The sequence below is a fragment of the Trichechus manatus genome, unplaced genomic scaffold (assembly GCF_000243295.1).
Source record: "Trichechus manatus latirostris isolate Lorelei unplaced genomic scaffold, TriManLat1.0 scaffold00042, whole genome shotgun sequence".
Classification (NCBI taxonomy): Eukaryota; Metazoa; Chordata; class Mammalia; order Sirenia; family Trichechidae; genus Trichechus; species Trichechus manatus.
In genome coordinates this window covers 17,789,767-17,861,855 of record NW_004443978.1, presented here as the reverse complement: position 1 = coordinate 17,861,855, position 72,089 = coordinate 17,789,767, and positions in this window count along the sequence as shown.

Genomic DNA, 72,089 nt, shown 5'->3' with positions numbered 1-72,089 from the left:
TTTTTGCACTGTTAAGATTAGAAAATTCTCAACATATTTTGGATACAGGTCATTTGTTGGATATATGTTGGCAAATAATTTCTCCCAGTCTATGACTTGTCTTTTCATCATCTTAACTGGGTATTTTGCAGAGTAAAATTTTTTAATTTTGATGAAATTTAATTTATTGAATTTTTTAATAGATTGTGCTTTTGGTGTTATGTCCGTGAACTCATCACCTAACCCTAAAAAAAAACCTGTTGCCGTCGAGTCGATTCTGACTCATAGGGAACCTATAGGACAGAGTAGAACTGCCCCATAGGGTTTCCAAGGAGCGGCTGGTGGATTCGAATTGCTGACCTTTTGGTTAGCAGCCAACCTCTTAACCACTATGCCACCAGGGCTCCCACATAACCCTAGGCATGAAGATTTTCTCATATATTTTCTTTTAAAAATTTTAGAGTTTTACATTTAGACCTATTTTATTTTCTTTGATTTCTTTCCTTAGCATTTCATAGTTTTCAGCATATAGATTCCATACAAGTTTTGTTACATCTGTGGAGTTTTGAGAAGAAAAACCTAGAGCATTCCACACTCAAGACATTTTTCATATGTGAATTAAAGAGATGTGTAGTCACAAATAAACAAAAGCTCAGGAAATATATATTGACCATGCATCCTCCTTGAAAAATCAATGTGATGTGGGACCAGTCATAAAAATTTACAATTAACAAATAGGAAAACTGTGATATAAAATAGCTCCGGCTAAAAATTAACTTTATTTAAACTTAGAAATAAGTGTTGTGATGGTTAAGGTTGTGTGTCAACTTGGCTGGGCCATGTTTCTCAGTAGTTTGGCTGTTATGAAATGAAGTAGTTTGGCAGTTATATAATGATATCATTTGGCAGTTTTGTAATGATGTAATTTGGCATTTATGTAATGATGTAGTTATCCTCCATTTTGTGATATAATGTAATAAACTCCGTGATGTGATCTGATTTAATCAGCCAATCAGTTGTAAGGAGAGTTTCCTTGGGGATGTGGCCTACATCCAATATATACTGTTGTTCCTGCAAAGCTGATTGGCTTTTGCTGGCTTTGGATCCTGCATCCAGTTTGTCATCATCTGACCTCCAATTCTTGGGACTTGAGCCAGTGGCTTGCCGTATTGCTGGCCAGTCTTGGGATTCATCAGCCTCTGCAGCCCATGAGCCAGCAACCTGCCATCTGACCTGTCAATCTTGAGTTCATCAGCCCTTGGAGCTATGTGAGTCAGGAGAAGCCTCCAGCCTGACACCTGCCTCATGGACTTATCAACTTTTACAAGTGCATAAGAGATTTCCTTGAGATAAACCTCTCTCTCTGTATATATGTATATACGCATATATATATGTATTGGAGCCCTGATGGCACAGTGGTTAAGAGCTATGGCTGCTAAATGGAAGGTCAGCAGTTCGAATCCTTGAATCCACCAGCTGCTCCTTGAAATCCTATGGGGCAGTTCTATTCTATCCTATAGAGTCTCCATGAGTTGGAATTGAATCGATGTCAATGTGTTTGTTTTGTTTTGTATATATGTATATGCCATATATATATATATATACACATAGACATACATATACACATATATACACACACTTTCCTGGCTTCTCTAGAGAATTCAGCCTAAGACAAGTGTAAATAATTGTTTATTTTTTATTAAGAAACAGAATATGAATATTATGATTCTGAAAAACAACGTTACCACTATATGAAAATAATACTAGACAAGTGAAGTAGATTAGAAAAAACACCCTAGAGCATAGTCTCAACATTTGGAAGATGAAACTGGGGTGTATAATGATAGACACTGAGAGGAGAAGGTTGGAGAAGGAAAAATATGCTAATTGTCCTTATTTATGAACATAGTGTTATGTATATATTAGGCTAATAAATTGAAAACACGGGCTTACTTATGTTATTGGTGGTTATAGGGTCCCTATGAGTCAGAATTGACTCGATGGCAGCAGGTTTTGGGTTTTTTTTTTTTTTTTTGTTATTGGTACTTTTAAAATACTGACTAATGAAAATAAAAATAGGTGGATATTTTCCCTTTTCCAAAGGGAAAAATAAACAATTAAAAAGGAGAAAAATATAGAGCAAAATAATTTTTAAAAAAGCTAAAACAAAGTTAGTAAAAAGGAAAATTAAACACACAGACATTTGCCTACCAAATAAATGTTAGAAATAAAACATACTGTTTTAGCAGAAACTGCAAATGGGATATGTTTATATATTTAAAGAAAGAAATACCCAGAATGATTAAAAGGCAAAAAAAAAAAAAAAAAAACCTATATTTTATTTACATAATACCAGTTGCCCCTTTCTCTGAAGAATTTCTTTCATCAGAAAAGGAACTGCCTATTCTAGACGCTAAATTCAACTAAGAAGCACCTTTGCTTATTTTTTTCCTCTGACCTATTCTGCTTCTCCCACTGCCTTACAGGTTTCTCATGAGAGCATCCTTCAATTAATTGTGCACACCTGTATCCTGTCTTAGGCTCTGTGTCTAGGGAAACCCCCCTCAATCATGCAAACATGTGCCAAGTAAAAACTTGCATGAAGTACAAAGAGAAATTTAACCTCAATTGATCAGCATGATAAAGTAGCAGAGAAGGGAAAAATACTGACCAAGTTAAATTATACTCTATGAAAATGTGTGATATATATGGAAGTATTAACAATTACAGTGAAAGTGAAATTAATGCTAAAAATGCAGGCTATTTAAATTTCTGGAGCTCAAATAACAGATTTACTATATTAACAAGTCATAGACAAAAGATAAAAATTACAATTTCACTATATATACCAAAAAGGCATATCATGTAATTCAAAATATATCTAAACCATGTAAGTTTTAATAAAGCAGTAATAGAATAATATTTATATGTGTATGTTTACACAGGAGCCCTGGTGGCACAGTGGTTAACAGCTTACCTGCTAACTAAAAAGTCAGCAGTTCAAATCCACCAGCCACTCCTTGGAAAACCTATGAGGCAGTTCTACTCTGTTCTATAGGATGCTATCAGTCGGAATCGACTTGAAAGCAACGAGGAGGGGGATGTTTACATATGCATATACGTATATATATATGCGTAATTTACATTTGTATTTATAGCATCAAATAATAGCCAGCATCACGATTAATGTTGTATAGCACTAGGCACTTTTCCATTCAGTCTTGGAACAAAAGAAGAACAATTGCAATTATCACTATTCTTTATAATTGTTCTGAAAATGTAAAGCAAAAAAACCCAGTGCTGTAGAATCTTCGGACTCATAGTGACCCTATAGGACAGAGCAGAACTGCCGCACAGGGTTTCCAAGGCTGTAAATCTTTACGGGAGAAGACTACCACATAGCTCTCCTGTGAAATGGCTGGTGGGTTCGAACAAACCTTTTGGTTGGCAGTGGAGTGCTTACCCACCGCACCACCAAGGCTTCTTTCTGAAACTATAAGAGATATAACTACTAGAAATAAGATAGGAACAATTATTATTATTTTCAAATTATATGATTATATATTCAAGAAACCTTAAGAAAAGCAACAATTAGAAATAGAGAATTTAGTAGCAGAGCCAGTCACAAAATAAATGAACCGATACAGTTTTCTTATATAATAATAACCCTTTAGAAGCTGTAATAGAGAAAATTATTGCATTTACAGTGGTAATATTTTAATACTAACATAATATTCACAGTTATAAAATATTAAGGAATATATTTCATAATAAGTGGACAGAAATTATTTAGAGAAAAAAAAACTATACAAGGACTTGGAGGAAGACTTGAATAAACGGAGAACTATAACTTGTTAGGAAATGTTGATGGCATATGACCAAAATGTCAGCAGTTCCAATTTAGCAGGTGCTCCGTGGAAGCTGTATGGGGCAGTTCTACTCTGTCCTATAGGGTCGCTATGAGTTGGAATCAACTCTACCGCAGCGGGTTAATAACTTGTTATGTGGCTATGTGATCTAATATTAGAAATAAGTCAATTATCATAAAATTAGGCAATATATTTCATACAATTGACAAAGAAAATACCAATATAACTTTTTTCTTTCTTTTTTTTAGAACTTGATAAAAGTTATTCTAAAGATTATCTGAAAAAATAAATACGCAATCTGACAAGAGAAGTATAAAGAATTTGGTTTTCCAAATAAAATATGTTGTATAGCTAAAGTAATTAAAACAGTATGATACTTACAATGGATTAATAGATGAATAGGACAGAATTCAGAACCCTAATGCAGATTAAGCTTAATAAATGAAATAAGATAAAAGAAATTTCTAGCTGGATAAAAGAAAAGGAATCATTCAGTAAGTATGGACCTAGTAACCATTTGGGAAAACAGTTAAAAGTTGAATAATTTTTTTGTTCCTTCTATCAAAACAAATTTGAAAAGGATGAGAAATTTCTAAAGTGATGGTTAAAAAAAGTAATAAATAATGGGTGGACATGCATATATCTGTGGGTGTAGAAAGCCTTTCTAATACTACTCACGTCTAGAAACCATTAGAGAAATAGACTGATCAGTTTATGCATTTTTTTAATATGATACCAGCATGGGGAAAAAAGCAGGAATAACAATATAAACAAGGCTAAAAATCAAACAGAAAATTGGAAAAAAAAATCTCAACAGATACTGCAGGCAAATTATCAGTCTTCTTAATTAATAATTAATGGATAAAGAATGAACATTCTCATAGAAAAACCAGACAATGGACACATTTTTTTCTACATAAATGAACCAGGACAAATGGACAATGATCACAAGCAAAGCTGTTAAGCGTCCCTAGAAATAAAAACAAAATTATATTTAAAAATTAGATACTTGTTACTTAGTCTTTTGCGAAAGAGGTAAAATACTGTTGCTGATGGTGTAGAGAAATGCTCACTATAGCCTACTATTCGGTCGTGTAAACTGTACAACTCTTCTAGAGGAGAGTTTGGAAAAAAGAACAAAATTTAATTCATTGATTCAGCAATCCCACGACTAGAAATGAGTCTTGATAAGATAATCAGAAAAAAAAAAATCAAGATCATATAAGGCTGAACAGTGACGTCCCTTGTAACACTGAACTTGAAAAAACAAAAATCAAGAAATGAGAAAAAATTGGTCTTTCTCCATGAATTCATACACTTTCTTTTATTAGATAATAGAAGCCCTGGTGGCGCAGTGGTTAAGAGCTCTGCGGCTAATCAAGAAGTCAGCTGTTCAAATCTACCAGCTGCTCCTTGGAACCCTAGGGGGCAGTTCTACTCTGTCCTATAGGGTCACTATGAGTTGAAATGGACTCAACAGCAACACGTTTGGGTTTTTTTTTTTTTTTCCCTAAATAGGCAAATTAAGCACCAAGCATGGTACTAATAGGAACAGAAATAAATTTATGTATAATGTTGACAGCAACGGCTTTGGTTTATTTGGTTTATGTGTCATGTAATCTGTCTTGTTTTCCATTTTGTTTTGTCTACTCGGATGCTCAGAATTTTTGTGAACAGTAGTTTTTCTCAGCCTAAATTAGCTCATAGAAGTATTACTTGCCGGTAATGATTTTCAGCATCTGTGCTTTTATTGTAAATGAGGTGTATAATTAAATATGCTAATATTGCAAAGTGACTGGTATTTACGTTGTGTATTATTTTGGCTACATTATTAGTTAATGGGGTCTAAGGGCTGAATGGGAATGTAGCCATTACACTTTCACTGTTTCAATGGGGAAAACCACAAAATATATTTTCAAAACCATCAACTTATCCTCAAACTTTTTCAATACAACACATTTACACTTCTGTTCTGTGATAGGGATATACATCTATATCCAAATAATGTCCCTGGGTGGTGCAAGTGGTTAAGCGCTCAGCTACTAACTGAACTGACAAGTTGGCAGTTTGAACCCACTCAGAGGTGCCTCGGAAGAAAGTCCTAGCGATCTGCTTCTGAAAACCCTATGGAGTGAGGTTCTACTTTGCCACACATGGGGTGAGCATGAGTTTGAATCGACTCTACAGCAACTGTTTTTGGTATTGTTTTTTCTCTTCCCTCCAAATATTCTATAAGTTTGTTTTCAAAACAAGATTATAAATTCTTCCATGCTGGGATAAGTGACATGTTCCGGCTTTGTGTTTCTCCCCCAGTGCTAAGCATAGTAATTGAATTGAGTGAAGCCTTCATAAACACTCCATGAACTAGAATGAACCAAGGCCAGAAGTGAGTCACAGATACCCGGTACTAAACTATGTTTGGTTTGCTTTGGTGATAGCATTACTTAATCTCTAGGCCAAATTTGAACATGCACCTGGAATCCCTTATTTCTTCCATCTCTAACTTAAATTCATAAAACAACAATATAAAGGGTGCCTGTTTTGTAGTGGTCACTGCAGCTAGGGGCTGGAAAGAGAAAGGATGATAGCCAGAGTGCCGCCAAGCTTAATGCAAGGGAAGTGCTTTCACCTCCTTGCAATGAAGGCCCTGCCCTACCTGCTTCCCTCATTAGTTCCGGGTTTCTCCTGAAAGCACTGTCTCAATAAATTATTTGTTTAAAAAAAATCCTCATTTCAGGCTCTACTTCTTGTGAAACTGATTCAAAACACTATATATATACATATACACATATATATGTATATATATGTATATATATGTGTGTATATATATATACATATATATATATATGTATATATATATATATCTATCTTCCTAAGCTTTTTTGATCTTCCCAATACTGCTGTTTTATAGACATGGCAAATGAAGTCATTTAGTCTCAGGAGGTGAAAAGTCTTTTTCTTCCTAAATTGCACATCTGGTAAGTGGTGGGGACAAGACTCCAATGCGGAGTTGTCTCAGTGCTGATTCCAAGCCGTATTCTACTGCACCACACTGCTCCTCACTGCATGCTGTGATGAAAATTCATTGGAACTGGCCTAAGGCATAAAAAAACTAAATACGGAACCTGCTGTCTTAGAGTTGATGCTGACTCATGGTGACCCCAAGTGTTACAGAGTAGACCTGCTCCATAGAGTTTTCTTGGCTCTAATTTTTAGTAGGGCAGATCATCAGGCCTTTCTTCTGCAGTACCTCTGGGTGGGTTTGAACTGCTAACCTTTAGGTTAGTAGTTGAGTGCAAACTGTTTGCACCACCCCGGGACCTAGGGAATAGTTTGGGCTTGAAATCCAGCCCCAAAATGTGTCTCTCCTAGTCTAGGGCTCTAAGTAAAAAATTAATCCCTTCTAAATGCAAGCTGGTAATGATTCTCTCTGGTCTAGTGCTCATAAAAGCCCAGTTTTCCTCATACGTCTCCTTCAAGATGCAGTCCTCGAAGCCCTCACATCATTACTGTAAAGAACCGAGCAATTTCAGACGACTTTCATTTACAATCTTCCAAGATTGTGCATTTACATCCAGATTCCTCGTAAACAACCTGAGACAGAGTTCAGTTCAGGCACCTTGCCTCCTTCGGCTGACAGAAGCTACCAGAAAGAATATACCCATTTCTCCCTCACGCAGCACCCCCGCGTTCCTCAAGAGAACGATACACTTGTTCAGTGAATGCCCTGGCCATGCTCCTGGTTACCCAAAAATAATCCTTCCACAAAAGGCTGTCTATGCTTCACTCCAGAATCTGGGAAGAACATATTATCAAACGAGGCTTTTTTTACCAGACATTTCAAGTGCATCATAAGCTCAGCCACAAATTGCCACGTTGCACTACTTTTCAAGTTGCAAAGATAAAGCCAAACAGGGCGCGCGTACCTTGGCTGTCTCCGGAACAATGGCTGAATGTAGTGATAATGTATTGACTGTGCCTGTCTCCGTAGAACTTGCCATCTTGTTCCCAATTATTCCTTCTCTAAAGTAACATGTGGTGACATTTTCAGAGTGGTGCCTCATGGAGGAAAAAGAATGGGCCAATGATGGACAACTGTCAGCCTGGAGAAAGCGTCGTGGGCTTTTCATATGTACTTCCTCTCCCTGTAGATGGGGAAGACAAGGGACAAATTGACTCCATTCTGATTCCTCCAGAGCAGCCAAAGGGCAGCTACAGCTCAGATTAGAAAAGTTCCTTTTAAAGTCTTATGGAGTCGGAGAATAAAAAGACAAACATTTTCAACATTTCTGTCAACTCAAGCTCACAGGTGCCCATTTCTTTTCTTGTGACTAGACCTCACTTGCTTCTGTTTGTGAAAGATCCTAGAAGTGGAGTATCATGAACAAGCCAAGCCTGCTTACACCTCATGGTCTATGCATGGAATGCTCATCCCTCAGGTATCTGCCAGGTTAACCTCCTCACCTCCTTCAAGGCTTTGCTTAAATTTTACCTGCTGAATGAAGCTGACCTTCACTCCATTTAATTCTGCCCCTACGGATCCTCTGGTATTTAACTCCTCTTCATTAGAGCTCTACTATTCTCTCCCCTTGGTAGCCATCACCTTCTAATACACTATATTGATAACGTATGATGTTTAACGTTGATTGTTTCACCCACACTAGAGTGTAAGCTCCTTTTGTTCACTTTGTTCCCTGGAGTGGATGCCATTGTGTGCTGCCCAGACAATCTCATCCCCACCTCAGAACTGAAGCACTCATTCCCTGCTCCTGGGGAGGATGGATGCTGACAACTCAAACAATTCCCTCTCATGGAATTGTCCTCTGCTGAAGAGCTGCTTCTTGCCCAATGGCATGACCTTCCCCAGAGGCACCCCAAATCCAATGACTGGTGGATGAAAAGGTACAAAGGTTCAAATACTTTATCTAACTTGGGGCAACTCTGAAGGGCATCCAAGGTCCCCAGAGCCATGGAGGTGGGCTGTGGCCTCTGTTGCAACTGCTCCATGGATCTCTCTCTTCCCAGTCTTAATTCCTTCACCTTCCCAAGTGTTAATCCCTAGAACACTTCCCCAAAACTTTCTGCCCCACTAATCTCCATACCAGTGTCTATTTCCCAAGGAACCCCACCTGTGACATTCACTGATGTAGCCCAAGCACCTAAAAGAATGTCCAGCGGGTGGACTTTGCTCAATATATATTTGATGTGTAAGTAAATGGAAAATACACCAACAACCCCTTCATGCAAAAACTCAGCATTGACTACCAGCATATCTTTGCATACCTCCCTGCATGTAAGATAGAAATTGCATGGTGTCACATTTTTTTCATTTGTTTATTCAGCAGTATCCATTAAGCATCTACTTGGTGTCAGCTGAGAACACACCAGTGAATTAAAGGGACAAAAGTCCCTTTCTCCTGAATCTCAGATTCTCATGGTAGAGCCAGACAATATGCAAACAACCATATATATAATCTAATGTTAGTGATGAAGGTCATGAGGACAAATAAAGCAGAACAAGGGGACAGAGATTGATATGGTATGGGAGTGATATTTGAAATCAGTTGGTTGAGTAAGCCTCTCCGATGAGGTGAAATTAGCAAAGACCAAAATGAAATAAAGGAACAAACCATGCAGATATCTGTTCTGTAATGAGAAACAGCTTGTACAAAGGCTCCAAAGCAGAAATGTGCTTGGGGTTTTGAGAGACAAGCATGGAGGCTCGGATGGAGTGAGCAGCATAGAGACTGTCAAGATAGCGGCAGCATACATTTGGAGTGATAGCAGGTAGACTGTACAGGGTTGCTGAGAACTCTGGATTTTATTCTCAGTGTGATTGGATGACTTGATTATAGCCTAGACAACCCGATGGGACAGTTCTTCTCTATCCTATAGGGTCGCTATGAGTCGTAATAGCCTCAACAGCACACAACAACAACAGCAACATCCTCTAATTTCTCCTGGTAGATTTAGACATTTACCAACATACTGCCAAGTTGCTCTGTGGAATGTACAGCAGCTGTTCAGTGAATGCTCACAAGACAGTGCCCCTTGGCAGTCCACAATTTAGTATCTTTGGGTGCCATGAATTCTTTAGGTACTCTTAATTTTGAACCAAATTCCCATTTAATCAACAAATATCAAGGGTCTACCATGCACCAGGAGCAGCCCTTCTTTCATCTTCATAACCTTGAGAAGTAGACATCAATATCTCCTTTTGCAGATAAGAACACCAGGATTCACCAAGGATAGATGACTTACCAAAGTTTTCACAGCTAGTAAGTGACAGAGATGGTATTGAACTCAGTTTCTCTTATTCTATGTCCTGTGCTTTTTGCAGAAAACTTAACCACATGCTCTCTTCTCTTATGGTGTGAGCTAGAGTAGGAAGTAATAATAGAAATTACCATTAATTGTTGATAGTGCTATGTGGCTTAGACATGTTTCAATTGACCTAGAAACAACCTATAAGTAGGTACTACGTTCTATTGTTTGATAGATGAAGACATTGATATACAACACCTTGTTATTAAACTCCAGTACATAGACCAGCATCATCAGCATTATCTGGGAACTTGCTGAAAACGAAGAATCTGAAGTCTGAATCTATGAAACTGAGATTATAATAGCTTCTTCATGCAGTTGTTGTATTTAGTTCCCTTCCACTTTTAACTTTTATCACTGTTTGGACAAGCAACTCAACACATGGCCAGACCCCAAATCAATGGGCCTGGATGCATTCTCTGTCCAAGTGGGAAAGGGAGGGGAGAGAACTATTGCTGAATGATTAACCAAATTATCACAGAGATTATTAATGAATTGTGTCCTTTTTATGCAATCAACTACCATTCTTAAACAAGATACGCCAAAGGTCTTCGCAAAACTTTTCTGGGGGCTCCTACCAAATTTAACTGATTACCAAAAGGTCCTTTTTAAACAGGTGCCGTGTCATCTCTGGACAGAGTTCTGGTGAATACAATGTCCTACATCTTACATCCCTAAACTGGCATTAGCATTCATTATAAAATGGCACCACAGACAGCTGCCTGGATGGCCTGCCCATTAATCCAGTTCTGTCCCTAGGCTAAAGGAAGTTTAAAGATTTCTAACCAATAGATTAATGACTTTGCATTAAATCAGTTGGGCTTCTGGCCATTCTCTAAGATGTGTGGTAATTTAGTGAAAATTTATTCAATTGTAAATATACCCCAGTCAAGAAACAGACTATTACCAGCATGGTGGAAGCCTCCCCCCATGATCCCTTCTAGTCCCTACACTCCTAAGAGGAGCCACTACCCTGACTTCAAATAATGTAGATTTATTTTGCCTGTGTCTATACTTTATGTAAATGGAATCATGTAGCATGTACTGTTGTGTCTGGCTTCTTTCACTTAGCACTATATTTGTGAGATTCATCCATATTTTTTGCTTATAGTGGTAGGTCATCACTTCCCATTGCAGTGTAGTATTTATTCATCTATTCTACTGTTGACAAACATTTTGGTAGCTTGTAATTTTTAGCCATTATGAATAATGCTGCAATGAATGTTCTACTTCATGTATTTTTTTGAACATATGTACCCATTCTTTTGGGTATACACCTAGATTAGAATTCCTGGGTCATATAATTTGTGTATGTTTAGTTTTAGAAGATACGAGTGGCTTCTATTTTAAGAGTCTGTTTTTAGTTTGATCAGAGGGTGATGTAGACTTAGTCATATGTACATGTGGCTACATTTCAGTTATAACTTGGTGATTTTCCACTTAAAACTTAACGAGCCTATTTCTCTGTGGACCTAAGATGTTCTTTGATTGTAGATTAGGCAGTATTGAAAACTGCACGAACTTCTTAATCTACTGAAGTATTATTTATAGATTGGTAAGAGACAGAGGTCCTTGCTATCAACACTATCATGCAAGGGAAAATGCCCTAACACACCATCATCTAATGTTCTCTTGAGAGTGCACAGTAGGTCTGGAAATTTATTATCCTTTTAGAGTCCCACATAACTCTCAGAGAGGGATGGGCCTTATTCAAAGACTATGCTAATGAGATGACTGTTCTACCATCTTTGCAGAGCTGATTTTTGCATGCCAGCTTCTCTGTGGAAGGAGGCAGAGCTTTATGATTTGAGGGTGTACAGAGCCATTGAGGGAAACAGAGAAAAAGAGATAGAAAGAAGATCCTCCACTACTTCTATCTAAAAGTCATACCTCGCCTTTCCTGATGGTTCCAAGATAGAGTATCTGTCTACCACTTGTGAGGGTCAAATATATATATATTTTTTGCTTAGTATCTATTTGTCAGTCACAACCAATAGATTTATCCAAGAGACTCTAGAGAAGAGAGAATGAATGTTGATTTTTAGGCCTCTCGCCAAAGGGCTTATCTATCAGATGGAAGTGACCAATGGGAGTATAAGACAAAATGCACCGGGGAGAATTTCATAGAAGCACCGTTGTTTCTAGCAGGTGGAGTTTTTATATTCTTTCCTATCACTTGCCTTTACCCCTGGGTGAGTACAAAAGTCTGAAAAGTTTCCTTTACAAATTTGCCACTTTGGTAGAAAAAACAGAAAATATGCAGGGAACAGTATTACACAAGATGTTAATTATGAAGCAAAGTGATTCATAAGATTATGAGAGAGTGAATATGTTTGACCTTATAAATCATATCAACAGAGAGGTATAACTTGGCATTGAAATAGCCCAGCGGTATAATTGCATCCGAAAATATTTGCTTAACAACATGTCTTTAAGTAAATTTATGCTTTTTAATATAACTATTTTCTCATCCTAATGGAAAATGGACTCTCTGGGAGTAATAGTCGAGGTCTCAGAAGGAATCAGATGTCACACTCAGATGGGGAGATTGAAGAGAGCTAAAGGAATATGTTTACAAAGTTGTGAGCTGGAACAAGGGGAACCAACAAGGAAATATGAAGTACCTGGGGCTGGCAATAGTGAGGGGCTCTTTATCACTTCTAGGATGGAGGAGGAAGAGTCCCTGGGTGGTGCAGATGGTTAAATGCTGGGCTACTAACTGAAAGGCTAGTAGTTTGAAACCACCCAGAGGCACCTTGGAAGAAAGGCCTGACAATCTGCTTCTGAAAGGTCACAGCCATGAAAATCTGTAGAGCACAGTTCTATTCAGGCACTCATGGAGTCGCCATGAGTCAGAGTCAACTAGCCTGAAACTGAAAGAAGAAGAAAGGGTTGGGGAGGAGGCAGCAACCAGAACCCAGAGAGAGTAGTTAGTTGTAACAGTGGGGAGGGCTACCTGCCAGACAAGAGCTTTGGCTTTAGGTGGAGAATCTCAGACAACAGGAAGCAACCTGGCAGGAGGGAGCCAAACCCAACTGTCAATGCCCCTCATCTCCTGATTCAACTGGGAGCCAGGGGGCAAGGAAGCCTGTTGATTCAGTTCATGGAGATAAGTCCCTCTGCCCTAAGGGGGAAAAACTCCTGACAGGTAAGAGGAGAATATCCAGCCTATAGCATATGGGCAATTATGTTTCTCAAGCAAATTAATCAAAGATCATGTTGATTCTCTTTTTCAAAAGCATACCTATCTTACTGTTATTATTTAATGTTCACAAGGAGCCTTGGTGACATAGTGGTGAAGCACTCGGCTGCTAACAGAAAGATCAGTGGTTCGAACCCACCAGCTGCTCTATGGGAAAAAGATGTGGCAGTCTGCTTCCATAAGGATTACAGCCTTGGAAACCTTATGGGGCAGTTCTATTCTTTCTTATAGTGTTGCTGTGAGTCGGAATTGACACGACAGCAATGGGTTTGGTTTGGTTTTTTTATACACAACTGGCTCATTAAGCATTCATTAATTAGGGTCTAATTCTGCAAGCTCCTTTCCCAGTTATGAAAACCAGCATTTTTTTTAGCTGTCTTTATGTAGATTTTTTTAAACAAATATTAGAGGGCTAAGTAAAAACTCTGAAAAAATATCAACAATCATGTTCAAAAGGTGAATACAAGTTTTCTGAAGCATCTGTAATTAAATTAGGATTTTACAAAGATGACAATATTTTCTAGCTCCACATCTATATTTAGGAACTAAAATACCTGGTTATATCCCCTCCAGTCCAGGCTATTGATTTAGGAATTCATGAAATATTTATTGTCTTGCTCAATAGAAAGGATTGCTTACCATAGCAACCACTGCATTAGCATTCAGCTTCCTAGTTACAGAGCACCTTACTTACAAGGAGGTACATCAGATATGCGCAAAGTGAATGCAATGTTTTAATGTAATTTTAAGGGGGGAGGGCTATATTAAAACTCATAATGAAGAGGACAACCCAAGCTGGATACTAGCAATTGTCTAAGGCTTTTCTTCAATTGTCTAATCTGCATATTTGTCCTCATCCCAGGCATTTTGTTCCTCTTGCACTTTTATAAGCCAAGATGGGTGGGAAACAATGAAATATCCTGCACAACCCACACCCACATATGAAGCTTGTTACTCTCGGTGGTGAGTTTTGACTTAGGTCAACTTCACACCAGTATTCTTAGATTTATCTTTCTTCTGTTAGAAAAAGGCAAATTCCTGGTCCTGCCACTCAAAATCTCAAAGTGAAAATATTTGGTCTAATTTTCAAGTGTGTTTCCCGGATGTCAATCAAGTGTCTGAAACACTAGTGATTGTTTTCAACTCCTGTTGTAAAGTGAGTTGGCATTTTAGTTAGGGAACAAAAAAAAAAAAAAAAAAAAACGATTTATGCTCTTAAATGATAGTCACAGCTGTGTCACTGAATTGAGAATGGATAGAGGCTGAGAAGTCATGATTTGTGTGTGTATCTATCCTCAAGGCATCTGAACCGTTTTTTGGAGTTCTGCTGATCTTAAAGGAGCTGGTTCACAGGCGCATTAGAACATTGCTCACAGATAAAGATAATACTGGAAAACAACCCTGAAATTGTTAGTGTCTTTGATGTCCTGATTCAGTTCTAGGACAATTTTTACACTACGAGAGGCAATGGCTGAGCAGGAAAAAATAAAATAAAATGCTGAGGCTCAGGTACCTTAGGGGACCTGGTAGACAATAGGGGTCAAGTGAGATGAGCAAAATGTGACATACAGAGATGTAAATTGAAGGAAGAGAGGCTGGAGAATGGGATTAAATTTTGGGTCCAGTAGAAACTCTATTTTCTACGCTTTTGTTTCATGAGCCCTATCTGGGCCCAGAGTCCCCGGGTGGTGCAAATGGTTAACGTGCTTGGCGCTAACCAAAGGCTTAGAGATTCAAGTCTACCCAGAGGCACATTGGAAGAAAGATCTGGTGATCTGTTCCTGAAAAATCAGCCACTGAAAACCCTAGGGAGCACAGTTCTACTCTGACACACATGGGTTAACCATGAGTCGGAGTTGATTGGGCGGCAACTGGTTTACTGGTTACCGGGGCCCAAGGAACAGCCTTGCGTGAGAATATCATTTCTGATTGAACCAGGTGCAAATCTGCTAGGATTTCCACTACATTTCATTCTGGACACTTCTTCCCCTGTAGATGCCGTGGGCTTTATCTTTTAAATTAAGCTCTCTTTCTCCAGCCTTGATCAAAAATGATAACCTGCGTACTTGGCAGATATATCATTGCCATTAATTTTCACGGAGACTTGGTATAGAAATAAGGGGTTTCCTCCTGTGGTGACCTCAACATTGATGGGTACTGTCGTGAGACAATCAGGAAGGTTCATCCAGATGGACAAGGTGGTATGAGAAATCAGCTCAAAAGTGGATTTGACCAGGGCGTTTTCAGTTATCAGGGTTTTGTGGCATCAAATGGCAGTTAATAAGTGATTGAAATAATAACATTGTCAATATGGTTCTCAGCCATCATCATTGTGATAGAGTTCTTATTGGCTTCTTTAGACCAATGGTACCCAAACTTCAGTGACCATTATATTACTCAGAGATCTAGTAATACTGAAGATTTAGGAGCTCCAGCCCCAGTAATTTGGTCTTAGGTGGAACCTCAGAATCCGCATTCCTAACAAGCTCCCAGATGATGACATTGTGCTAGTTGAAGACCGCAGTTTGAGTAGACTGAGGCACTCTGCAGATTAGTGCCCAGGTCCAGGAATCTGGGTTTTAACAAGTCTCCAGGTGATACTTACACTCACTAAGGTCTGAGAAGAGCTGTTTCAAACTACTGGTTCTCAACTTTAGCTAAACATTGCACTCACCCAAGGTGTTGCTTAAATAGTGCCGATGCCTAGGTTCCACCTTCAGACTATGATGAAATCAGACTGGCATTCGGCCTGGCATCAAGACTATTTGAAGCTCCCCAGATGACTCCTCTGTGCAGCCAAGGATGAAAATGATTTTTTTAGACCATACCTTCATTTCTAGTTTGCAAGGTTGGGCTATCTGCAATTTGTACTTTTCAGTGTGTTGCTATGGAAGGAAAAGAAACGGATAAAAATCCTAACATCTGAAGGGAAATTAGCTTTGCCAGCCTTGTGTGAAGTCAATCCCAGGATACCTTACTTACTATGGAGAGTGGGAGTAATGAAGGGCTCAATTCAAAAGTGTTAGGAGTGAATCAGCTGAAAGAGGTAGAAATTTGGACAAGAGTAAGTTCTATAAATCTGCAGAAGTGAAACCCATTCGGTTACCTCCAAAGGGCCAAATGTGCTATTTAAAATGCTCCAATAGAGCATTCAATTTCACAGCTGTCTGTAGCTCTGAGGCCAAATTCTCATTCCCTAAATTTAGGAAAGAGAAGCAGAGCCACTACCAAAAGCCCCATGTACCACTGAGATATTAATTAAGCCCTAAAGACTTTAAGGACCCCTGTCCAGTCCTCCTAAATGCAGTATTCTTTGCCAATGGATGCAGACAGATTTCTCTTGACCTTTCCCACACTTGACCCTAATCTTAAATCTGGTTATTATTGACATAAAATTTCAAAATTTTAAATTCCTGAGTATAGTTTCCTCCGAAACTAATCTCACATCCTTTTGTTATTTTCCCCAAGATCTTTATTTCTTTATTTCTTTTTAATTTGGTCTTTTATACGAACATGTTTTTTAAAAAAAGTAAACTAGATTCCTTCTGCTGGGGAGATCCAGCAGAATTTAAAGCATGAAATGTGGGTATTATGCTAAGTCAGAAGACTGGATGGAGAATCAGAAACATAGGATCCTAACCTTAGTTTTACACCTTATTAGATGAACTTGAGAAAGGTATTTTATTTCTCTGAGCCTCAGTTCCCTTAACTGTAAAATGACAATGACTTCTCATGTTCCCTTTTGACATTCATAATGGGAAAGGGTCTTAGTAGGAAACGGGTATCTGGTGAATCCTTGGGATCACAGTCAATTGTAAGTCTATTGTGTTAGCTTTTTGACTTTCAAATGCAGCTCCAAGAGGATTGTTGTTTCTGCAATGAGACAGATCCTTGATGGCACAGTGGTTAATAGCTTAGCTGCTAACCAAAAGGTCAGCAGTTCAAAACCACCAGCTGCTCCTTGGAAACCCTATGGGACAGTTCTACTCTGTCCTATAGGGTTGCTATGTGTTGGAAGTGAGTGAACGATAACAGATTTGGATTTTTTTTTTTTGGTTTGCAATGACATGGCTTTGGTACTGTCCCCTCCCTCCCCTCCGTTCCTGCTGTGTAATGGCTGTTGTTTCTCACTGATACAATTTAAGAACTAAAAAAGCAAGGTATATTCTCTAACTCATTCCTTTTAGGGTAATAGAAAATAAACTATTTTTCCTATGATCTGCTTCCAAGTCATTCTCACCAGCTGTGAAATTCCCCTTTGCAGAAAGATAACAATTGAAGAGCGTTGTCCTTCTGCTGGTTTGTACTTGGCCATCCTTTTGAAATGAGGTTCCATTTACTTTGTTGGTTCTAGGAAAAGGCAGGCTATTTCAAAGCCTGTTTCTACTTCTTCCTAATTGGAACCGGGGAGAAAATGAGCTGCTCTGATTTTCTGGTAAAACTGACAAATATTTCAAGGACCCTGAGTCCTTCCTGAGTTGATTTCTCTTTGCCAACAGATGCAAATACATTCCTCTTGACTTTGCCAACAATTGTACCAGTGTCTAAGTCTGAAGTATGTTAACATAAAAGGATGTCAAAATTTGCATCATAGTGGAAAATAGATTCAGTTGAACCTGGCATTGGCAGTAATGATAGGCATTGATAGTGATTGTATTGGTATTAAGTGATTATGTGCAAAAGAGTTGCCCATACTGCCTTAAAATTTGTTAAACGGAAGAAAGAAAAGCAGCGAAAAGATTCAGTTCTGGAATTCAAGAACTCTGGCTTGGGTTTTGATCTTCAGTTAACCAGCTCTGTGAACTTGGAAAAATACCTTAGTTGCTTCATGTGTGAAATAGGCCTAGACCAGTGGTTCTTGACTTTTAATATGCATTTGAATCTCCTGGGGATGTTGGTAAAATGCCATTTCTGATACAGTAGGTCTGGGTTGGGATCTGAGAACCTGAACTTCTAACGTCTCCCAGGTGATGCCGATGTTGTAAGTCTGAGGGCCACACCTTCAGTGGCAAGAGGCCAGATGATTCTCACCAAGCTACCCACCTTCCAGCTCTAGAATTAAGCAAAAATAAATAAGCAAATAAAAATATTAATTAATTAATTAAACTAAAATGAAAATTACTCTTGAACTGTTCTGATGAACTCTTAAGTATGATGCTGTAGCCCAAATTGTATAAATTATTACATGAACATGGAATGATATCTGAGTTGGTTCTCTACAACTTTATTCTCATACAGCAGGGAAAATGTCAATCACAAAAGTAAGAGCTTTGGAAGGATAGTTTTTCTCTTTTTTCCCAAAATATTATTCTCTGCCTATTAGATACCTCTTAGTTCCACTCCAAACCAAAACCAAAAACAAAAATAGAAGAAACCTGTAGTGAGTATTGTAAGCTTACTGACCTGGCATGTCAGCCAGAGAATTATGATATTTGTTTTTTGCTCAATTTATGGTACCTAAACAATGGATTAGTGGCCAGTGGTGGTTCAGTAGTAAAATTCTCACCTTTCATGTAGGAGACCTGGGTTTGATTCCCAGTCAGTGTACCTTATGTGCAGCTACCATCTGTCTGTCATTGGAGGCTTGTATGTTGCGATGATGCAGAACAGGTTTCAAAGGATCTTCCAGGCTAAGATGGACTAGGAAGAAAGGCCTGGAAATCAGCTTTTGAAAATCAGCCAATGAAAACCCTATGGATTACAATAGTCTGATCCAAAACCTATCATGGGGATGGTGCAGGATTGGGTAGCATTTTGTTCTGTTGTACATGGGGTCACCATAAGTTAGGGGTGAATCAGCAGCAGCTAACAACAACAACAATGAATTATGTTGATGTTTTTAATTGTCAAAAAAGTAATTAAAACAAACAAACATCATGGTGATGGAAAACCAAATTGATTAAGGGTAATGGATGCATAGCCAATTTGTGTAAATGATATCACTAAATTTTATACCTGAAGTAAGTTGAATTGGTAAATGCAGTGTGATACTTTTTTTTTTAACAACAACAACAATGAAAGAGTAGCTGTTGAGGCTGCGTATGTACAACAAAATACCTCATAAGATTGGTTTATTGGTTTGGGGGGGGTGTCATGGATTGAATTATGTCCCCTCAAAATACGTGTTATAAATCCTAACCTCTATGCCTTGGTTATAATCCCAGTTGGGAATGGGTTGTCCATGTTATATTAATGAGGCAGGATTAGTGTAGGATGTGTCTTGAGTCAATCTTTTTTGAGATATAAAAGAGATTAAACAGGCAAGCAGAGCAGGGATGTGGAAGAGAGATGCAAAGCCGCATGAAAATCTGCCCAGGAGCAGAAGCTCAGAAGAGAGAAGGACCTTCCTTTACAGCCAACAGAGAGAGAAAGCATTCCCCTAGAGCTTGTACCCTGAATTCAGACTTCTAGCCTCCTAAACTGTGAGAAAATAAATTTCTGTTTGTTAAATTCACCCACTTGTGGTATTTCTGTTACAGCAGCACTAGGTAATTAAGATGGAATTTGATACCAGAATAGTGGGGTGCCCCTGTAACAGATACCTAAAATGTGAAAGTGGTTCTGGAATTGGGTAATGGGTAGAGGCTGGAAGAGTATTAAGGTGCCTAATAGTAAAAGCCTAGATCGCCTAGAAGAGATTGTTTGTAGAATTATGAACTTCAAAGGCAATTATGATGAGGGCTCAGAAGGAAGTGAGGAGAGCTATAGAGAAAGTCTCTATCATCTTAGAGAATACATATGGCACCAGCAACAGAATGTTGCTAGAAATGTGGACGTTAAATGTGCTTCTGGTGAGGCTTTAAAAGAAAATAATGAACTTGTGATTGGACAATGGAGGAAGGACTATGATTTTTATGCAGTGGCAAGGAACTTGTCTGAATTATGTTCAAATGTTTGTTGGAAAGTAGAACTTGTAAGTGATGAACTTGGATATCTGGATGACGAGATTTCTAAGCAAGATCTTAGAGGGGCCATGTGGTTCTCCTTGCTGCTTAAAGAGTAAAATGTGACAGGAAAGAGATGGATTTAAAAATGAAGTGTGCAAAACAAAAACAGAAATTAAAGATTTAGAAAATTCTGTTTTACAAACTAAGGACAGATGTCCTAGAATGTTCACCAAGAACGTGGCTACACAATCTTTTGTTAAAGAGATTAAGCCTGTGACTGATGGACCTAACCAATTAACACAGCAGAAAACCCATCAGCTTAGATTGAAAGGAACAGAGAAAGAGTGAAAGGAAAGAAGGCTGTCTGCCTCTTGGAATTCTACAGGCACGAAACAAGCTAAAGGAGCTACATATGTTGTCCTCTAAGAAAAGAAAAGGACTATCCCTGGAGAAGCCCAGTGAGCTTGGGAAGCAAGGTTTTCTTGGTTTCATAGGGTAGGATCATGGTCTTCTGGATCTCAAAGGATGAGGCCACAGCCTCCTAGATTTTAAAGAGTCGGGTCTTCACCAACTCAGTTCCAGAGCATGGGCCTGCTGTTAAGGTGCACCAGGGGTATGGGGCCACAGCCTAAAGCTTAGTGGGAAAAGCTACCATGCTCAAGGGGCAGAAGAAAGGGGAATGCTGGGGCTTAGGGAGTGGGAGCAACACTCAGATGGACTAGGAGAATGGGGTCACCCATAGCAGAGGGAGCAGAGTTGCTGCCCCAGTGGGCCTGGAAGGAGGAGCTGAAGCCCAAGGCCAAGGGGCCTCCACCCAGAATCCAGAGGGTGTGGCCAACACCCATAGTCTGGAGGACAGGCCCGCCACCCAGGTGGTCTCAGAGAACAGAGGATTGTTTTTAAGCCTTGAGAGCTAATGTAATTTGTATTGCTGAATTTTGGACTTGCTTAATGCCTGTTTGACCTTGTTTCTCTCCAGTTTCTCCCATTTGTAATGGAAATGCCTACCTTGTCCCTGTTCCACCATTGTACTTTGGAAACAGAAAACTTGTAGTATAGATTTCACAGGTTCACAGATGAAGAGGAATTTTGCCCCAGATGGAATCTGCCTAAAGTCTCACCCATATTTGATTTAGATGATTCAGAAGATAAGATTTGGGATTTGGGATTGATTTAAGACTTTTGTGATGACGTGATGGGGTGAATATGTTTTGCATGTGGCAAGGACATGAATTTTGGGGGGGCCAAAGCCATAGAACATCATAGATTGAATTGTGTCCCCCAAAAATATGTGTTACAAATCCTAACTTCTATGCTTGTGGTTATAATCCCATTTGGGAAAGGGTTGTATTTGTTATGATAATGAGGTAGAATTAGTGTAGGGTGTATCTTGAGTCAATTTCTTTTGAGATGTAAGAGAGATTAAACAAGCAAGCAGAGCAGAGATGGGGGAAGAGAATACCAAGCTACATGAAGATCAGCCGGGAACAGAAGCTCAGAAGAGACAAGGACCTTCCTCCAGAACCAACAAAGAAAGAACGTCTTCCCCTAGAGCCGGCACCCTGAATTCGAACTTCTAGTCTCCTAAACTGTGAGAAAATAAGTTCTGTTAGTTAAAAAGCCACACACTTGTGGTATTTCTGTTATAGCAACACTAGATAACTAAGAAGGGTTTAGGGTCATAGTTTCATGAGACATTCCAGTTAAGTGGCCTAATATTATGTTTAGCTCTTCTCTTCTATCCCCTAGTTTGTTGCCTAGTACCTAGGTTCTTAAAAGCTTGCATGTGGTCATCCCAAGGTACAATAATGGGTCTCCATTTGCCTAGAGTAACAGAGGAAGAAAGTCAGGAATAGGAGGAGAAAATTGAAGGCATGGCTAATTGCCTCCATGAACAGCTGACTCCTTTGCCATAAGATCAGAAGAACTGAAAGGTGCCTGGCTGCAATTACTGATCATTTTGATCAAAGATTCTATGGAAAAATCCTGGTCCAAAGGGGGAGAAAAGCAGAAGCGAATTTCAATTCTCATGGAAAACAGACTTTCTGGAGCCACTGAGGCTAGTTGAACCCTCAAAACTACTGCCCTGAGATAATCTTTAACCTTGAAACCATAAACTAAATATTTCTCCCAAAGCCTTCCTTAACCCAAACAACAGCTTAGTTTAACTAATAAAGAATCTCCACTGTAAGCTTTGTGTTCTTTTAAAAAACTGACTATATGGGATCAAATTGTTAACAGCAACTTGAAAGGTTAGATAAAAAGCTTAGGGTGAAATGAGTTTCTGTCAACAGAGGAGGAACATATTAGAAAAGCAGGGTGAGAATGGCCACACAATTTGAAGATTTGAAGAATGTAATCAATTGCACTCTATTGCACACGTAGAAATTGTTTAATTGGTGTATGTTTTGCTGTGTATATTTTCATCAATAATAAAAAAAAAAAAAGACTGTATTGAAGTATGAGTTATTAAGCTTCATCCTGAGGGTGGATCTATATTCCAGCTAGTATCTTGACAGCTTAGTCTTGGCACAGAATATTAATATATATGTGCATGGTATTAATGAGAAAGTCTAAGCTGAAATTCTAACCTGAGTTTTGTGGACAAATGAGGAAACCTTTATAGTGTGTCTGACACACGTGGGTTAATTTGTATTCCCCAAGACATGCTTATAAAATTAACAAATATGATGGTGATAATAGAAGCATGGTATCAATTTGGTATTTCACTGCTTTATTTTTAACTGGATACTTTTATGAGGTTTCAGAATGTTCAGGTTTTCACTCAGAAATATAGTCACTTGTTACAAAATGCAGCCAGCTAGCAGGAACAAAAAAAACAAGCCACCCCCTCTCCTTCTGAGGAAGTGATTTTTTTATTTAACTCCCCAAAGACTAGTTTCAGCAGCAAATTCAAAGACTTCACTTCCTGCCAGGGTGTCAATAGGCCAACCTCACTTTGATGGAATGGAAAATGGCAGACGGGGACAGCCTACCTTTTACTTTGTACCAAACCCACTACCTTCAAGTTGATTTTGACTCATAGTGACCCTATAGGACAGAGTAGAGCTGCCCCCTAGGGTTTCCAGGGAGCAGCTGGTGGATTCGAACTGATGACCTTTTGGTTTGTAGCTATACCTCTTAACCACTGCGCCTCCAGGACTCCTGCTTTCCTGTTAGGTGTCAAAAAGGTTCTCCTTATAATATAAACTCAGAGAAGACAAAATAAACTTTACTTCTCTCCTAACCTCACTGATAAAAACAATAAAAAACCCCCCGAGTCCTTGTCATTATGAAATATCATAACAATTCTACTAAAATTTGAGCTCCCTTAAACTTTTTACATGGGGCAAAATAATGGCAAATGGATTTGGAGTCAAAAATACATGAATTTGGAATTATCTCTTACAGTCTCTGGACCTCAGTTTCTTTTCTATTAAATGAACCAAGGTTTCTACAGTTTTTTCACACGTTATTTTTCACACTTAACATGTTTTTCATAGTTTAACGATTTCCTTTGAAAAAGCCCAGCACAGTTTGTTTATTATCTGACTTTTAGGTCCTAGACCTTAATAAAGCTCAGTGGTCCAGGATGCAGAAGAGGGACTCAATGGGAGTGGATAGATGGGCTGATGAAATATGCATCTGCTGCTTCTGTCTTGTATCTTAGTGGGTTTGTCTTGACAGGATGCTGTGAGTTTTGGAGAGAAGCTTCAAATTGACCACAGGCTATTGTTTTCAAAGAGCCACTTCTAGGTGGTTGGCCCTTGCTGCAAGGAGATATTCAATGGGAAATGAGGTCCAGTGGTGGTCTGGGGGTGACTCAGTTCAGGAAGATTTGTGAGATTGACAGGGCTTGTTTCTGCCCAACCCTGTGTTCAGTGATTTCATGTTGGTGACTCAAAATTGGCTACAGTGGAAGTATTTACACTATGGAAATCAGCAAATGGTACAAATCAGGGTTTTTTTTTTTTATGATTTTCCTACTAGAGCAACTTGTTAAACATTTACAAGCATACAACTGGGTGTCACACACCCAAACACACCCAAACACTAATACACAAACACTAACACACAGACACACACAGTTTGAAATTGTAAATGTTATTTTTGTCAAGGCAAAGAATGACTAGAACTTCCCTCTCCCAAAGGCATATTTTTGCAATTTATTTCCTCATATAAGATGTCTGTAGTTAATTTATTTTTTAAAAATGTGCAAGACGCATCATTATTTCATGTAGTTATGTAATTCATAGTGCATTAAAATGTATAAAGTGGAAAGAAGAGGAAAATTATCACCCATATCTGCACAGTCCAAAACGTATGTATTTTTCCAAACACAGTCCTATGAGAATAATTTGTTTTACCATTCCCCTGTGATTTAGATATCTTCTCAATTCTCCACTAACGTAAATATCATTGTAATGAACAATTTGATATGACCTAAATGGTAGAGACAGGGTGGCACTATAGAGTATTCTATTCCTGGGTCCTGAAATCCCTGAGGTATTAACAGGTGGGGGAGGAGAATGGCAGGAGCAGTTTAATCATGGCCAAGGAAAATTCAGCTGTCCACAGAGCATTTGGAGAACCTGGTAATTTATGGAAGTCTTGTAAAATGGTAACTGAATGGTACATGTGTGTGTGTTGAGATTTGCTGCCAGGCAGTTTTGAAGAAAGTTTGCCAGGAGTTAAGTCAACCCTACCATTGTGATCAGAGCAGACGTCAGCTATTTTTTCTTATACCTCAATTCTGGACCTCACTGGGGACACTTGTTAGGAATATTTGTTATCTGATGTATGTAGAAGCAAGCAACACTGTCTGGGAGAGCAAAGGTTGAACATCGTGCTGGTGGGTGAGGCAAGAGTTTCTGTGACCACTTGCTTGCCAAGTCTACCTCCAGATTGCTGGGCAGATGTGGTCTGGAATGTACTGCTGGGGCAGTAGATCAAGCCAACTAATCTGGTACATTGTGTTCCCTGGTAGCTCTGATCTGAATATATTTATGTGTACATCTCCACCTGCTCTGCTTACCCAAATGAAGGTTCTGTTGTCAAATGCATTTTGTTCTGAATTTATTAACTTCTTTGTTTAATTCAATTGACCAGGCTTTAATGTGCAAGTGCCCGACGCCAGGCAGAGTGCCATGGTTGCTAGCAACATGAACAAAACACTGTCACCATTTTTCAGTCTGACAGTCAAATAAAAGAGAGGAGAGGTATGAAAATACAGGATACAAGGTGCACGGGATAATAATAAACAATGATCAGTTTCTGTTGAGTCCACTCAGACTCATGACAACTCCATGTGTGTCAGAGTAGAACTGTGCTCCATAGGGTTTTCAATGGCTGGTTTTTTGGAAGTAGACTGCCAGAACTTTCTTGAACATCTGAGTGGACTTGAACATCTGACCTTTCAGTTAGCAGCTGAGTGTGCTAACCATTTGCATCATGTAAATTACCACCAAAATATGGTAACAGAGAGAAAAGGGATAAATCCTGGGTGAGGAGATGTGGGGACAATGCCTTCATGGGGGCAATGGCATAAGTAACTTTTCAACTGGTGAAAATAAAATAAACAAATTCTAGGGAAAGAAAAAGTTGCATAGACAACCCAGAAGCTAATAACTGATCATATTTTCATAGTGCTTTTTGATCAAGGGCTTCTACATATTTTATTACAATGAATAGAGGTAGGGGTAGAAAATATGATAAATTGGCTGAGTAAAGGTTTGAGGGATGGAGGTGGAAGTGTTTCTGGGACAGTTGATTGTGGCTAGTCCACAAAGGATATCATTGTTTAGATCCCTTGAAAAGAAGATCTTAAGAGAAATATTGAAAGTCTTCTGTTGAAAAGTAATCCCAGGAAGTAGGGTGAAGGGAGTGGAGAGTGAGGCAGGAAAGGGGTGAAAACCATTAACGGGAGTGTAGGTAAGCTGGTGACTACCAGTGCTGGGATTAGGGTGAGGTGAATGAAGCATTTACCTTGGGTGAAAAATTTAAGGTAGTGCCAAAAAACTCAGTTATCAAGACAGAGAATATTTTAGCACAATATTTTTAAAATAAAAATTATGCAAAAAAAATCCATGGTGAACAATTTATCAACATTTTAAATAAAGACAGGATGCAACAGTCCCATGCTGAGCCACACTGGAGCCTGAGGCAAAAGAAAAAATATTTAGAATTACAATTGTATGTATTTTTAAACGGTTATTTTCCAAGAACAATAATGTAACTGAAAAAGTAATGAAATATTGAAGAGCAGATGTATTAAAACAAACAACGCCATTTTAAATGTAAACATTTTATTTGTATCAAATAGATTGTATTATTATTTGCTGACTTCAATGAATGCAAACTCATCAATAATATTTTCATTAAAACTATTAAAATACATAAACACACACAGCACTCTCCTGCTCCTCATTGGCTGAGAGGTCTTCCTAGTGGCATTAATTCTCTGGCACTCCCACCATGCTCCTGAGGTAGGCCAAGGACTATGGGAAAGGCACTACCAGCATCTGCTACCTGGGACTTTGATGTGTATCGAAGGACCGCAGGCTTTTACATTGTAGGCCCTCTGGAAGCAGTCAAGGTTTGGGAGAAACTGTGGGACAATCATCAGAGCTCTGGTTTATAATTTTTTTTTTTTTTCTAGACTCACTATGTATAATGGGTTGGGGAATGAGGAAAGTTGGAAGCAGGAAGACAAATTTAGAGGCAACTTCTATAATTTGGTTGGGAGATAATGTGGGCCTGAACCAGGAGCATGTCTATGGGGCTAGGAAGAAGAAAGAAGTGCACTGAAATATGGCTAGCTTGAATCACTGGGTCCTGGTCACCAAATGGATGTGTTGGGCAAAGGGGAAGGGGGACATGTAGTCATTGAAGGCTGTGGTTTCCCATCAAAGACTGAAATAATGGTAATTTTGTTATGGAGTTGAGAGCATAGGTGAAGAAAACAAACTTGGAGAGAAGAGAGATGTGGATTTGGAAGTGTGGGTACAGAGATCCAGGATAAACTCACATGTCCATGAGCACAAATAATTTGGGGAGCTAGGAAATGGCAGGGCTCTTTGCCTGCATTATTTTCTTAGAGGAACAGAGCCTTTGAGGAGAATATTTGGGGTCAGGGGTAGTGGAGGGAGGAAGACTATTGACCAGAACCCCTAAAAGTGTGGTCTGTGCACTGGTGCTGATCCACAAGTCCACAGGTAAGTGCAGACACAAGGGTCACCATGCGGGAAACTTTATGCAATGTGAAACTCCTGCAGAATCCAAGGAGCATTTCATTTTTCTAGTAATGTATTTCTATTGTACTTTAGAAAAACATCAGAAAATGGCAAATTACAATTAAAAATGAAAACAAACAAAAACAAAACTCCTGATGCTTCATCTAATGTAATTAAGAAGCACTGATAAAAGTCAGTAAGGGATCAACTCCCCTGTCCAGTCCCAGGTTTATGAAGAGAAGTTTTTCAAGCAAGAAACACAGAAGAGAGATTCTAAGGAGTATGAGGAACAAGGATTGCTTTTCAGAGGTTTAACAACAAGGCACAGCACAGAGTTCAGGAGAGATATTCTGGCAATGGAAGGCCTGGTGGACACGCAGGATCATCTTGGGTTTTGAGACGTGGTGTTGGAGGAGGTCACTGCAGACTACTTTCAGGGAACTGAGTGCTCAGAGAGGGCATCAGCAGTCTCTTCTTTAAAAGACTTCTGGATACCGATTGTGTAAAACTACAAGAAAAGTCTATCTGCGTATGGATAAGCTGTTTTTGAATAGTTTGTAAACTAAATAGTATGTTTAAGAAGCTATCTTCAAGGAGAGTAGTTTGCAAATGAGGAAACAATGATTGGTAGGAAAGCTGCTAAATTCTGAAGTAAGGATAGAAGCTAGAGGGAACAATGGTTACACAGTTTATCTTTAGCCATAAAGTAAAAATTCAGGTTGTCCACTGAACAAGAAGCTGGTGAAGGGTCAGATGAACAGAACAGATTTAGGACAAACACTGTGATATGAAATAAGGAGAAATAAAATGAATAAGGAGTAACGAACCAATAGAAGCAAAATGATACATATTTGTGTTGTCGTTATTGTTGCTAGGTGCCCTGAGTCAGTTCTGACTCATAGCCACACTATGTACAACAGAACAAAACACTGCCTGATCCTGCGCCATCCTCACAATGGTTGCTATGTTAGAGCCCATTGTTGCAGCCACTGTATCAATCCATCTCACTGAGGGTCTTCCTCTTTTTTGCTGACCCTGTATTTTACCAAGCATGATGTCCTTCTCCAGGGACTGGTCCTTCCTGGTAATATGTCCAAAGTACGTGAGATGAAGTCTCGCCATCCTTGTTTCTAAGGAGCATTGTGGCTGTACTTCTTCCAAGACAGATTTATTTGTTCTTCTGTTAGTCCATGGCATATTCAATATTCTTTGCAACACCATAATTCAAAATCATCCATTCTTCTTCTGTCTTCCTTATTCATTGTCCAGCTTTCAAACGCATATGAAGCAATTGAAAATACCATGGGTTGGGTCAGGCGCATCTTTGTCTTGAAAGCTTTTTAACACCTTTTAACTAAAGAGGTCTTTTGCTGCAGATTTGCCCAACGCAATGTGTCTTTTGATTTCTTGACTGCTTCTTCCATTGGCAGTGATTGTGGATTCAAGTAAAATGAAGTCCTTGACAACTTCAATATTTTCTCTGTTTATCATGATGTTGTTTACTGGTCCAGTTGTGAGGATTTTTGTTTTCTTTATGTTGAGATATAGTCCTTACTGAAGGCTGTAGTCTTTGATCTTCATCAATAAGTACTTCAAATCCTCTTCATTTTCAGCAAACAAGGTTGTGTCATCTGCATATCTCAGGTTCTTAATAACCTTCAATCTTGATGCCGCGTTCTTCTTCATATAGTCCTGCTTCTCGGATTATTTGCTCAGTACACAGATCGAATAAGTATAGTGAAAGAATTCAACCCTGACACACATCTATTCTGATTTTAAACTACACGGTATTCTCTTGTTCTGTTTGAAGGATTGCCTCTTGGTCTATGTGTAGGTTCTTCATGAACTCAATTAAGTGTTCTGGAGTTCCCATTCTTCGCAAAGTTATCCATAATTCATTATGATCCACACAGTCAAATGCCTTTGCATAGTCAATAAAACACAAGTAAACATCTTTCTGATATTCTCTGCTTTCAGCCAAAATCCACCTGACATCAACAATGATATCAGTCACTCCAAGTCTTCTTCTGAATCTGGCTTCAATATCTGGCAGCACCCTCTTGATGTTCCGCTGCAAACATTTTTTAATTATTTTCAGCAAAATTTTACTTGTGTGTGATATTAATGATATTGTTCGATAAGTTCCACATTCTATTGGATTGCCTTTCTTTGGAATGGGTACAAATATGGATCTCTTCCCTTTGGTTGGCCAGGTAGTTGTTTTCCAAATTTCTTGGCATAGATGACTGAGTGCTTCCAGTGGCACGTCTGTTTGTTGAAACATCTCAATTGGTATTTGGTTAATTCCTGGAGCCTTGTTTACTCATTTGTAGAACTAATAAAATTGACTTTCTTCACTGTGGTAGGCATCCTGTAAGACAACCCCAGTGATCCCCATATCCTGTATTTACATTCTTATGTAATCTCTACCCCATGAGTATGAACTGTATTTATGGACTCAAATCTAGCAAACAGAATGTAGAACAAATTATGGGATTTCACTTCTGAGATTAGGTTATAAAAAGACTGTGGCTTCTGTCTTTGGTGCTGGCTCTCTCAATCTCTCTTGCATCACTCACCTTTGGAGGAAGCCAGATGCCATGTTGTGAGGTAGCCCTGTGTTGAGACACATGTGTTAAGGTGTCCAGCATTCATAGGACACTGCAGCTGGACTGCAGCCTCATGAGAGACCTTGAGCCAGAGGACCCAGATAAACTGCACTTGGATTCCTCATGGTAGAAACTGTGAGATAATATTTATTTGCTAGGTTTTGGGGTAATGTGTTACTTAGCACTAGGTAACTAATACATTCACCGTCAATTAGCAGGCTGAGATAGAGATATCTTACAAAAAGTTTTTCCTAGGGTTGAAGATCAGGTAACTGGGCAGAGAAAAGATGAATGATTTTTTAAGGTTATTCAGAAGTAGCTTGCCCTTTTCTGTATACCTCATTATCTCTTTTTAGGTGAAAAGGTGTTTTTGTATTTTGGAAGGCATTGGTCCTGGCCGAAATTATGAAGGAAAAGGTTGCTGCTGTCAGTTTTCTACCGCATATGCTGTTGTACTGCCCCTGTTGCCTGCTGAGTGTAATAATCTCAGAAGCCTCTGGGGCTGCCATTCACAGTTAAGACATCTCATTACTTAGTCATGGGTGGGGACCACTTCCAGCCAGCTATAGCTCTTAGCAAGGGTGTTCTCAGATGCCCATTTGTCTAATTTATTGATGACTATAATGTAGGGATCTTCTGGAAATGACACATCAGGGTCAAGTGGGAGGATGTATTGGGAGGAACCCACAAGTCCCAGTGCTGTGTGTGTGTATATATCTATTCCTCAGGATTCTCAAAGACTATAGATTGTACATAGCAGAAACCAGATAAACATGTTACATGTTGGATACCTTAATAAGTAAGTTATATGCCACAGGGTTTGATATACTACTAACCTGGCTTGGGAGTAGAAGTCTACTCTTTCCTTCATACCAAGACCAATTCAGAAAATTAACCCTCTCCTGCCTCCACACTTGGACACACCCTTCATTTAGGGTCTTGTAGATATCTTGGAAAGCTAAATAGGGTATTTTCTACATGTAGTAAGTTTAATTTTGAAAGCACAGTTATAGAGCCCATTTGAAAAGCCAACTGCTGTTGAAGGGATGCCTCAATGGATGGTAACAGGAAGAACAACTAACATATTTCTCCCTCAGAGGAAACACACATTGCTTACTCCAACGTACTGGACTTTTCTGGAATCTCATATTCCACACAGTTCCCAGAGAGGTGAGAGATGGTGCTCACCCGAGTGGCTACTCAAGGAGTGACTAGGCCATGTCTGGATCCTGACTCCATTCTTCCCCATGTGGTTCCACACTACTTTGCTTCTGAACCTCCACTCCCCCAAACTTTCTTTACGTGGTGTAAATCTTTCTTATCGAAGGAGGAGGAGCAACTTTCTCCTAAAGCTACGACCTCTGTTCTAGGTTTTAAAATTTAAAAAAATGAACCTTATTATTTTTTAATTTCTGCGTGTCTGATGTGCCATTCCTGTCCTGAGGCAATAAATGCACAATTACTATATGAATGAATAGAGGGAAGACCAAGGGGTAGAAGAAATCCATAAGAAATAGTAAAAACAAACAAAAAAATCCATAACATTGCTTAGTACTTCAAATGTGCTGTTTTTGCACATATGCATAAAGAAGTTTATAGAATCCAGAAACTATGTATGATGTAACCATTTTTATAAACAGTAATTCATAAATAATGGATGTAGCTTTAGGTCTTTATGGTTGAGAGTCCGAAACTACCCTTTAATCTATCTGGGTCACTGCATGGCCTCCTGTGTCTTAATAGTCCCTAGGCAGTCATCGAAGCCAGGACATCACAATTTCTGCACTTCTAGTTTCCAGGGTACTCCTGGGATTGGCACACGCTATAATAACAATAATTGCTGTTATTTGTTTGGCACTGACACTGTGATGGACCCTCTGCTAAGAACTGTATGCTCTGTATCCATAATCAGTAGTCCACACATAGCCCTGCAAAGGAAGTATTATTTTTCCCATCTTATCAATGAGGAAACTGAAGCTTGGACAGGTTAAGTAACTTGTTCAAGGTCTCCCTGGTAAGAAATGGCAGGGCTAATATACAGATTCAAGTCTGTCTGATTCCAAAGATCTTGATCTTTGAATTTTATCATTAGATTGCCACGCATTCCCCCCAGAGACAGAGCCTGAGATAAAAAAATTCTGTGCAGGTATTTATTTGGGAGGGGATCCCAGAGATCCGGAGAGAAGGATGAAAAAGAGTGAGAGAAGGAAGAAAATCTAATACTAGGGTGCATTTTGTTGAGGTAACTGCTGCGACAACTTGGATTTGATCCTTCTCAGGACTTTCTGAAGAGCTCATAGAATGCCTCTCAGAATTGAACACCTGGGGATCAACTGGGAGAAATATTCGTCTATCAGCTTGCATCCCCCATTGTTTGAGGGTTGTCCCTGGGTATTACCAGCTCTGTTCTTCCAGGCAGTACACTCATGGCTGATGAGTGGACTCTTGCTTGCTTCTGGAGCCTTACAGAAGCCTTAGAGTAGAAGGGGAAAAGCTCACAGTGTGTACTTGAAATGAGACATGATGAATTGTGTCTCACAGTTCACAATGAATTGTGAAGTGAGTTGTAGCTGGAAATGCCTGCTGCAGCCACAGCTGGAGTCAGAAGTGAGGTTGAGAAGATGTGAGTGGGGCACCAAGAGCATCTGATATAGTCACACTTCCCCAGATTCAGACCTTCCAGCCCACACAGATATGCAAAGCCTTCAGTGTCATTGGCTTTAGGGAAAGGTAAAGATTGAACCCACCACTTGTCTGTCAACTTGTCATACTTTGGAGGCTTGTGTGTTGCTATGAAGCTGGAAGCTATGCCACTGGTATTTCAAATACCAGCAGGGTCACCCATGGTGGACAGGTTTCAATGGACCTTCCAGATTAAGACAGATTAGGAAAAAAGGTCTGGTGATCTACTTCCAAAAATTAGACAGTGAAAACCCTATGGATCATAATGATATAGTGCTGGAAGAAAAGTCCCCAAGGTTAGAAGGTACTACACAATGGCTGCAACAATGGATTCAAACATGCCAGCAAATATGCAGGACCAGGTGATATTTTGTTATATTGTACTTAGGGTCACTATGAATCAGAACCAACTAAACACCAACTAACAACTATAAAGATTGAACATGCCCAGTCACAACCAAGTGACAAACCAACCCACCAAATTATGTGTTGGAGAGAAAGAGTTGTGAAGTTTCTGGAGAGGAAGAATTTCCTTCTTCATTAAAAATAGCAGATAGTGCAAGGAACACAAGAGTTTGCTGTTGAAGTAGATGGTATTTCTAATAGACATTAGGAAGCAAGAAGAATTTGGTTAAAACATTCTCTTTTTCAAGACAGAAATACCATGTCCCGCATGAGTCATGGCTTCATCTACCCTGAGACCAGAAGAACTAGATGGTGTCCCGCTACCACTACCAACCATTTTGATCAGAGCCACAGTAAATGGACCCTGACAGAATGGGAGAAAAACCTGGAACAGAACTCAAATTCTTAAAAAGTCCAGACTTACTGGACTAGTTGAGATTAGAGGACTCCCTGAGACTATCGCCCTGACAGACTTTTTAAACCTTGAACCAAAACTATCCCTTGAGGAAACCTTTTAGTGAAATAACAGATTGGCACACAAAATAAAGGATATTATCCATAAGTATGGTGCTCCATTAAAAATCCATCCATATGAGACCAAAAGATCAACAATTACTCTACAGAAAAGATGAGAAGAGAAGGGAGCAGGGAAACTAGAGTACTGGAAATGGAACAACTGGAACACAATTAAAGAGAATGTTGACACACTGGGAAAAATGTAACTAATATCCCTGAACAATTTGTGTAGAAATTGTCAAATGGAAACCTAATTTGCTGTGTAAACTTTCACCAAAAACACAATAAAATATTATTAAAAAAAAAAAAAAAAGACAAATAGCGTGTGATGACCAGCATGGTGCTGTTATGAAACAGGAGGAACAAAGGTATACCTTTGAGGCAAGAACTGTAAAGGAGCTGATATTTCACCCTACTTGAAAGTGAACAGGTTAGCCCGCCACAGTTTCATGGGTGCTAGCAGAAGATGGGAGATTCCTACATCAGAGAGAAAGGACTTTATTACTCATGGCAGAGCAAGCAGTCTGAGCATCAGCATATTCACATCAGTTCTCCTTACCCTAATGTCCCATGGAGGTGGGGTGCAGATGGGCCCAGATGGATGTCTCTACATTACAGGGACCCTGAGCTACAGAGGCCTGAATCTTGTATAACAGGAAAGTATGCCTTCTGTTTGCTCAGAAAAGAGATATTACTTCTATTATCTTAGCTAGTAAAGATGCCTGCCCTTTCCTCCAGGAGATATTATCTCTAGCTTCCAAGGATGTGAACAAGCCTACTCTTCGCTTCAGAGGGAGACACTATCTCTCCTTCTGTGGCCGTTTAGTATACAGAAATCTTTGAAAATATAATGTTGAATAAAGGGAAGTTAATACCTCACCCAAATGATAGCAGAAATGTGAGAGACCCATGAAGAATTTTCTTTCAATACAATCCCTCTTCAAGAAGCAAAAGGGCTGAACTTTTGGTTGAGACAAAAATAGATGCTTTCTTTCCTGAGCAAAGCATATGCCTTTGGCACATGGGGACACATTTCCTGACATTGGAGGGGCAGAGGGTGAAAGAATATACCTAAAATACCTGGATTAGCAGCAACTTAAAACAGCACATACAATACAGAAAATAATTGAAGGAGGGAAGAATAGACAGAAAATTAGAGGCAGAGATAGGGGCCAAGGAGAAAGTGAGGGGGGACAGAGAGAGACTCAGAGAGAAAAAACAGAAAGTAAAAGTCAAATTCAGAAAAGTACATGAAGATATGGAAAGCATGGATGATGGATAGAAAAGAAAGACAACTCCTACATGGATGGATATCTAAACAAGTGACAGATAATTAAACGAACAGAGAGATTGAAAGAGTGAGAGACAGAAGAAATGCAAGACAGAGGGACAAGAGAAAAGCAGAGATAGAAACCTACAAAGACTGAGTTAGAATCCGAGAAAGATACAGAGGGAGAGTAAACAGAGAAAGACAGAGACAGAGAGACACAAAGAGATACAGAGAAAGACAGAAAAACATGTATTGATGGGCAGATGGAGAGAGAGATGAAGAATGAGAGAAATGGATAAATATAGGAATAAAAGACAGATAATTAGAGAGAGAGAGAGAAGATTATGAGTTTGGGCTCTATTCTGACTAAGTGCTTCTGGTTCTGTCACTGTCTAACTGCATGACTGTAGGCAAGTTACTTTCTTCTTCTGTCAAATGAGGGAAAAAATAATAATAGTAATACTGACCTCAAGGGTCGTTTTAAGTATGAAATGAACTGATCCTTAGAAAGTGCTCAGCTCATTGGCAGGCCCATGATAATGCTACAATTACACCAAGAGGTAAGTTGTTACATTAACAGAGACACTCATCACTGTGAATTTTATAGACTTCAACATTTTCAGCACTCATGTTAAATTTTTGTTACTGATTGGAGCCATTGCTGAGCCTGGCAGCTGTGTCAAACTCTGATAAAGCCAACACTGGCACACAACATTCAAATAACAATTTTATGCAAACAGGATCTTCTCATTATGTTATTCTCCAATCCATAATTATTGCTTCTGAATGAATCTAAAGTTGTCTTCATCTCCATGAAATAAAGTCACACTACTTATACACTAAATTAAAGGCAAATCGAGCAGATGATATGTGTAAAATAAGAAACATGCAGTTTTTAGAGCCATTGACACAGTGCTAAATGAGTTTGTTTCCAATCCAAACCAAGTATTTATATAATTTGCTTCAGCATCCCAACATTCAGATGAAAACCCACACTCTGTAAAGGGTTAGCATTTATAATGAGAAATTGCTTCTTAAGACCTGTGATTCCAGTTGTATATCCAAGCACATAATGTTTTACAGTTCTTTCCTGCTAAAGCAGAAAAGATACAGTTACCCAAGTTATTTTGGTATGTCACATTATGGCAAAGTATTTCTAAATAAAGTGACATGAAAAGCACAACATAGAATGTTTGGCTACATCAGAATGCATCAGGGACTGGACTCTATCTGGTCTCCTTCTTTAATTGTTCTTTATGCGCCCAAGCATTTACATTTCAAAGAGTAGTTATAATTTCTAGGGCACGCTTACTTCAATTAGTTACTTTTAATGAGGGTGGAATGAATAAGTTATTCTGATTTAGGCAAAAGATTTGCATTTTTTTTTCAAATTCTCCTTTGCCCATTTCATCTCTTACTCTTGGTCAGCTTTATGAGTAACCAATTACACAGATGGTGTCGTTCGAAGAACAGCATGTTAATGCATGTGAAAATGCTTTAAAATGCTTTCTTCCCTCTTTTCTATCAAATATCCCTCTAACTTAGTCAAAAATTCCTCCATTACATGGTCTTTCATTTGGCTTAAATAGCCTTCACTTTTTAAATCTTCTTGTATGATGTGAAAGCTTCTGAGTAGGAAAGCATGGTTTAAGATAAATGTGTTTTATTTGGATCATTTTTCTTCCTTAAGTGAACAATATATAAGCATTCAGATTCAACCAACTTACTCAACATAATTTCAGCATTGATTCAGGTGGAGTGAGACAATAGAGATGAGGGACCTGTCATTCATTTATTCATTCATTTACCAATTGTTTATTATGTGTCAGACACTGTGCTATGCACTGGGTATATAAATAGACTTTGTCCTTTTGGAGTACACAATTTATTGAGTGAGATGATTGCTGTTTAAATAACCACAGAATTAATAACTCAGGATTGCAGAGACTTCAATGAAGGGATGTTACAGAGAGCTACAATGACTTGAAAAGACTCTGTGGGAAGGTGAAAGTTACCAAACAAACTTTGCTAGGTTCACTGTGCTATTCAGGAGAGCAGATCCACATTTAAAGGGCAAGATTTCTCTGAACAAGAGAATAGCTTGTTGTTAGGTTCCCTTGAGTCAGTTCCGACTCATAGCGACCCTGTGTACAACAGAACGAAACACTGCACGGTCCTGTGCCATCCTCACAATTGTTGCTGTGTTTGAGACCATTGTTGTTACCACTGTGTCCGTCCATCTCTTTGAGGGTCTTCCTCTTGTTCTCTGACCATTATTTTACCAAGCATGATGTCCTTTTTCAGGGACTGATCCCTCCTGATAACATGTCCAAAGTATGTGAGACGAAGTCTTGCCATCCTTGCTTCTAAGGAGAATTCTGGCTGTACTTCTTTCAAGGTAGATTTGTTCATTCTTCTAACAGTCCCTGGTATAGTCAATATTCTTCATCAGCACCATAGTTCAAAGGCATCAATTCTTCTTTGGGCTTCCTTACTCCTATTCCTTATTCGCCTTCATACGAGGTGATTGAAAACACCATGGCTTGGATCAAGCACAGTAAGTCCTCAAAGTGACATCTTTGCTTTTTAACACTTTAAAGAGGTCCTTTGCAGTAGATTTGCCCAATGCAATGTGTCGTTTGTTTTGACTGCTGCTTCCATGGGCATTGATTGTGGATCCAAATAAAATGAAATCCGTGACAATATCAATATTTTCTCCATGTATCATGATGTTGCTTCTTGGTCCATTTGTGAGGATTTCTGCTTTCTTTATGTTGAAGTGTAATCCATACTGAAGGCTACAGTCTTTGATCTTCATCAATAAGTGCTTCAAGTCCTCTTCACTTACAGCAAGCAAGGTTGTATCATCTGCATATTGAAGGTTTTTAATGAGTCTTCCTCCGATCATGATGCTCTGTTCTTCTTTTTATAGTCTAGCTTCTCGGATTATTTGCCCAGCATACAGATTGAATAAGTATGATGAGAGGATACAACTCTGATGAACACCTTTTCTGATTTTAAGCCACCCAGTATCCCCTTGTTCTGTTCCAATGACTGCCTCTTGGTCTAAGTGCAGGTTCCTCATGAGCACAATTAAGAGTTCTGGAATTCCCATTCTTTGCAATGTTATCCATAATTTGTCATGATCCATGCAGTCAAATGCCTGTGCATAGTCAATAAAACACAGGTAAACATCTTTCTGATATTCTCTGCTTTCAGCCAAGATCCATCTGACATCAGCAATGATATCTCTCATTCCAAGTCCTCTTCTGAATCTGGCTTGAATTTCTGGCAGTTATCTGTCAATGTACTGCTGTAACCACTTTTGAATGATCTTCAGCAAAATTTTACTTCTGTGTGATATTAATGATATTATTTGATAATTTCTGCATTCCACTGGATCACCTTTCTTTGGAATGAGCACAAATATGGATCTCTTCCATTTGATTGGCCAGGTAGCTGTCTTCCAAATTTTTTGGTATAAATGAGTGAGCACTTCCAGCACTGCATCCATTTGTTGAAACATCTCAATTGGTATACTGTTAATTCCTGGAGCCTTGTTTTTCGCCAATGCTTTCAGTGCAGCTTAGACTTCTTCCTTCAGAACCATTAGTTCTTTATCATATGCTACCTCCTGCAATGATTGAACATCAACCAATTCTTTTTGGTACAGTCACTCTGTGTATTCCTTCCATCTTCTTTTGATGCTTCCTGCATCGTTTAATATTTTCCCCATAAAATCCTTCAATACTGCAAATCAAGGCTTGAATTTTTTCTTCAGTTATTTCAGCTTGATAAATGTCAAGTATGTTCTTCCTTTTTGGTTTTATTACTCCATGTCTTTACACATTTCATTATAATACTTTACTTTGTCTTCTTAAGCTGCCCTTTGACATTTTCTGTTCAGTTTTCTTACTTCATTACTTCTTCCTTTTGCTTTAGCTATTCTACACTCAAAAGCAAGTTTCAGAATCTCTTCTGACATTTATTTTGATTTTTCTTTCTTTCCTCTCTTCAACAGCCACTTGCTTTCTTCATGTATGATGTTGTTGATGTCATTCCACAGCTCATCTGGTCTGGTCATTAGTGTTCAATGCATCAAATCTATTCTTGAGATGGTCTCTAAATTCAGTTGGAACATACTCAAGGTCATACTTTGGCCCTTGTAGACTTGTTCTTATTTTTTTCATCTTCAATTTGAACTTGCATATGAGCAACTGATGGTTTGTTCTGCATTCAGCCCCTGGCCTTGTTCTGACTGATGATATTGAGCTTTTCCATTGTCTCTGTCCACAGATGTACTCAATTTGATTCCTGTGTATTACATCTAGCCAGGTCCACGTGTATATCACCATTCATGCTGTTGAAAAAAAGATATTTGCAATGAAGAAGTCATTGGTCTTGCAAAATTCTATCATGTGATTTCCAGCACCGTTTATATCACCAAGGTCATATTTTCCAATCACTGTTCCTTCTTCTTCGTTTTCAACTTTCACATTCCAATCACAATTAATTATCAATGCATCTTGCTTGCATGTTTGATCAATTTCAGAATGCAGAAGTTGGTAAAAATCTTCAATTTCTTCATCTTTGGCCTTAGTGGTTGGTGGATAAATTTGAATAATAGTCCTATTAACTGGTTTTCTTCTTAGGCATATAAATATTATCCTATTCCTGATGGTGTTGTACTTCAGGATTGATCTTGAAATGTGCTTCTTGACAATGAATGCAACATCATTCCTCTTTAATTTGTCATTCCCAGCAGAGTAGACCATATGATTGTCCCATTCAAAATGGCCAATACCAGTCCAATTCAACTCACTAAGGCCTGGGATATCAATGTTTATGTATTCCTTTTCATTTTTGACAATTTCCAATTTTCCTAGATTCATAATTCATGTATTCCATGTTCCTATAATTAATGGATGTTTACAGCTGTTTCTTGGCATTGTTAGTCTTCTCAGCAAATGAAGGCCATGACAGCTTCACTCCATCCATGTCATTAAGGCCGACTTTACTTTGAGGAGGCTTCTCTTATCCAGTCGTATTTTGAGTGCCCTCCAACCTGAGTGGCTCATCTTCCAGCACTATATCAGACAATGTTCTGTTGCTATTCATAAGGTCTTCACTGGTTAATTTTTTTCAGAAGTAGATTGCCAGGTCCTTTTACCTAGTCTCTCTTAGTCTGTAAGCTCAGCTGAAACCTGTCCACCATGGGCAATCCTGCTGGTATTTGAAATTTCGGTGGCATAATTTCCAGCATCACAGCAACATGCAAACCACCACAGTAAGACAAACTGATGGACACGTGGGCAGAGAACAGCTTAGTGGGCCAGAAAACTAAGTAATGAGAAGAAAATTTTCCTGGAAATTGGGTTACAATTTGTGATTGTCTCAGGCTCAGAGAGTTGCTAATGTATCATGCTGTCTTCCCTGCTCAGAGACAGATGTCATCTCTCTCTTTCAGCCTTCTAACAACCCTTTCTCTTAGGCTCTCCTGACACTGACCACATACAGTGTGTGTTAATGTAAGGGCCTATGTCTTGTCCCTCTCTGAGCATCAACCTACTTGAACTCAAGGTCTGAGCTCAGTACATGCTCAATAAATACCAGTTGTATGAATGAATGACAGCAATAACCCTGGAAGAGAGATATTAATTATGCCTAGTTAACAAATAAGGAAACAGGGCCAAGAATGGTTTAATTATTTAATTAGTGTCACATATCTAGTATGTGGCTATTTCCAGACCTCAACTCAAGTTCCTGTAGAGCAAGAATCTATTTTAGAAACTTTTTATTTCACAGAACAAGGACATAAGAAAAACACTATTCATTCCACTTAAAATGCAGAGACAGAATATTTGTCAAACCCTAATGACTTCCAGAAATAGCATGATCTATACCTCTTTCATGCAATCACTTATTTGCCAATTATTTATTGAGTGCTTATTATGTGACAGATTCTATGGATATAACAGTATATTAGTCAGTTACTGGTGCATCACAAACAATCCCAGAATCTCAATGGCATACAACAATAAGCATTTATTTCTCATTTGTACATGTGTCAGGTGGCTGAAGTTTGTCTGATCTAGTCTGGGCTCAGCTGAGCAGGACTCTGAGTTACAGGCTGTGCAGGTCTAATCCATATAGACTAGCATATATATGAGACATGTGCTGCTCATGGCAATGGTGAAGTATAAGAAGGGCAAAGTAGAAACATAGTGTCTCTGAAACTGTAGACTTGGAAATGGCACACTGGCATTTCTGTCCACGTTCCATCAATCAAAAGCAAGTCTCATGGCCAAGCGCAATGCCAATGGGGCAGAGAAGTATAATCCACCTCTCCTGGCATAGATTAAGAGAAAGGAGAGGAACCGAGGACAATAATGCCATCAAAACAAGCAGAGATCCAAACAGATTGAAATTCTCAACTTTGTGTGATTTACATTCTATAGAAAAAAGATAAATAAAGTGTGGAAAACTTTAGATAGACATAACTGTTAAGGAGAAAAAAATAAAGCAAGAAAGATAGTTAGGGAGAATAATGATGAAACCAGTGGTTGAAATTTTAGAAGAATGTTCAGGAAGAAGATTGCAAAAAAAAAAAGAAAGAAAGAAAGGAAAAGATGACAATTGAGTAAATTTGTGTGAATTGCTTAAAGAAAGTGAGGGAGACATTCAACTGTTTCTTCCTGGGGCAAACCAAAGGAAGAAACAAATGCAAAGACTAATGGAGTCTGCCTGGCATGTTTGAGGAACAGCATGAGGGTCTATATGGCTGAACCAAACGAGTTAGAAGGATATCAAAGGGATGAGCTCAGATTATTTTGGGCTTTTTGGACCAATGAAAATTTTTATCTTTTAACTCTAAATAAGATGAGCATTCATCGGAGGATTTTCAGAAAAAGAATAATATGATTTGCTTATTCTTTTTTACTGGGTCACTCTAGTTAGTCTGTTAGAAGTGGACTGGTGGAGGGTGGTTGTGGAAGCAAGGAGGCAAGCTAAGGAGCCATCACAGTGAGAAACCATGGTGGTTTAGACAAGGAGGTAGCAGTCGTTGTGGTGAGAAGTCATTGAATTGGTTGAATTCTGAAAATATTTTGAAGTGGAGCCAAATCAAGTTTGCTGACAGATCAGAATGGCAGGATGGGAGAGAGTGGTGTCGGAGATGATGGTGAGGTTTTTGGCCTGATCAACTGAAAAAAAGATGTTTTACTTTGTAGTATGGTGGGACTCTAAAAGGAGTACAGGAGAAAGGAAGATCTAGAATTCAGTTTGGATGTTTGAGGTGCCTATTGGTCATCTAAGTGGAGAGGTCAAACAGGCTGTCAGACAAGTGAAATGAATATACAGAGAATTCTAGGCTGGAGTGATAAATTTGGAAGTCGTCAGCATTCTCCTATGCTTGCATGTATGTCTGAAGATATTTAAAGCTACGATACTGGATGAGATCACCAAGGGAGTGAGTTAATGACAAAGGCTAAGACTTAAGTGAGTTAGTGACAAAAGCTAAGGCTTAAGTCCTGGGACACTTCCAATTTGGAGTTAAGTAGATGGAGAGGAAGCAGGAATGGAGATTTAGAATTAGAATAAACAGAGTATAGGAGAAAAAACAATGGGATTGTGACATCATAAAAATCAAGTGAAGAAAGGTTTTCAAGGAGGAGGGAGCTTTCAACTGTGTCAAATGCTACCGACAGGTCTAGTGAGATAATGATGGATAACAGACTATTAGGTTTAGCATGTGGAGGCCATAGATGATCTCGTCACAGGAGAATAGTTGGAATGGTGGACAAAAATTGGTTAGAGTGGGCTCAACAGAGAATGGGATAAGAGAAGTTAATGAGTATAGATCTATCTTTCAAGAGTTCTATGAAAGGAAAAAGTATTTTTTGGGGAGCTGGGAGTTGAAGAGAGATTAAGAGAGAATCATTTTTTTATAAATGGGAGAAATATCATCATGAGATCCATTACAGCAGGAAAAAATAATGACACAGAAGAGGGGAAAAAATTCTGGAGTGATGTCCTTGAGTATTGAAAGGAATAGGTTGTGTGCACAAGGGGGTGGGGTGTGCTTTAGCTAGGAGCATGGACCTTTTATCTGTATGATCAAGAAAGAAGGCAGAGTAACTGAGACAGAGACAGGTAGGTGGCAGTGCCGATAGGAGCTTGTGGAAGTCTCTTCTGGGTTCTTCTATTGTCTCAGTGAGGAGGGAAACATTTGTCCATTATCCAAAGTCTGTTCTGTTACCTCCAATGGAAGAAGTCCTAATCAAGTACCTTCCTAAAGTCATACTGGTGCTGTAATGGGAAACTCAATGCAGGGAAAGAAGGTGGGTCCTTATAGAGGTAACCAAGGACATCTAAAGCAAAGGTGACCTGCAGACGCTTTTGTGACTTGGGACCATTGGGAATGCGAAAAAGTAGGTTCCTGGTCTTCTTGCAGAAGCTCTTGAACAGCATAGTCACTGGTTCTTGGATTAGCATGCCTCCACTACTAGAGTTTGTGGCTGGAAGAAAGAAGCTTATTTGCTTGAGGGATCCCTGTTGCATCTCTATGGAGAGGAGTATGAGTTGCTTCACAAGCCTCTTCCTGAGAGTTGCTATAACCCAACCCACTATTGAGAGTATAGTTCTAAAGATCCCCGCAAGCTGTTTTGCTTATGGCTTTATACGACCATGGTCATACCCATCATCTCTACCATATTGTCATATCCAGAAGCTGTCACCTTCAAATAGCTCAGATGACAGATATTTGAGAAAGCCTTTTCCTAATGACAGTTAATTAAAAATCAAACAAGCAAGTGACATTTTGGAGCACGATTTCTGCTTTTGTATCATCATATCTATGAGGGCGGAAGCTGTCCTATTCTTTGCAGCATCCCTGGAAGACCTATCCTATATTGAATAGGCGCCTCATACATTAATGAATGGATAACTTTTTCACTTCCCCCTAGATATGATTAAAATTTGGCTAAGAAAGGACTGCATGAACAAAGTGTCAAAGGTTAACGCCGTATCTGTTTAGAACAACAGCAAATGTTAACTAATTTGATAGAAGACATCTTTTAATTTAAAAGTCTGTTTTTTAATTATTTTTACCACAGTTTATGTATAATTTTACCTGCCTCAGCTCTGGCTTTAGATGACAGATTTCTATTTTTAATTATGCTGCTAGTGATTACTACAAATGTGTTGAGGCTGGGTTTTTTTTTGTTTGTTTGTTTTCCCTTCTCTTAGCTCGCTTGTAATTGGAAGTGAGCAGCCATTGGATGTTATCAAGTTCTCCTGGAAATGGTGGTGCTATATGATCAAGCAATTAGTTCCCCCCAAATGGCTGAGGCTCACACGCCTCCCCACAGCCTTGATGTATAAGGAAAATAAAACGGGAGAAAATATCGTGTGTTTGCCCAGGCTTGACTATCTTTATTCTCTGCTCCTGTCCACTAGCAGGGAGCTGATTCACTCTGTAGCACTTAGTTTTTGTGGCCTAACAAAACACCCCTGAAAGTTAGTGGCTTAAGCAACAACCATATAGTTAGTTAGCTCATGATTCTGCCGGTTGGTGTGTGGGCTAGACTTAGCTAGGAGGTTCTTCTTGTCTTGGCTGGGACCACTTATTTATCTGTGGTCAGCAGCCAGGTTGACAGTTTGGCTATTTCAGGGTGATTTAACCAGGAGAGTTCATTTCTGATCCATGTGTTCTTATCATCCAACAGGCTAGGCAAGACAGGGTCCCAGGAAAGAGCAGAAGCATGCAAGTCTTCTTAAGGCCAAGACAGAGTTCGCATGTTACTTCTGCCACATTCCATTGACCAAAGCAAGTGAGATTCGAGGAGAAGGCAGTGAGATTCAAAGGGAAGTTAAATAAATTCCACCTCTTGATGAGAGGAGCTGGAAAATCAGATTGCAATGGGCCTGGATACAGGAAAGTTGTTTTTGAAATCAGCTAAAATTTAATTAAAAAAAAAAAGTTACATGTATAAAATAAGCACAATAGTTAAGTCTCCAGGCGTTGAGAGCCCTAAACCAACAAGAAATTTATGAGGTAGTTAGAAGCAGGGCCCAATTTTGCTATGCAAGATAATGAACCACTTCTTGAAGAGGGGAGATAGGCTATGACCAGTTTGGAGACAGGGAAAACCAATATGGTCAAGGAATGCCCCAGAAAACTGTGAGTGGAGTGAGGCATGGCTTTCTCTAGCATTTGTTTTTCTCTTTGGACATGTGATACCCCAAGTTGTCATGGCCCTGTTTTCAGCTTAGCTAAGCTTGACATAACCATGTTTATGGTGCTAGCTGATAGTTAAGGTGTTAAAAAAATATTAAGGGCATTTTTATTTTTAGTGGGGTCTGTCAAAGTTTCAAAGTCTTCAAGAGTCAAAGACATGAAGTTATGGTAGAGGGACAGGCAGTGGGACTCATGCTTTTGAATATAGTACTCCAACTAGCTCCTGCAAAATACGACTGCTCATTTTTTTCTAAGGCATAGAGCTGTTTCTTATTATGAGTCTCAAATTCAAATTGGTAGAATGCTGTACAAGACATCTTCTACATACTTAGAAAAAGATAATGTTGGAAATGGCAGCAGTATGGTGACCAATGCTGATGTTACCAGAGTGGAATTCTTTTTGGATGTGATCTTAGTTGAGTTTCTTTCTGCCTAACCTTTCTTGATTGCTGCCATTTTTGCAAGCTAGATTCTCCATCCTTCTCAGTAGTTCTTGGAGCTACTTGACAATAAAATCCATCCTGTTAATAACCCCTCTTTCTAATGAAACCTTTCTCAGCTAAATGAGCTTGAATCATTTTCATTTCAGAAGCTTGCAACCAAGAACCTCATTGATTCATTTGAAAATACTTTCCCCTAAGTATCCTCATGCTCTCTTAATTCTTGGTCAGAATATTGTTTGTGGAAACCAAGCTGGTAATTAATACCACATTGATATAGATTCACACTAAAGTGTAAATGACGTATAAGTTTTTTTTTTTTTTTAAATGCAGGTGTATGAGGAGTGCTGTTATCCCTCCCAGATTCCCTTTACCAGGAAGATTTGCCTACCCCTAGATGCTGTATGTATTCATTGCTAAGGGACGACATCTGCTCCTCACCTCCCACTGAACAATTACCCTCAGCCCTCAGAGCCACTTTGCCTGGGAAGTTACGCCTTCCCTTCTTCCCAACTTTGAGGAAGCAGATCAAAGCCAATGGCTGACTGATATGGGAGTAGAAAGGCCCACTCCCATGCCTCAAGGAGGGATGACTGTAGTACGTCAGAGCCCTCACAGATCAGGTGGAGGCTAGACTCCAATGGAGACCACATCCTTGCTCAGCTTCTTTCCTTGCTTCACCCTGTTTCTCTCTCTCCCCTTCCCCTGAGTGTCCTTCCTCAATAAACCTCATGCACTTGAATCCCTGGATCAGCTTCTGCTTCTAAGAAAGTCACCCCAAAACCGCAGGTTTGGATCTAGAAGAGAATCATTTGAGGAGTCTAACTACTGTAACAATTAACCCCCAAAATGTCAGTAACTTAAAACAATAAAGTATCATTTCTTGCTCGTTTCAGTTCAGTGTAGTTTTGTAGGCATTAGGTCATCATTCTAAGGCCCAGGCTCCTTCCATCTTTTGTCTCCTTCCTTCTCTAGATTCTCAGCATCCCCTCTCTTTGAAGTAAAGACAGTGAGGCTTGTTCTTTGGGCAGATTTTATGGGCCAGGCCCAGAAATGGCAATCTCCCTTCCACACACGTTCTATGAAGCAGAGCTTAGATATATGCCCCCCTAACTTCAAGGGAGACTGGAAAATATAGTCTAGCTATGTGCCCAGTTGGAGAGGAGAACATGGAAGAGGATTCTGTGACCTAACACAGGAGAATATACAGGGCGGGGAGGCAGAGATAGGGAGCAGTTTTACTTAAAGACATACGGGTAGAAGAGCACCACTCGCCTGTAGCTTAGGTACCATATTGACCAAACCGGGTCTCTTCTGAGAGTGAAACAAAGTATTTTAAATAATTTAGCCAGGACCCAAGTGGTGAAATTGTGCTGTTCCAGAAAACCAGAATGTAAGTTGAACCTAGCTGTAGCTACCTCACAGACAATCAAGAAATGACTGATTCACACCATGTGGATAATAAAATCGTTTAAAATTTTCCATATGGGGGCACAAGCCACAAATCTGGGTGAAAGAGAAAGACAGAGGACAGCATTCTCAACCTTCATAGGTAGTAACTGAGCTGCCTAGAGGCCTTTGGTAATACGGTGGTAGATTTTTTGCCTTCCATGTAGGAGATCCCATTTTGACTCCCAGTCAATGCACCTCACGCACACCCACCAGCTGCCAGTCATTAAAGGCTTGCATGTTACTATGATGCTGAACAAGTTTCAGTGGAGGTTCTAGACTAAGATGAACAAGCAAGAAAGTCCTGGAAATCTACTTCCAAAAATCAATCAGTGAAAAGCCTGTGGATTACAACAGTTTGATCTGCAACCAATCATGGGGATGGCGCAGGGCTGGGCGGAGTTTTATTCTGTTGTGCATGGGGTTGTCATGAGTTGGGGGCTGACTCGACAGCAGGTAACAACACCTTAGGTGTATCTCTCCTCCAGCCCCTATATTCAACCTCAGAATATCCAGAGCTTCTATAAAGGTTCTAAGTTGTCATCTCCACCAGGACCCACCTGGGCTGTCTCCTGCTTCCCTTCTTGATTCTGTTTCCGCAATGGTGAGGAGCTGGACATTTCTCCTTGCTGTGTGGCCCTTACCAATTCCCTTCAGGCCTCTCTTCTGAAAATCTAGGGTGTGTAGCAGACCTCTGAGGCCCTTCTGGCCTAAACATGCTCTGATTCTAGAATACTAAGAGGCTTGTAGAGAACCTAGGCACCCTGTTAGGAGCTGTGGTCCCAGAGTGGGCAGGAGCAGTCAGTAATCCAATGACTGCAGACAGCCAAGCTGAGGGATGATGGTTGTATCGCATCAGAGATGGCTCAGGGTAAACCAAGAACTGACTGCCCCACGCCTGGCTCACCCTAGAATCTGCCTAAGAAGTGAAAGAGGAAGAAGGTGGACTTGGGGCCTTTAGGCTGCCACCCTCTCCATCGGCCTGCTCCCATTTTTATTGATCTGCATAGGGATATCATGGGGCACCATTCAGATCCTGTCTTCAGGGCAATAGCCCCATCCTCTGACTGGCAGGAGTTTTAGCTCCAACTGCTCTTACCTGGGGCCCTCTCTAGAAAGTGTCCTTGTCCTCAGGGAACTGCCTCTCTTAAGGGAGCAACTGCGGCCATGAATGACCAATGAAGGGATAAAAGGGCCTGGCCCTTTGCCTCAGGTAGGACAACTCAGAAGGCCATTCCAGCTCCAGAGCTCCCTGTGGGATCAGCTGAGCCCTCCGTTGTGACTGCAGTGATGTCAATTTTTCTCTCAGCCCAATCATGCTTCCTCACGTCCTCACAGGCGTAGCTCTGGAGAGCACCCTCCCCCACCACCCCTAGTAAAATCTTTGTGTGCAACTCCCCACCTCAGAGTCTCTCCAGGGGACCCAAACGAAGATAATTTGAAACATAAAATCTAAACAAAATGTTTGTGCTAGGAACTTAACAACTTCTAGGCAAATTCTAGAGCTCCCGTTTCTACATCCCCTTACCCCAACTGCTCCCTACTCCTGTACAGACATCCCCTCACATAGGAAAAGTCTGCAGCTGAGGACCAGCAGGGCTGCGAAGCCATGCCCTCCACCCCATACACACACACAAAGCTTTCTTATCTGATGCTTCTGCTGCCGCTGCTCTTACGTTTCCTCCCCCTCTGCCTTCTGTTAATGCTAATTCAGGTCTTAAAATAGATTTTTCTTTGCTTATTTTATTTGCTAAGGCGTATAGCACACTTCATGTTCTCCCCTCATAGATTTTTTGTTGTTGTTTTCTCTGCCTAACTAGGATTTTTTTTTATGTTTACGGAAAAAGTCAGAAGTGTGTGCGCGCGTGTATTGACAATGTGTAGCAGATCTTTGTCTTTTAGGTATTTGGAGCTCAGAGTTGTCAGGCAGAGAAAAGCAAGATGTGGTCAGACTTCTCTCACCCTCCGGCCTGTAGCCCCGTTTCCTCCACCTTGTGACTTATCCAGGTTGGTCCCTGGCTATGATCTTGGCATTTGCTGAAACCATGAGCATCTTCTCTCAAATACTGCAATATTCTTTATGGTTCTAGAGACCTGGGACCCTGACCATAGAGACAGGGAGCCTCTATTTGTCTCTAGATTTTTAAGGGCACAAAATCCACAGGCAGTGGTTCTCTGGAGTGGTACTCCCCACTATACCATTTCACTGGGGATGGAATGTGTGGGGGTGATTAATGTTCCTGGAAAGAAAGTTGCTGACTCCCAGCACATGATGAGCCAAGGCCCTCACAGTATGAGGATTTCAGACAAACTTGCGGACATACCCTCTTCAGTCTTTCACGGCTGTTGCACAACTGTCAGTTCTTCGGTTTCAATGGTTTTTTAAGAGTCTATTTCTGGCATCGCATATTTAATGTCTTCATTCAAGGTACATCTCACACTACACAAGAGTGGTGTTCCTGAAAAAGTGCATATGCATCGACTTTCACGTGACTCTGACGTTCCTTGGAACCACTTTGCCCTCAGAGAGTTAAGAGAATGAATGAGGTTCTGACCCCTATGTCCCTGCTGGCTGCGCATTTCTCATGCCTGCATGACCCTCTGTTTCGGTCACCCAGGACCATTTGGCCTTTCCCTGTGGTGTTCAAAACTCCATCCTTTTGCCAGCTTCTAGGAGAACTACATAGAGGGTATAGACTCACTGTCCATATGAGGAGGAATGATAAGCTTACCATCTTCCTGGCTTTGTTCTTGTTCTGCATTTTCTCTGAGATTCCCCATGGCTCTGTGTCACTTCCAAAAATGCCTGAACCCCAAAAGATGACCCTAGGAGTGTGGTCTCTGCTTTCTGCCTTGGAATTCTAAGGGACTTCATGTCTGATCACTATCTTCCATTCATAAAACCAGTTACCTTTGAGTCAGTTCCAACTTACAGTAGCCTATGTGTATCAGAGTAGAACTGCACTCCATAGGGTATTCAATGGCTCATTTTTTGGAAGTAGATCCCCAGGTCTTTCTTTCAAGGTGCCTCTGGGTGGACTCAAACCTCCCACCTTTTGGTTAGCAACCAAGTGTGTTAACCATTTGTACCACTTAGCATCTCCTTTCAGTTAACAGTGGCTTCTAAAGCTCTACCTTTAAATTCCTCTGCTTCATGAACAGGGCCTCTCTATCAAGTCTAAAGAGTTTCAAACCCAGAGTGAGCACAAAAAAAGCCAAAATCAAACCCGTTGCCGTCGAGTCGATGCCGACTCATAGCAACCCTATAGGACAGAGTAGAAGTGCCCCATAGGGTTTCTAAGGAGTGACTAGTGGATCCAAACTACTGACCTTTTGGTTCGCTGCTGAGCGGTTAACAACTGTGACACCAGGGCTCCTATTTCAAGGAATTTCCACCACATTGTGTAAAGCCCTTCCAGGACAAGGTAAATTTCTCACTCAAGTTTACACCTCCACCACCAGCAGAGTACCTGGCCAAGGAGGCTACTCACTGAGTTGATTGAAGTAATAACCATACAGGGATTTCGCAAAACAAAGTATTTTCTTTCATGAGAATGAGAAGCTCTATATCAAATTTCATTATAAATATGTGTTGTTGTATTGAGGGATTTTCTTAAGTATGAGAAGATCACATCGTCTTAATCATTCAGAGAAAGCTATCATCTAGATCTTTTCCATAGGAGTTGGCTATGGATTTGTCTCTGGACAAAAGGGGCTTTAACTGGGAAGCAATGGTGGGTCAAAAGCAGTTTGTCACAGACAAAATTATAGGGGCATATTCTGAGTTCTGGGCAGCAAGCCAGCATTCTCATGTCTCCTGTGCTTAAAACCTATGTTTTTAAAACTATATTTGTATTTTTATTTTGTTTCCAGTGCCAATACTTCTGGATCAATATGCTAATTGGAAAAACTATTCGCGTACATTTGCATATGGTGTTAGTATTCTTAACTCCATTGAGGCAGAATTAAAATTAAATAGAATTCTCTACCCATCACTAGTCTAGTCTAGTTTTAAAATTCCCCAGAAAATTCCATTTCTCTTCAGTGTTCTCAGACCATATGTAACTGCAGAAAAGATAATGGGGATTAGCAATTACCAGTTTAATCTAGTTAATGTCAATGAAGATCGAATTTTATTGATCTGAATTATTTAATCTACAGTGACCAGGTAATTTTCACTGGTTCTTGAACTGGAGTCCACATATGCAAGTGGGGGGAAGGGGCAGAGAGTGGGAAGGACATAAACTTATAAGTAAAAAAAAAACCAAAAATACACTTTTATTTCACTGAAAGTTTCAGTCCCCTTAATAATGCATGTAAGCATCCAATCGCAGTAGTATTAACAGATGAGTGGTATCTGGCTCTTTGAGATCAATAGAAATCATAGTCATTTTACATTGTCACAATACAGTTGTCAGTATCTGAAAATGTCATTTACAATAATTGCTACTTTTAAGTTATATTCTTAGACTTGCCATTAGTTCTCGTTATTGAATATGCTCATTAAAAAAGTGCAAACATTTCTATATCACAAATTTATGTTTTTACTATTTAGATGGCTAAATTTCAATAAATTTATTTTCCCCATTGTATCATTGTGCATTTCATTTTATACATTTAAAAACATGAGTCTAAGGAGGGGGTCCCTGAGCCCATCAGATGGCCAGCAGGGTCCAAGGTACAGACAGGCTGAGAACGTGATTCACTGATTTTTAATCAATCTCCGTTCCCACTTTTTTTTTTAAATGGATTGTTTGACCACAGCCAAAGGCTGTGCATCTGTTTCTCAACGAGACCTTTCTGAGAATGTCAATTTTTGTTTAACAGCCTCTTTGCCCAATATTTCCTATGATATTTGAACTCAGAAAGTGTATTTTCTGATGAAGAGAGAGCTCACTCAACCACTGTTTGAGGCTCTGAAAAAGAGTCACTATATTTCAGAATAAGGGTGAGATTTTAAAATACGTACAACCCAAGGTCTGATCATTCTGTGGGCTTCTAAAAAAGGCAGCCCTCTAATTGGAGCCTATAAACTCCAACTCTTTTGGACAGGTTCTAAATATAGAACCACCTTTTCTGTCAGAGGGATGAAAGTCGGTTTAAATGGTATGTCATCTACTGATGAAACATAAATTGAAATGATGCTGAACTTACTAAGTCGGCTTCTAACCGGGGAAAGCTGGGGCTGGAGAGTATCAGGCACACAGCTGAGTCTGGAGGGGGCATTTAGCAAACGTGTGGGTTTGATGTACTGGCTCTACTCATTAATGGAGGCTAATTGTGATTATGCTCTCAGGTTTCCCAGGCTGAACTCAGTTTTATCATTGTAGCAATGATAGTCAAATTTTAGTCTAAAAAATAACTTGTTTAGGAGGAAAGCAATGAAACTTTTCTTTTGGAAGCCCAGACGGTATACAGTGATGGGTGGTTTCCTTTGCTGCGAGAATATGGGTGCTCTCACCCCACTGCAGCCCACCAGCTGTCAGAGGGGGTTCCAGTTCTTCTTCAGCTCTGCCTGTGTCTTCCAAATCCCACAGGATCAAGTGCTGAGTCGTCATAGTTCGGAGGAGCCAAATCCACTGAAGATCAGCCTCCAGGGCCTTGAGGCATATTTTGGGAGGCAGACCCAAGCCAAGTACAGGCCCTGAGGCATAACGGTTAACTAGGCAACATCTGCTGCTTTTCAAGGTTCCTCTAACCCTTTAGCCTCCCCCTTCCTCAGGCATTTTAGGCCTACATGGTGCTGCATCTTTCCTTCCGCCTGCCCCCAAATAGCTGGCATACTTGTTCACACTGATTTAGTAGGGTGACATGCCCTTCGTAAGGAGATACCTGTCAGCTGGAAGAAGCAAGTATTTGAAAAGGAATAAAGCTTGTAAACACCACCGGTCAGTTTGTTGTACTGTGGTGGCTTCTCTGTTGCTATGATGCTGGAAGCTATGCCACCAGTATTTCAATTACCAGCAGTGTTACCCAGGTTTCAGCAGAGCTTCCAGACTAAGACAGACTAGGAAGAAAGGCTTGGCGATCTACTTCCAAAAATTAGCCAATAAAAACTCTATGGATCACAAAAAAAATTGGCTGATTGTGATCCTATTCAGCATGTTTTCTCCTTTTCAAAATGGGCAAATGAGAGATTGACATGACTCACTCCATGATGAGCCTATAAATTTCTTTTTTTCTTTGCCTTCTGCCTTTTCACATACCTTCGTTAATAGCTTTGTTTTGTGCATACCTTTGTTAATGACTCTGTTTTATGACTTAGGATTCCCCACAGGAAGATTAGAGCCCAGATGTCAGAGACGTATGTCTTTAGCCTGATAAGCAAATGTCCAGTTCTCTATCTCTTTAGCATGATAAAGAGTTTCTTGTAATTATCTTGGAGTGAATAACAACATTTCTAACCTTTGTAAAAATCATATATAAACTCTAATGTAAAAATGCCTTTTGGGACTCCTTAATTACAGCCTGTATTGCTGTTGGGTCCCCGGTGGTGTACACTTCCTAAATTAAAACTTTCTCATTCTTTCTGACTTGGAGTATGTGTCATTGGCTCAACTGCTCTGGAGCACAGACCCTGTTCAGGTAACACTGATATAGTGCTGGAAAATGAGTCCCCTAAATTGGAAGATACCCAAAATACTCAGTGGCTGCAACAATGGGCTGGAGCATACCAACGATGGTGGCACAGGACTGGACAATGTTTTGTTCTGTTGTACATGGGGTCCCCAATGAGTCAGAGCCAACTCAATGGCAGCTAACGACAACAACAAAATTCTTAAAGTGAACTGTCAATAGTAAGTAGTGAAACCTGGGAGTTTCCTTGCTAACCCCCTTTTCCTCGCTGCATCTCTAATCATTGACAAAGCCTTGTCTACTTTACTCTGTAAATTTCCTCCAAAGCCACACTATTTTTGTTGTGCCATCTCCCAGCTTGACCAATCTACTATTACACCTATTCCTCATTTATTAACTATCTCATCATCTGACATTTCACATTTACAAAAGTAAAAAATCTACTACCTGACTATTCTGCTTAGTAACAAGGTGGCGAGCATAGTAGCGATGGCTGCGGAGCATCCCTTCCCTCGAGGAGGGTTTCCAGGCAGCATCCGGGAAGCTGGGCTGCACTGCCCCAGCCCTGCAGTCCGTCCTGCCAGTGGGGCCGAATGTCCAGTGGCCTCCAGCCGGCCTGTTCTGTGGCCATGGCCTCTGGGCGGACACGTAGGCAGCACTGAGCCAGCAGGTGCCTGTTTTGGGTTTCCAGCTCCTATGCGGCCTGAGGCCCTGAAGCTCAGAATTGCTGTGGGGTGGGAAGGGAGAAAAGAAAGAGGCATCGGAGAGGGCGTTCGGAAGAAATGCGTGTGACTTTAATGACATCCCAAAGTGAGCCCAGCTGGGCCTGAAGCCTCTGCCTTGGTGAGGCCAGGTGCTCGGCCAGGCTTCCAGCGCCCTCCCAGGAAGCCTCCAGCCTCAGCGACTCACCAGGCCCAGAGGGTAGAGCAGGCTCTGGGGTCATCAATGCAGGGCTTACAGGGGTGAGAGTGGATCCCTGGAAGCGGCTCTGTGAAGGAAGCCCTGACCCAGCACAGGAGGAAGGTGAAGTGGTTAAGTTGTGGGCCCTCCAGTCACACATCCAGGCTTTATCCAGCTTTGTCTCCTCCAAGCCTCCTTCTCCACAGAGGAATAATTCATAACTGGACTTGTCACAATGGTGAGCCCATCAGTAAATCTTAGCTGTTATTATTTCTATAATCATATTTTCAAAATTAAAAAAATGGACAAATGAATGGTCTGAAAACAAACAAACAAAAAAAATCCTCCATTTTCACATAATGCCAATTTTCACATAACAACCTGATCTTTGGAACCTAACCATGTCGATAAGTGAGGAGTGGATGTACTTCCTTCTAGTACTGTGCTCTCCATAATGTCAGCCACTAGCCACGTTACTATTTAAATGAAAATAAATTATAATTGCGTATAATTTAAAACTCAGTTTCTCCTTGGTTGTTAGAGTCAGACCTCAACGCATGATGACCCTTTGCTCAATGAGATTGAGCTGCTGTGATCCATAGGGTTTTCACTGGCTGATTTTTCTAAGTAGATTGTCAGACCTTTCTTCCTTCTCATTGGTACTAAGCCCACTTTAAGTGCTCAATAGCCCCATGTGGTTAATGTATACTGTCTTGGACAGTGATGATATAAAATATTTCCATCACCACAGAAGGTTCTATTGGAACAGTGTTATACGAATACTGCAAAGACCCTTCACAGCTTACTGGGCAACGAGTCTCTCACCCTCTTTTCTCCAACCTCTTTCATTCTGCTGCCTGAATGTTCTTTTCAAAATGAAGATCAGATCCCACCTCACAAGGGATGTTGATTTGTCTTAGGGTACCGAAACGCCAGCCTTATTTCACCCCACCCTCTCTTATCTTTCTCCGTCCCTATCGCCTGGTCTCTCCAACTAACTTCGCTTGCTTCTGCCTCAGGTCTCTGCAAATCTAATCCATTCTTTCCATCCTCCAAGTAATTACCACAGCATTCCTTTCACATTGCAACTCAAGCGTCACTTCCTCAGAGAATCTCAATTAATATTTGCTGAATGAATGAATGAATGAAACAACATAAATAAAGAAATTGCCAGAGGTGAAATATCAGGCACTACGTCATCTAGGGAGCACTGGTGGCACAGTGGTTAAGAGCTACGGCTACTAACCAAAAGCTGGGCAGTTCGAATCCACCAGCCACTCCTTGGAAACCCTATGGGACAGTTCTACTCTGTCCTATAGGGTCACTATGAGTCAGAATGAACTTGATGGCAATGGGTTTATTTATTTATTTATTTTGGTATGGCATCCAGATGGAACATGCCATTAACTACTAAAAGAAAAGAGTAATTTCACTAGAAGCTGGTTTCCAACTAGAAACTTTATTGGAACGAAAGGAAACTGGCCGGGGAAGCCTGGAGCAGAGAGCTTGCTTTGCCTCCAGCACACTGGCCCATTTGGACCTGGCACTAAGACCTCTGGACCTTTGTGTCTTCAATTCTGATGACAGAAGTGGGTGTGGGAAGCAGACTTCTAAAATGGCCCCTAGGATGCCCACTTCCTCATGCATGTGCCCTTCATAGTTCCCTTTCCCTTCAATGTATGGGTGTGACTTGTAAATATAATGGGGTATCATGCCCATGATTAGGCTCTATTATATGGCAAAGGTGAAAAAAATTCTGCACAAGTAATTAAGGTCTATAACTAGTTGACATTTTTTTCCAATAGCTTTATTGAAATATAGTTCGCATACCATACAATTCACTCTTGTATATAATTCCATGATTATTTATATATACACAGATATGTGCACCCATGACCACAGTCAATTTCAGAACATTTTCATCACCTCAGAAAGAAATGCTTGACACTTCAGCTATCACTTTCATATTTCCCCAACCCCTCAGCCCTAAGCAACCACTAATTTACTTTCTATCTGTATAGATTTACCTATCTGGACATTTCATGTAATTGTAAATGTATAATATGTGGCCTTTGATAAATAGCTTCTTTCACTCAGCTTGATGTTTTCAAGGTTTATCCATGTTGTAACATGCATCAGTACTTCATTCCTTTTTAGGACCTGATTACATGAGGAACTTGTACATAGATCAAGAGGCAGTTGCTCGGACAGAACAAGGGGGTATGGCATGGTTTGAAGTCTGGAAAGATGTGTGTCAGAGTTGTATCCTTTCACTATACCTATTCAGATTGTATGCTGAGCAAATAATCTGAGAAGCTGGACTATATGAAGAAGAACAGGGCATTAGGATTGGAGGAAGACTCATTAACTACCTGCGATATGCATATGGCACAACCTTGCTTGCTGAAAGTGAAGAGGACTTGAAGCACTTACTGATGAAGAGTAAAGACCACAGCCTTCAGTATGGATTGCAACTCAACATAAAGGAAACAGAAGTCCTCACAACTGGACCAATAAGCAACATTATGATAAATGGAGAAAAGATTGAAGTTGTCAAGGATTTCATTTTACTTGGATCCACAGTCAGCACCCATGGAAGCAGCAGTCAAGAAATCAAAAGACACATTGCATTGGGCAAATCTGCTGCAAAAGACCGTTTTAAAGTATTGAAAAGCAAAGCTGTCACCTTAAAGACTAAGGTGTGCCTGACCCAAGCCATGGTAGTTTTAATCATATCATGTGCATACAAAAGCTGGACAATAAATAAGGAAGACCAAAGAAGAAGTGATGCCTTTGAATTGTGGTGTTGATGAAGAATATTGACTATACCATGGACTGCCAAAAGAACGAACAAAGCTGTCTTGGAAGAAGTACAACCAGAATGCTCCTTAGAAGCAAGGATGGCGAGACTACGTCTTACATACTTTGAACGTGTTGTCAGGGGGGATCAGTCCCTGGAGAAGGACATCATGCTTGGTAAAGTAGAGGGTCAGTGAAAAAGAGGAAGACCTTCAACGAGATGGATTGACACAGTGGCTGCAACAATAGGCTCAAGCATAACAACAATTGTGAGCATGGCACAGGACTGGGCAGTGTTTCATTCTGTGGTACATGGGGTCGCTATGAGTTGGAACGGACTCGACGGCATCTAACAACAACAACAACATTCAATTGTATGGATATACCACATTTGAGTTTTTTCTACTTCTCCTAATGAGTTGATTTTGAGTTAATCAAAGAAAGATTATGCTGGGTGGGCCTGACCTGATCTATTTGAGCTCTTAGAAGAGGGTTTAGAGGTCAGAAATAGAAAAAGTCAGAGACACAAATTCCTAATGGCCTGGAGGGAAGCAAACTGCCATGTTGCGTACGGGACCACCGCAAGGCGGGAAACAGCATGTGGCCTCCAGGAGCTGAGGACCTCAGCCTTAAGACAGTCTCAAGGACTTAATTCTGCCAACAAACTGATCAAGCTTGGCAGAGAACACTGGGCTCCATCCGGATGAAAACACTAGCATGGCTGACACATTGATTTGTGAGACCTTGAGCGGAGGATCCAGCTAAGCTCTCCCCTGACTTCTGAACCAGAGAAACTTGGAGATAATCAACTCAGATGTTGAACAACTAAGTTTGTGGTGATTTTCTATGCAGTGATAGAAAACTAATCCAGTGAGACTCTGGGGATTCTTAACTCTGTGCCTTTGACTCCTTGAGAAGTCTGGTGAAGCCTGTGGACCCTGTTTCAGAATTAATTTTTAAATTTTTAAAATAAAATACATAGGGTTACAAAGGAACCTGATTTTATAGAAATAGAGTAATAAAATACTAAAAATACATCTGTTATAATAATGTGCTTCTTTCTTAACACCTTAATTAACAAGATTTAGTGGAGGATATAAGAACTTCAATGTTGGTGAAGTAACGAGTATAAACAATATTTTGGGATATCTGCAGAATAGATAATATAAAAAATATCTTCCACTTCTGTGGAATAGTACTCTTATGGTCAATTTCATCATAATTGAAGGAAATGCTAAATTCCAGATAGAGGTTAGTGAAGAGAAAGATTTTTTTTTTCTTTTTTCATCCAAGTATGCAGATCCTGCAGCTCAATCCAGGCTAAGAACCCCTGTATGAGAAACTTCTCAGGCTTCTTCGAACCTCTGTACTCTGTGAACTGGCTTCACTCTTCTGAGTGCTCCCTAGGGGGTTCTATCAAGCAAAACCACTGACATTGGACCCTGTTCACACTCTCTGAAGGACCTTCCCTCTTGTTTATCCCCAGCTCATTCTCCTTTAATTACATGGATTACTTGATTTGCATGTGTGAATCATGTCTTTTTGATTATACAGAATTAACTGTAACAGAACACAGCTGCATCAAGATAAACTCTGGGTGTATCTGTCTGGGTTTTTAAGTGCCTATGTTGATAACATCCTCTTGCGGGAGGCCAAAGCTCTTAACTCTAATGGCAAAGCCATAATGGTTCAGACCCTCCTGTCAGTCCATACCTGCCCCTTCCCTGTCCCCTTCTCTTCTCTGCAGTCCCAGTGTGGGCCAGCAGTTTGTGCTTCTGAAAACCTGCTCTCCGCCCACTGCTCTCTTCACTGTCAGAGTTATAAATGGATGTTCTTTGCTCTTGGCTACGCTGTAAATCAATATAACTCATGTATCCCAATTGCTTCTTTACTTCTTTCTTTACCCTTTATTTATACGTTCAAAAACTTACAAGCATGTGGCTTTAAAATTTAAAAGTATTTAAAAGCTTATGATACATTCCTTCCAGCATATGTCCAAACCCCAGTTTTTCTATTTTCTTTTCCTTTGCTGGTTACCTCTTTAACTTTACATAATATATCGATTATTTCTTGATTTAATAACTTCACATGAAGTCTGTTGATGCACTGTTATGAAAGACGAGGATTGAACTCACTTTACTCCCCATTTCCCATCGATGCTAGTTTTATTGTTTTAGTTCTGTTGCTACTTTATCTTACCTCTATTTGCATTGCTTTAGTTATCATACCTGCCTATCCTTCTTCTTTACTTCCATGTTTCTTTTTCTCTCAGATATGTATTTGCCTTCAAATTGTCAAGCTCAGAATTATTTATTTTCTCTTCTTAAACCACAATAGACTCTTCCCTACTTTCTCTATAATTAATTTTAAAAGTTGGAAATGAGCAAAGAGCTTTTGTCTAAATTTGAGTATCAAAATACTGTTCCATGCAGGGCCAAGGGGAGCTAGAAACACAGGTCCAATGTAATGACCTCTTGAGTCACTTGAAGAAGAATGTGCCTGACAACCTCAAGGTCAAATAATTCTCACATTGCTCATGCCATCAAGTGATAAAATTCACATCTAATTTTTGTTTAATTTTGTTAAACATTATGCATGGAGGATTTTTTTTGTTTTATGTCTGAGTTGTCAATTACTTCTACTATTTTTTTTTAATCTTCTTGACAAAAGAATAACATGTCTTTAGTCCCCAATTTGGAGAACCCTCCCTAGCAAGTTAAATCAGAATTTCTGTGGATGGAACTCCAGCATAAGCTTATTTTAAATTAAAGTATTCCTAAATAGAAACAAAATTGGAGCAAACCTATTTGAGAGGGAAAGGGCAGATTTTATGGGAATAGACTTGTACTATGGTAGCTTACATGTTGCTATATGATACTGGAAGCCATGTCACCAGTATTTCCAATACCATCAGGGTCACCCATGGTAGACAGGTTTCAGCAAAGCTTCCAGACTAAGACAGACTAGAAAAGTAAGGCCTGGCCATCTACTTCTGAAAATCAGTCAATGACAACCTTACAAATCACAACAGAATATTGATCAGAATATAGTGCTGGAAGATGAGCCCTGTAGACTGGAAGGCACTGCACAATAGCTGCAACAATGAACTAAAACATGCCAATGATTACGAACATGGCACAGACTGGTCAACGTTTCATTCTCTTACATATAAGGTCACCATGAGTCGGAGTTAACTCGAGGACAACTGACAACAACAACAACCCCAAGATGGTACATTATTTCCCAACTCTAAGAATAGATAATCCAATGAACTGAATCTTTGGAGAAGCACACCTCAATATTTTCTATGCAGATATTTTGGGTGGAGTTCCATAATATTTAAAAATAAATTTTTGGAGTCCCAAATCAATAGTGTTTAGTAGAGAACTCAGAGTCCTCCATTTTGACTCAATGCCATAACGCTCCATTCTTGCATAAATTTCCTCTAAATTCCTTTTGGTAAGAAAACTTCTAGAATCTAAATCCACACCCTTAGCTCACAAGTGAGCTAATGTATTTCTTTCCTAAAACCCAACTTATTTTTATTGCTGAGGTAGAGACTTTCTTCTGTTGAGGTGTGAACACCGCTGTCTGTTTTGTAAATGATCCCCAGTCTGAAGTGAAACAGAACTGTTAATCCATTTTTGATGAATATTAAAAATTAATGGAAAAAAATAAGAAGTATGATAAATATTCAAAGGAGCTTGGTTTTAGTTTCTCTGCTTTAAAGTTATTCGCTCTGAGCCTCTCTCCCTTACGCTACAAAGCACATCATAAAACTTCTATGTCTGTCTACATTATGGAAAGCCAATTTGATAAGAATGCCATTACGTCTGTGACCTGTCAGGGGTAAATTGAGTAGAAAATTATGCACTACCCTGGTGAAACCAAATGTTAATATGAAAATTCTCATTTAAAGCCCTAAGAAGCTGCAGATGTTTGAGTAAATTCTACTGATTGCTTTGGCCTGACCTCTTTTCATTGCCCCCTTACACACTGTATGGAAATCCTTCAGTTGATCTCACCCCATGTTATCAGTTTCAGACCCAGGAGGTCTTTTCAGAATCATTAACTGTGGTGCTAGCTCATTTTCTCCCCACCTTCCCCCTCCTGTCCCCAACCTGCCGACGACAGCTTTCTGTGCAGTGCTATGAGCTGGGGAATGCAACAAGTCTTTCCTTCAATAAACAGGTCATCCCATTCAGGTCACTCATGCAGCTCATTTTAAATAAATTGAATCAACTTATGCCTATTAGCTGCTTGTCCTTGAACTAAGATAACATGGGATGTTCAGGTGTCACTTGAAGAAGAAATTATGAAGGTGACAAAACGTGCTGAGTACTCTAAGGCCAGTTTTTGTAAAACCTTACTTGTATAGAACTGGGAAAGGGGCCCTCCACTGCTCTTAATAAAGTAGTTGGTTAACTATCAACAGTGTGTTGTGCTGTTGGAGAAAAGCACCAGGAAGTGAGAATATTTAAGGACATTTTTCAATGAAATTTTATTTTTGTGACATGAATGAGGCACCATGAATGAGCTCAAAGGGCAGTGCTTGCCCCAGATGACTAATCCCGGGAATGCCCAATTCCTTCCAAGGAGATCTTGTCATAAGGGTGGGGCCTCAGCAGAATCAGCAAATGAGGTGAATCAAAAAGCCTAATTTATATACAGGAGTTATGCGAAGAGTAGCATAAAGATTGTTTCGTTAACGAAGGGCTTGAACTTGAATGAAGTAGGTAATCTCTGAGCTTCCCTTCTCTGACAATGAATTTGTTATGGCAATTTTCTATCCTATGGCTTTGTATAAACTAAGGTTTCGTTTCAGGGGCACTGGTGGTTCAGTAGGGAGCCCTGGTGGTGCAGTGGTTAAGCACTCAGCTGTTAACCGAAAGGTTGGTAGTTAAACCCACCAGCCGCTCCATGAGAGAAAGATGTGGCAGTCTGCTTCTGTAAGGATTACAGCCTTGGAAACCCTATGGGGCAGTTCTACTCTCTCCTATAGGGTCACCATGAGTTGGAATCCATTCGATGACAATGGGTTTGGTTTTTGGTTTGGTGGTTCAGTGGTAGAATTCTCGCCTCCCATGCAGAGACCCGATTTGATACCCAACCAATGTACCTCATGCACAGCCACCGTTTGTCAACAGAGACTTGCTGTGTTACTATGATGCTGAACAGGTTTTAGTGGAGGAGCTTCCAGACTAAGACAGACTAGGAAGAAAGGTTTGGAAATCTATTTCCAAAAACTCTATGACTCGCCAAGGTCTGATCCGTAACTGATCATGGGGATGGCGCAGGACCAGGCAGCATTTCATTTGGCTGTGCATTTAGTCATTATGAAACAGGTGCCAACTTGAGAGCAGACAACAAGACTTCATTTATTTAATTCAGAGTTTACTTTTGCTATTATTGTGAGTGATCAACATTTTCAGTTCTCTTTCCGAGCACATAGGAGGCTCTTGTTTTCCTACCACCTGATGTGACTCCTTTGGCCAATGAAATATGAGTGACAACACTCTGCGTGACTCCTGCCAATGCTTGACCCCTGAGTTCTCTCTTCCCCTGCTCCAATAACCATAGAAGCAGAGTTTAACATGGAGGGGCTACTAGATAGGGCAGTCTGAAAGGAGAGTGGTCCTGACTCATGATCGACTTTAAATAAGTGGGAAATAACCTTGCATTGTGCTAAGCAACTGAAAGTTTGGGGTTGATTTTACTGCAGCATAACCTAGCCTATCATTGAATCAGGCTTCATGTTCAAAATCTCTTGAATAAGACCCTTTAGAGATAATGCTTTTGTTTTGTGTTTAATTTCCACAGCATTTGTCTCGATTATTCTTGGTGAAAGCTCTTAGGTACTTTATGAAATGGATTACCACTTGGAAAGTTGTAAGCTGAAAGGTCCAGATGTTGACTGCCAGTAGCAGACAAGTGTATGCTTCATGAGTTTCTCTAATTAATGGAGACGAGCCATGTGATATAATCAAAATCGGGTTTAGCACAAGGCTCTCTTGGGATCTCTGCTTATGATTGCTAAAAGAAAAGAATGCCTCATTTAATTGGCATTTATTAATTGTTCTTGGTTACTCATACTAGCTCACTTCCACACTGATAATGGCTTATAGGAAAGACCTTCATGAGAGAGGCTGGTTCAAAAAAGGGCCTGGGTATTGTATCAATTCCAGTAATACCAATCTCTTAGAAATATTGAGGCTCTAAAAGGCTGATGCCAGGTCCATTTTTTGTAAGTCCAAATTAGCACCATCTACCTAAATGGAATAAAATGGCCCACTTCTGCTATGGCTCATGACTTGATTCTTATCCGTGATATTTCTTAAGTTTACCAAAAGAGCAGAATTGTTTTAATAGTTCCTACACTTTTAATCCCTTGAAAAGTGAGGTACATTGAATACAGAAACACTATTATAATAGGCATGAACATTTAATACTTAAAAAGGCCATATTTCCAGAAACCTTTTTCAAATTAAAAGGTTGGGGAATCTATTTGATTGGGCTTTTGCACAGTGCTTTATAAATTTCTTGGCAGAATGAAGAAGTTTTAAAATATAGTCAAAGTACATCATCCAATCCTACACCATGGAAGTTCCATGAATAGTAAAAATAATACTGACTGTAGCTTCTTCTCCCATGGCAAGTAACTCTTTACTTTTTGTTGAATTAGATGCATTTGGACTCAGAAACCATTGGGATTTGAAGTGAGAAGGAGGAGAAAGCTGGAATATTTTGTTAATGCCTAATGAAGGCTGAAGGAGCAAATTATCCCAACTGAACCAGACCGGGCAACATTTCGTTCTGTTATACATAAGGTTGCCATGAGTTGGAGCCTACTCAAAAGCAACTAACGATAGAGTGGGGCAGGAGCGGGGGGTCTGACCCCACTAATTTTTATGAGTCCTTACAGACAAGGGTAGGCACAGTCATTATTCAGTACTCTTATTTATCTCCTCCTTCTTACCCCAACTCCTATGAAAGGATTGATGGACCCAAGAAAGGTGCAAGCCCCCCTGATTTGTACTCATTTAAAATGGCTATTGAAATGACTCTGTCTATTCTGTTAGTGCTAGTTTGTAACTATTGCCTCTCACTTGCACACCGTTCTTTAAAAAATTTTTCCTGCTCCTTGTATTCTACTAAATTATTTTCGGGGAGGTCATTTTATCTGAACTTTTCCTCACTGGTATGATCAGCTATTTTGAGGTTCCTGGTCTCTTCTTAACCTATTAAAAACACTTTGTGCCCGATAATTAGTAGGTTGAAATCAACATTTTGTAGGTCAAAAATAGTTGAATATCAGAAATTTCATATGGTTCAAACTTTATTGCTGTGGTTGAAGATTCAAGTGGAACTGAAAGAACTGCCTAATGTGTGTAAACAATCTGCTGTTTAACAGTCAGTTTATTTTCTGTTCACCTATAAAGGAAACAGATGAGAAAGAGGAAGGAACACCATCAAGACTCTCTTATGGGTGTATCAGTAGTTCGTTTCTTTTAATTGCTGAGTAGTATTCTACAGTATGGATACACCACTGCAGTGGGATTACTTTTGTGTGTGGCTTTTCTAGCCATTGTTTTGTGATTCCTACCCAGGTGATTAGGTGGAGCTGTGCAAATAAGATAATTGTGGCCCACTGAGGGTATTGGTCAGTTTTGCCTTAAAAGACAGACAGTTCCAGAGCAGAGAGAAGGAGTCCACCACTACCAAGGAAGGAGAGACCAGCAGCAGAGACTCAGCAGCAGGAGACAGTGCAGTGGGCTTCCTGGCCCATGGAGAGAGAAAAGCTGAATGCCTTTGGACAGAGACTGAGGACTAGGGAGAGGTGTGCCTATGAGCATGCCTGCGAAAAGGTTACCCTGATGGAAAAACTGTATCCTGAGTGTTCCTGAGCCTGAACTGTAACTGTTACTTCCCTAATGAACCCCATAATCATGAGTGTGGTCTGCGAGTTCTGTGTGGCCATTGCAATGAATAACCAAATCCCACAGAGAAGTAGAGAGTGGTGTGGGAGGGATTGTTGGTGTCAGAATTGGTAAGGATGATGAAGAGGGAAGGCATGTCTGACCTCTGCCTCATGGGAATCAGCCTTGGGCTGTTGATCTTGATTCTGTTTCCCCCTTGGGAGGATTGGAGGAGGTCAGACACTGTCTTCATGCCATTTTTACAACCACTGTCCCACTGTGTAACCACCATTTTACATTCTCACTATCAATGTATGTGGTGCAATGAATTGCTTAATATGGCCCTTCTAGCCATAGTCTGTGACTCACTGCAGTGTAATGAACTTCTTAACATGGCCCTTCTAGCCATGGTCTTTGTGACTTACACGCAATGATTGAGTGAGACTATGCAAATAAGGGATATGGAACTTGTAATAGTTGGTGTTTTGGGTCCAATTGGCTAGGCCATGATTCCCAATAGTGTATGATTGTCCTCCTTTCTATGTTGTAGATCATGACCTCTACATGTTGATGAGCCAGGATTCATGTAGAGTGTGTCTTGAGTCACAGCCTTGCAGGAGAGGCTTAACTCAAATCCCACTTTTACTCAAGTTACATCCTTCCCTAGGGTGTGGCCTCCATCTAAGATATATGTGTGGATGACCTGGTGGGGCTCTCCCTCTCTGCATCTGGATCCCACGTCTAGTTCGTGATCAGTTGACCTCTGTTTCTTCGGACTTGAGCCAGAGGCCTGCCGTCTAACTTGCCATTTGTGAGATTCACCAGCCTCCACAGCACCGTGGACTGGTGGACTATCATCTGACCTAATTCACCAGCTTCTGCAGCCTTGTGAGCCAGCAGCCTGTGGTCTGAACTGCCGGTTGGTGTTCGTCAGCCCCTGATGCCATATAGGGCAGAAGAAACCTAAGCCTGCCCCATGCATGTGGGACTTGCCAGCCTCCACAATCAAATACAGTTTTATATTTTTATACAGTTCGTGAGTTCTGTGAGACATTGAAGAGAATTATGGAACCCAAAGACAGGAGGGAGAGTACTGAGGGGAGAGGGAATAGTTTATGTTAGAAATAATGGAGTATAGCAGTTTGGAAAAGTTGGACATTTGGGACATCTTTAACTTCCATCTCGTATGAACCAGCTTTGTGCTGAGCCTTATAAATTATTCCTTTACTCACACACAATGATTGAGTGGGACTATGCAAATAAAGTATATGGAGCCCTAACAAAGTGATTGGTCAGTTTTGCCATCCCACTAGGCTTAAAATGAACCATGCCAGAGGCAGGAAGAGAGGCTCTCACTACCACCAAGGAAGAACAGCCAAGAGCGGAGGGTGTCCTTTGAACCTAGGATCCCTGCACTGAGAAGCTCCTAGAACCAGGAGACCAAGAGAGAGAGCTTAACACTGATGACAGCAAGAAGGCAAGAAGCAGCAGCTGAGAAATGGCACCAGCAGAGGCAGCAGAACAAGGAGACTGGCAGGAGACCAGCAGGAGGCGGCATAGTGAGCTTCCTAGCCCATGGAGCACGAAAGTGCCTTCAGGCAGGAGACTTGCTGGCTGCTGGCAGAGTTGGGTACCTCTAGGCACTTGGTGGAGCTAGGTTTGTCAACCCACGGGAGTAGAGCTGAGCACCTTTGGGCTGAGGCTTATTGGCTAAGTAGGGTGCCTTAGGGTACTTATCGGCAGAGCTAAAAGAACTTTGTAACACTTGCCTGGGCAGGGCAGAGGCTGAAGGGACAGAGGTGTCCTGATGGAAGAACTGTATCCTAAACATTCCTGAACCTGAATTGTAACCTGTTACATCCCTAAAAAACTTCATAATCGTGAGTCTGGTCTGTGAGTTTTGTGTGGCCATTGCAACGAATTATCTAACTCAGCAGAGAAGTAGAGAGTGCCATGGGAGGGATGGTTGGTGTCAGAACTGGTAAAGATGGTGGAGAGAGTAGGCATGTTTGACCTACACCTCATAGGAATCAGCCTTGGATTGTTGATCTTGATTCTCCTTTCCCCTTGTGAAGTTAGAGGAGGTCAGACATTGCCCCCATGCCATTTTTACAACGTACGTGTTAGTTGCTTTACATCATTGCCAGCATTTGATATTGTCAGTTTTTTTCCCTCCGTTCTAATGTGTTGATACTCTTTCTCTGAGGTCTCCATTTTCTCCACTCCCAAAAAATTCACAAAATAAGGAATATAAAAATAGATGGATAAAACCACTATAGAAACAATTGATAGAGTAACACAACTAATTTAAAAATGCCGAGGACCTAATATTTTCAGTGTGAAAACACAAGCATTTAAACAAGTTTACCTATATAATTTGATTCTAGGTATATGTACCTTTTGAATTCTCCAGTAAAGTAGTCACTTTTTTTTTTTTTTTTTAATTTACCATTGTAGGACAGGTAACCCAAAAAGTAGAGGTTGCATTAGAATTCACAAGATGTAAAGCCTATTCCTTCTCTAAGTGTCTTTAAACAGCTATCCTGATGCTGCATAAACTCCCATTTAGTTAATATCAGCTTTATTTTTTAAAACATTTAATGGCCAGTAATTTAAAACAACTTCATTTTTCATGCCTAGATGTCCTGTTGTTCTTTAATAACACTGACAATTTTAAATTAGTATTTCTAATTATTTCTTTTTTAAAAAACATCTTTATTGAGATATAATTCACATGTCATAAAATTCACCCATTTCAAGTATAAAATTGAATGGTTTTAAGTATATTCACAGAGTTGTAAATGTACCACAATATAATTTTTCTAACTATGTACTTTTCAAAACAGCAAGGACTTTTTCTATTGGGGTGCATATTTTTTGGTGTTCATTTCAAGTTGGGTCAATCATTTCTCCCATCTTAAGAATGACCACTGGTGAGAAATTCAGAGCAGCAAGAGTTTCATTTTCCCTGGGGAGTGAATCTTCCAATGATTTACGTTAAGATTCTTCTGCAGTTAAACTGACTGATGGCATCAAGCTAAATATATTGATACATTTTATTTGGGACATAAAATCTGTGCTTATTTTTAATAACACAGTAAATGACATAAAACTAAGTTAATTAAAAACTCTTCTTTGAGGTAAGCAAATTTAAAGACAATGAAGGCAACGCAAAACTACATTAGGTTTAAGAAAAAATACTCAACTATTTTTTCATCTTGTTGTCTTGGCTTTTCAAATAGCTTCATTGCCTTAAACTCTTCAGGTGAAGTTTTGTTTTGCTTTGTTTGTAAATTTTCATCTCCATTTTCTCTACTCCTAAAAAATTCACAAAATAATATAAAAAATCTTAGATGGATAAAACCACTATAGAAACAATTGATAGAGTGACCAGACTAAAAAATGTTCAAGACCAGTTTCCATTGAAAGATGTTGATATATATTTTTACATTCAAAGTTGAGGTCATTATCTTAAAATGTATATTAAATAGATTTAATAAGTAACCTGAAGGTCACCAGACTACGGCTACATATGAGGTCACATTAATATACCAAACGAAAAACCAAACCTGTTGCCTTTGAGTCGTTTCTGACTCATAGCGACCCTATAGGACAGAGTAGAACTGCCCCATACAGTTTCCAAGGAGTGACTGGTGGATTTGAACTGCTGACCTCTTGGTTAGCAGCCGAGCTCTTAACCACTGCACCACCAGATATATACAACCACATTTTACTAATTGGTATATTCTTGCTTAAATTACTGTGGACTACTAACTTCCTTTCCACAGGTACTGTGGGCCCCAGAGAGTATCTCACAAAGGCTCGCAGAAGGAACCTTGGCTCACACTTTTTACTTACCTGAGCTGCTTCTCACATTCCCACATTATTGCTCTGTAATAACCCACTGACTGGTGTTCAGTCTCCACCAGTTACATAGCTCTGCCCACAGCTGATAATACCGCTTTCTTCTGTGAGCAGATTCAGGAAGTCAATCTTCCCCTCTTTGGTTCAGTTATCCTGCTTGGATCTCAGTGTCTCACAGTTTAGTGGGGCTGTTCTTTATCCAAAGCCACTGTCTCCCTGGGTTCTCATGAACACCAGTGTAACTTGGTGGGATACTCAGTCTCCACTGCTGAGTCCAGCTTTCCACTATTTCATTGTCCTTAGCATGAGTTCCCTTAGGGGCCTCACAATTCCATTTGCCTTCAAGGATCGGTTGTGTCCTCTCTCCACTTCTCAGCCCCACTGCCCAACTCACCGGCCCACCTAAAACATACATCTCACCAGCCCGCAGACACTGCTGTAGATGCCCAAAGAAGCAGAACTTTCCTGCCTGTATTTCCAAGGGAGACTCATGGCCTCCATTCAAGTGACTCCCTGAATATAGAATCTTGGCTTTGTTGTTGTTGTTGTTAGCTGCCATCAAGTCACCCCCTGACTCATGGTAACCCCATAACCAATGGAATGAAATTTTGCCCAGTTCTGTGCCATCCTCATGAGCCATTGTGGATCAGACTGTTGCGATCCGTAGAGTTTTCATTGGGTGATTTTCACAAGTAGAATGCCAGGCCTTTCTTCCTAGTCCACCTTGATCTGGAAGCGCTACTGAAACTTGCTCAGCATCACAGCAACATATAAGCCTCCACCGACAGATGGGTGCTGGCTTCACATGAGGTGCATTGGCCAGGAATCAAACCTGGGTCTCTGTTACGGAAGCCAAGAACTCTACCACTGAACCACCAACATTTAATTCATATAGCAAGGATGCTGGAAACCCAGCTTCAGCCCAGCCTGGGTCCCTTCTATAGGAACTAGAGAAGACTTTGGGTAACATATATGCCAAGACCTGTTGGCTGTAACCAAGAAGATCTGATGAAATATTAGCGGTGGAGATAGACATCTGTGTATTTTTCTCTGGACTAATTTTTTAGTGTTGAATGATATTTGGCATAATCTCTGAGTTGGCAAATGGGTTCTTTGCTTGCACCAGGGAGACTGGCTATGCAGAGGCCCTTGGGCTTTTGCCACCCCAATTAAATATTTTTGAGGCACCCAAAAATATTTTAATACGTAATGTGTCATGAGATATGAGTCCTGCCAATTTGATAATTGAATGGGGGGGGAGGGTTGGTATTTATTTTAACAAAACCAATCCCTTTTTGACAAGTCTGCTTTTTTTCCATTTTGAGAGAAAAATCATATTAGGAGACACTCTTCAAAAGTGGGCTACCACCTATGCATTTCTGTTCCGTGTCTCCAGCTGGCGTTCCACCACTCCCAGAACTGTCCCTCCCCACAGGGGAAAGGTGGAACTTCCACTGCAACTTCACATCTGAATTACTTCTGCTGGCTTACTATAACTTGGGGATTTGCACAACTCTCCCATTATCTGGCACTGGTGTCTAGAAGTAACAACAATTACATTAAAAAAAAGGAAGTCCATGGTAAATGCCGTGGAGGGAAGATATCTTTCCACATCTTATCTTCTCTTTTATATAGGCAGTATTCATAGATGAAGAGAATATATATATATATTCAGACTATTTTTAAATTAGCATTTACAAATTCAATTTATTCCTCTTACATTGACTTTTAATTTTAAGTAACGACATAGGAAGGGTTTCTGAGCTTGCTGTCCAAGATACATGGAAACATTGTTTAGTGTATTTGTGTGTCAAACTCTGCCCTGGATACTGGGGATTCAGTAGTGAATAATACATCCAGGGTTCTCTCCTTGTGCCATTGGGGACAAATAATAAGTATTCAATAAATCCAATGAGAGACTACCAGCAGGTTTGAGTATCATGAAGACTGGAGGCATTGAAAGCAGCTCCCCAGAGAGAATCTCAAGTTGAGTCCAAGCACTCAGTAGAGAACATATGCAGAACCGAAGGAAATTTTGTTTTTTGTAGGCAAAGGTCTGAATAAAACTTCAGGGAGTTACAAGGCAATATATCATCTAATTTCCTTAGGAAAAGTGTCTCCACCATTTTCTTGGCTTTCAATCCTGTCAATCCGTATCTTCCTCCTCACCTGGTGGCTGAGCAGATGCCATAGGAATGCTGGGGTGAAGTGGTACTTGGGGTGGGTGCTGCTGAACCTTAGAATCCAAATACATGAAGGTTTGCCATATTTTACAGCCATGTTTTAACTTGCTTAAAAAATGATTTGAAAAGATTTTCTCTGAGAAAACGTGAAAAATTCAAAGGTCGCTGATCCTTACCATTAAAGGCATTCAAGAGAGATCTGGAGAAAGTAATTTTCTGTGCACTTGTAAGTGGAATTCCAATCCTGAAACAGCTATTCTTTTGTCTACCACATACTCAGATCTTCCTGTTATAATATACTTTCTTCTCCCACAGACAAGGGAGGGGAAGTAATTATCTGAAATTCCTCCTTACTCCTCTCTTCATGTATCTTTCTTGCCTCTACAATGTTCTGTAGTCATATGTTCAAGCCGGCTCATCCCCTACACTTCGTACCTGGCTTAGAATCTACATTACTGAAGATCCTTTCCAATTTTCTATCTGATTTTCAGTCCTCATCCAAGGCAGTAAGCAGAAAAGTCATCCGTCGGGGAAAGACTCACAGCCACATTCTAGTCAATCTTATTGGCACATTGTCATTGTAGCGGGTTTAATCATGAACCTGGAAAGATATGCACATGTCCTAATCACTGGAAACTGTGACTGTGACTTTATTTGAAAAAAGGATCTTTGCCAATAAAATTAAGTTAATGATCTCAAGGCGAAATCATCTTGGATTATCCGGGTAGGCCCTAAATCCAATAACATGTA